The sequence below is a fragment of the Microcaecilia unicolor genome, chromosome 6, assembly GCF_901765095.1.
Source record: "Microcaecilia unicolor chromosome 6, aMicUni1.1, whole genome shotgun sequence".
NCBI lineage: Eukaryota > Metazoa > Chordata > Amphibia > Gymnophiona > Siphonopidae > Microcaecilia > Microcaecilia unicolor.
Window position 1 is genome coordinate 237,858,450 of NC_044036.1, and position 72,089 is coordinate 237,930,538.

Sequence of the window (72,089 nt, forward strand, 5' to 3'; positions counted from 1 at the left end):
CCCAACCGTCTCTGCCACCCATTCAAGGCTAAGCTCCTGAGGATCCCTTCCTTCTGAACAGGATTCCTTTATGTTTATCCCACGCATGTTTGAATTCCGTTACCGTTTTCATCTTCACCACCTCCTGTGGGAAGGCATTCCAGCCTAGACTTGGTGAGAGAAGGACGTGTGCTTGGAGGCTCGGTCTCTAGAGAGCAGGAAGGGTGCTGGGCTGGCTCCTTCCCCAGGTGGGCAGAGAGGCCCGGGGAAGAGTTTCCCAGGAAAGGCCCAGGACATTGGGCCTCTGGGCCCTATGGACCAGAAGGCCCGGAAGGGTTGTGTGCAGCCTAGTCCAGCCTCGGGGAGCAGAGAAAGGAGCCCTGTGGACCGCAGGGCTCAGCGTCTCCGAGATGAAGAGGTAACAGGTACCCCCTCCATGACCCAGCGGTTTCCGGAAAGGGAGCCTGAAGAACATGGAGGGGGGAGGTGGATAGGGAGGGCCTCAGGCCTCCAGACGGTGGAAGGAGAGGAGCCGATGGCGGTACACCAGGAGCTTCAGCCGGGTCCGGGCTTACAGGACTATGATAGTGATTGGTCAGAGGAGGAGGCGGAAGACAGGGAGGATGGTGTACGGTCGGTGAGTGAAGGACCGGGGCACCTGGCTGAAGAAGTGGTACAAAGGGTGCGAATGATTAAAGCCCTGGAGAAAGACATAGAGGAGCAGGGGAAACGACTGAAGATGGCAACAGCCATGACTAGGCTGGCCCCGGGAGATAATCGGGACATTTACAAGAAAGAGGAGGCTCGTTTGTTAAAGCAGCTTCAACACAAAGAAAAGACTTTGGTTTCATTAAAGAAGAATACTGATAATCCCTTAAGGGAAATATATATAAACCAGATGGCACAAGGCACAGCAACATCTCAGAGTCAGGTTTCCCCAGTATGTACAGCAGAACTCTTTCAACAACAACAGTGTGTGAGTGAGGACTTTTCAGCTACAAACACTGGACATACACTGCAATTTATGAAGGGCTTGGCAAGTCAAACAGATTCTGATGCACTTACTGTGATGGCTGCTTCTGATAATGAGAGGGGAGGAGGCAGCTGGGAGTCCGTAGTATCTCTAGAGCCTACAAGGACAGAGAAAGAGCTTCAAAAGGTTCCTAAACATTTGCAGACTATGGAAACCAGAGATAGAGACTTTTTCATACAAGAGCTCCAGACAAGTGTTCCTAGTCTTGCAGAGAGAAGGTTTTCTGAAGAAGGCAGGACAGGAGAAGGTAAAAAGGACAGTTTTACTCCAGTTGAAGGTGCATTCGTGGAAGAAAAGTTGCCATCAGAAGGGCTCTCCTGGCACACACAGGTGCACTCTGCAGGCTCCCTGAGTGCAGGAACTGTTGCTAAGTTACAAGCAGTAGTTGCAGCTGGGCAAGCAGGTTCTGGGGAATCCCACCTTCGAGAGCTGGAAAGACAGGAGGTTTCTGCCAATCAGGAGGAAGCAAGGGGAAGTTCCTCTCTTAACACAGTGACTGGTCTCGCGCGGGACAGTGGCATAGCCAAGGGTGGGCTGGGGTGGGCCCAGGCCCACCCACTTTAGGTTCAGGCCCACCAAGTAGCAGCACACCTATAATGTGGCTGGCAGGGGCCCCAAGCCCCACCAGCCAAAAACTCCCAACAACTGTTTGCTGCCGATGAAAATCTGCTATTTAAAAGGTATACGGGGGAGAGGGGATGTTTGAAAGAGCATATGGCATGCAGGCGAGAGAGGGAGAAACCAAATCACTTGTAGGACAAGGTGGAGTTCTGCCCACCCACCTTGGGTCCAGGCCCACCCAAACTTGGGTGTCTGACTACGCCCCTGGCGCGGGACCCTCCTGAGCAGGATGTAACAGAAAGCCAGCTGAGAGCAGAGGAGTCTGAGCAGCAGGATATTCAGAGGGAGCAGCAGTGCAAGGTTTCTTCTGAACAGATAAGCGGGGATCTCCCCTGTGGACAAAATCTGGAGAACAGTGACAGTCTATAAAAGATTAGGAACTAAACACCTGTTTGCAGCTGGATTATTATATTCCTATAATTAATTGATTGTACGTGCCTGTTGTCAATCACTGATTTGACTTGTATCATGGCAAATAAACTCCTCATCCCAAATGATGTTCTGTGGACTTCACTTAATGATCAAAGGCTGTAAGTATAGATGCTTCTGCCCTATCAGGCTCTCTCTTGCTGCATTGTATAACCTGTAGCCTAAATCCAGTTTGTCATAAGGCTGGTATCTTTTCCTTGCCAGTGCGTGTCCCTTAGACCTGATGTCTCTCTCAGTGGCAATTCCTTTTAGAACTTCACAACTTCTTGATTACCTCAGTACTAGTGCTATTTAGAGATGGAGTCAGATGTGAGGTCTCTGAACCCCTATATTAAAACACTAGTAAATGGTTTCAGTTTGGACTTGGGGGAGAAGGCTGCTTTGGATGGGGTGGATGGGCAGGGTGGGGGATTGGTAAGAGAAGAGGGACAGAATGGGTGTACTTTTGAAGCTATGGAGGTGGCGGTCTGTGATCAGAGGAGGGGGGAGGAAGGGAGGGGGGTGGTGCCAGGGCAGGCTGTGGAAGGTAGGGGGGTGGGGGGGTGGGGACAGCTCAGAAGGGGCAGTTGGAGAAGAGGATGGGTTTGGATGGTCAGGACGGTTCCAGGTCAGGGAAGAGCGGGGGTGGGGAGGGGAAGAGGTCGGTATCTTGCGGCTGTGGCGAGGGGGGAAGGAGAGCAGGGGAGGGGGAGGTTAGTTTTTGTGGGTGGGGGAGACGGGTTTGGGGGAGGAGGGAGGGGGCAGGGGCAGATCCCCAAATGGCCGGAATGTCGTTCAGCTCAAATGGGTGGGGGAGGGGGCTATGCCATCCCGGGATAAGGTTTTGCAGTTGGTACTAGGGCTAGGGTTTATTCCAGAAGATTTGTATGCTTGTATCCACCCGGCTAACATCCCGGAATATGATCTCAGGTTTTTGACTCAAAGGGGATGGAGGTGTTTTGGGAAAAGTACGAAGAAGTTCAAGGGAGGGAGGAATGGAGAAATTTTAGGGTGATTCCGATAAGCAGACCCGATCCGGTGCAGGTGACACTTTTAATCCGGAATGAATCCATCTCAGGGGCGGACCTGGCCTTCTGGGTTCAGCGGCATGCTGAGTTGAGAACTCCACTAACTAAGCTCCCGGATCCAAGTAGAGTATGGGCAGGGGGGTGGGGGGCTTTAGTTAGGCTTAAATAGGTGGGTCAGGTGGTCCAGCATATTCCCTCGGCAGCTTTTATCGGGAGAGATAGGATCCTGTGTTTCTATAAAGGACAGCCAAGACAATGTTTTAGGTGTGGGTCTTTCCGCCACTTTAGCATGTCCTGCCCAGTACAGCAGTGTGCAAAGTGTGGGTCTAAGGATCATCTTTCGGAAGAATGTTCCTCTATTCGGTGCAATCTTTGTGGGGATCTGGGGCATGCCTTTCGGGATTGCCCGAGGGCTTTTCATAATGAGGGGGAAGAGGGTGAGGGACAGGGGAGCTTGGTTCAGGAGAGGGTGTGGGGGGAGGGCGGCTTCAGGATCAGGGCCCGGAGGTACAGGGAGTAGGAAAGATGCAGAAGGGGAGGAGGGAGGAAGAGGTTTCATGGGTACGGGGGGAGGAACAGGTGAGGGAACGGGGGGAGGGAGAAGGGGGTTGGGTTCAAGTTCGTAAGAAACAAAGGGGGGGCTGAGGGGAATGGTAGGGAGGAGATGGGTGGCTCGGGATTTGGATCACAGGGGTGTAGGGTGGAGAACTGTTTTCAGATTCTGGAAGAGGAAGGTAGGGAGGGGGAGATTGAGGAAGGTGGGGGAGGGGAGGGCGGGGGAGTCCTGGGGGGAATGAAGGGAAGAGGAAATTAGAGGTGGAACAGGGGGATGGTGTTAGGTGTAAGAAGAGGGGGGGAAGGTCCGGATGGTAGGGGTTGGGAATGAAGGAGGAGGGGGGGTTGGAAGTAGAGGGAGTGGAGAAGAGGGGGCAGGAGAGGGAGAAGGGATTAAGAGGCAGTCTGATAGGATCAGATCTAGACAGGAACAGGGTAAAAGGCGTAATGGGAATGAGGTAAGGGGGTGGGGGGCAGGGGAGCAGCTCAGAGATAGGGAGCAAGTATGGGAGGGGGGTGGGGGCCTTCTTTTGTGAGAGGGGAGATGGTGGTCTGGATGACTCTAAGAAGAAGAAGGGGAGGAAGAAAGGAGGGGGGGAAGGGGAAGATAAGGGCTTTAAACTTGGTGTTCGGGATTGGGCGGAGGAAGGAAGGGATTCTGCAGAAGGGGTTCAGGGTGTTGGTAGTGGGTTGCTGCAGAGGGCAGATATGCAGGAAGGAGGTGAGCAGAGTATACCTTCTACTCAATGATGGTAATGGCAGGAATTGTATTTTTGTTTGCCACGTTGAATGTGGCGAGTGTGGCTTCCCAGAGGGCGCAATGTTTGGCCTTTGATGGCCTCTCTAAGATACAGGCAGACTGTATTCTGCTTCAGGAAACACGGCTACAAACGCTAGAAGCGATTATGCGGGCACAACGGGCCTGGAGATGGGGTCCTTCGGTTTAGGGTTTGGCAGGAGAAAGGTATGGGGGGTAGGGATCGTATTTAAAACACATAATGTAGGCGGTTGGGCTATGGAGGAGTAAGGAGGGGAAGTGTCACTGCTCTGGAGCACCCGAGAAACCAGCAAAATTTTCGGCACCTAAACCCAGCCTAATAGCCCAACGCATAGAGTAAACGATCCTGTATTCGAAAGGAAGTGGTGAGGAAACTGAGCGAGGGTGGATGGCAACGAAATCAGCACGAAAGGAGAATCGCGAAAAAGGGCGGGTTGTGGAACCCAAGATGGCGGAGAAAAATTCGCCGCCGTCCCCCACACCAAGTTCGCTGTGGACCGCGGAAATAATCACAGAAGTGAAAGCGGTTGTGGAACATGCTATGGACACCAAGCTGCAAAAAATCATCGATAAATTAGATGGCATGGAGGAGAGGCACGTGTCCATGATGGTGGATATACAAGTGGTGCAGCAGCGGCTCGGGATGGTGGAGGATGAGCTGCAGAAAATATCTACAGAGCACCCAAAGGTTGTCTCGACGGGTGCAGGAACTAGAAGAAAAAATCGACGACCTGGAGAACCGATCGAGGCGAAACAATCTGCGCCTGGTCGGTCTCCCAGAGGCCTTGCCTGACAAAGATCTGCAGAATTTCTTGGAAACTTGGATCCCGCAAGCAGCAGCGCTCCCGGATATGGCTGGCGAATTCAAAGTGGATCGAGCACATCGGCTGGGACAGCGGCCGGCAGGAGGAGATCGCCCCAGAACAGTTATCTTCAAAGTGCTTAACTATGCCCATAAAATGAAGATTTTACAAGCGCTGCAAGGCGGAAAACACTTTCAGTACCAGAACCAAAAAATCCTATGTTTCCAGGACTATTCAGCAAAGGTATCGACTGCAAGAAAGGCTTTTGTACCACTCTGCTCAAAATTGTTTGAAATGAACTGTCGTTTTAGCCTCCTGTACCCGGCACGACTGAGAATCCAAGATGGAGGCAAGGTGGTCTTTTTTGATCGCGTGGAAGAAGCGAAGGCCTATATGAATAAATTGCAGGGTGACAGACAGCAATCCACATAAGCAGCACTATAAGGAAAGGCAGGTACAATAAGTGGAGACTGATGCGATTTAACTTTAAAGTGGGTGAAAAATCTTCTGTTTGGCAGCAGCAAGCCCTTAAGATATAAGATGAGATGGGCTGCGTGCCCTGCAGATGGACTGGAAGTTGCAGGGCATAGCAACATGGGCCCCGTCCACAGAAAGCAGTTGTAGCAAAGGACATATCTGACAGAAGACACCAATAAACTGAAAAGAACCAGACGAGTGGATATTGTCTGGTTGGGACAGTACAGTCTACTAAATACAGTGCTTAAAAAACACGTATTCAATACTGAACCTAGTAGGTTAACTGTATATTGGTTATTAGCATGTTGGGCAAGATAATGAATGGAGGGATGGTTGTTTGAATGTCTGAACGATTGGATGAATGAAGAGATGAGTGAAGCGAGGGGGGTAATGTGATAAGTTTAAGATTATCTGAAATGTAATCCCGCTCTACCCTGCAATGGTCTGTGTAATAGAGAGTCTGGACGAAGACCATTGCTCCATCCTACACACGTGGAGGAAGCATGGTCATATGCGGATCAATGCAGGACATCAATATGAGACAGTTTTTACAAGGTAATGAATGACTGAATGCTATTGGGGAGACTGTTCAGGCTAACCTAAGATAGAGAGCGAATTTCCTATTTTCGACTGATCGACTGCTCAGTCAGAAGCGATAACGGACTGGAGCTGAGCGGATATTGCCCATAGTTTCACTATTATGGAGATAGAAGACAGCCTAGGACATTATACTTATACGGGGCGGAGTGGCACTGGCTTACCCCACAGAGAGTAGCAGAAACTACTAAAGGATGCCATCTCCTACAGCTATGAGCGGTCAAGGATGGTCTGGTTGAGAAGCCAAGGACTGAAAGCGAAACTGGAATGGGGAGATTTGAGTGAATATCTATTATAGTTACTATTCTTTAGGTCAATATACTAGGTCATGCAGTGGAAGAGGAAAACCTGAGGAGTGGCTGATAGGATGCATGATTGAAAGATATCTGAGGGACAATGTTTATGTTTAAAGGAGTGGAGGACAGAGATGGATCCGAATAGAGGAGGAGGAATTGGGTGATCTGTATAATAGAAGGGTGGGTAGCTCCAAGTCCAGAATGGAATGGATTCGGGGAACCGAATGGGAGGACTGGGGGAAGAAGGGAAAGGGGGGGAGGCGGGAGTTTGGAGAGTCGGGAGGGTCTTAGAGGGGGAGGGCATTGCTCAAAGTATGTAGAGATACTGGACTGGGGGAAAGTAGGGAATGGAGAACATGTAAGTCTGGTGGGGGGGGGGGGGTGGAGGCTGGGACACTCTCTCACAAATCAGTCTCAGAGATGGAAGACACTTGGGGGTATTGCCTACAAGGAGAGATTAGGGGTAGGATAACATGCCTAACCTAACATTTACCACTTGGAATGTTGGAGGGATCCAATCCCCAATTAAGAGGCATAAAATTTTGAAAGTACTTAGAGATAGGGGGACCTCCATTGCCTTTCTGCAGGAAACACACTTTTCTGCGACAGAGAATGCCAAACTGAAAAGATGGTGGGTGGGCGACCTTGTAGAAGCCCCGGCAGTGGGAAGGAGGGGAGGTGTGGTAACCTTATTCAGGAAGGGTTTGCATTTAGAGATTAAGAAAGTCTTTGCGGATCCAGAGGGCAGATATGTTCTGGCCTCGAAAATCCTTGAGTGTCAACCTATACTATTGTGCAACCTCTATGCCCCAAATACCTTTGATCGAGCATTTTATACAAAGGTGATCAGACAGATACTGGAGCTGGGTGATATCCCTATAATATTAGGAGGAGATCTTAACGATGTGGCAGACCCTCAGATAGATAGATCTCAACCTACAGATAGAGAACTAGCAAGGACAGTGAGAGGGGTAAACCTCTTAGGGTCAGCATTGGGACTGGTGGATGTGTGGCGAACTCTTAATCCTTTGGAGAAGGACTTTACGCATGTGTCAAGGGCTCACTCCACACTATCCAGAATAGATTATCTGCTAATATCCAGAGAACTTTTTACACAGGTTGAAAGCACAAAGATAGGGCCTATCATGATATCTGACCATGCGTGGGTAGAGTTAAGCCTCCAAGGAGGGCACTTTAGGCAACCTGAGAGCGGTTGGAGATTCCCCTCTCACCTATATAGAGATAATAAATTCCCTCCATTTTTACTCTCCAAGTGGCAACAATATAAAATTGACAATGAACAACATAGATCAGATGTAGCATTGTTTTGGGAGGCAGCAAAAGTGGTTCTCCGGGGAGAAATTATTTCTTACGTGAGTCATCAAAGAAAGGTGAGGAAACGAGAGCTTTTGCGCCTAGAAAAACAAGTGACCGTCTTAAGACAGCAGTATGGAGCGAGTCACTCATTGCGAATTAAGAAGCAATATTGGAAACCCAACAAACTTTAAATGAGCTAATACATACAGAGGCAAAGAAATCATGGGCTTATTATAAATTTCAGCTCTATAAGTTCGCAAACAAGGGTAGCGCTCTTCTGGCTAGATTAGCAAAGGGTAGTACGGGTCAGAGTAAGATAACCACATTGGTGGATTCTTGAGGGAAACGAGTGAATGACGACAAGGCAATCAATAAAGTGCTTCGGGACCTTTCTACTAAACTATATGAGTCCCAGCAATCTCGGTAGATAGTGATATTTATTTGAATAGCATAGAGCTTCCACGGGTATCGCGTGAAGAGTTATCCCAGTTGAGTGCACCAATAGACACGGAGGAAGTGGCATGGGTAATCAAGCAAAGTGCTCTTGGTAAAGCGCCTGGTCCCGACGGACTCCGCAATGAGTTTTATAAACTATTACAGGACGATATTAGTCCGGTTTTGACAGAAGTCTTTCAGAAATCTGTCCAACAAGGAACGCTTCCAGTACATTTGAATACGGCAAAGATCATAGTATTATGAAAACCTGGTAAACCTGAGTACTATTACTACTACTACTTAACATTTCTAAAGCGCTACTAGGGTTACGCAGCGCTGTACAATTTAACATAAAAGGACAGGCCCTGCTCAAAGAGCTTACAATCTAAAGGACAATTTGCATCTGTATCCAAATTTGTGTGCACAACTCAAAGCGCCATATATAGAATTCAGGGGTTAGCACTGAATTATGTGTGCCAAGTTTATAGACTTAGGGAGTTTATGAGCATAAGTGAAAATCTTTTAGACACCGATACATACAAGAGACACATAAATACAGGCACCTAGATTATAGAATTGTCCTTTACATGCAAAAATTAATACGAGGTAAGTTCAAAGCCTGTGTGCTCACTGTTAGAACCATTTCCTGTATGATCCTATACAGATAACACACTGAAAAGTTCTTTATCATGCATTAAATACATGGACTTTTAGCACAGATGCATTCACTGTTTCTTACTTGGGAAGTGGTAAGTGCAGCAAAACAAGTTGTATAAGTGATAACATGCAGTATAGTAAAGTACCATATGCTAACTGGAACGAGCAGTCCATAACATTGTATGCAGTTAGCATGTAAATTAACTGTATGGTAACATGTATTGTGCTCACCCACTAGTGATGAGGGGCAATTCTATAGTTGGCTGTCTCCATTTAGGCACCCAGAGGAAATATGGAGAAAAATTCCAGATACTAGCATAACCCTGTAAGCCTTACATTTATATGAATGCAGTTACAGCAGCCATAGACCTGGCATGATCGTGGACACCTACATTTTTTATGTTATGCAAGTAACGTCCCATCTCCCTGCTTAACACTGAGGTTAAGCTTTTGGCCAAGATATTGGCAAACAGACTGGCGAGAGTCTTACCATCCTTAGTAGGTGAGCCCCAAGTAGGGTTCACATGGGGAAGGGTAATAGCCAAAAACATAAGATGGATCCTAGCGGCTTTGGAGACAATCAGATTGGAAGGGCATCCAGCTCTACTTATCAGTTTTGACGCGGAAAAGGCGTTTGATAGAGTAGACTGGGGCTTCTTGTTTGGTATATTAAAGGCTTATGGGATAGAAGGCTGGTTTAATGAGGCTGTGCAGACGCTGTATGAGGACCCCGAGGCGTGTGTGTATGCAAATGGTATTACCGCAGATAGATTTAAGATCAGAAGAGGGACTAGGCAGGGATGCCCGCTCTCCCCATTATTGTTTGTTTTAACTTTAGACCCGCTGTTGCGGGAGTTGCAGCTTAATTCCGATGTGAAAGGGGTACATATAGGGGATTTTCTCTTTAAAACAGCTGCTTTTGCAGATGACTTATTGGTATTAATATAACTGAGCCTAGAAACTCCCTGCATTACCTGATGGAGAACCTGGAGGAGTACGGGGATTTCTCTGGTTTCCGATTGAATCTTTCAAAATCGGAGGAGTTGGCTAGTTCAGACGATCTGCGGAGATTGTGGGGAGTGGGGTTCCCATTACAGTGGGCAAACGGATCATTTAAATATCTGGGGATACAATTGGCAATGAATCCGACAAAGATATATGAAATCAATGTTCCAAGGTTCCTCCGGGAGACAAAGGAGCAGCTGATGAATTGGGCTAACTTGCCATTAACTTTATTGGGACGATTACATCTGTTTAGAATGATGGTATTCCCTAGATGGCTCTACCTTCTACAGACCCTTCCTCTGTGGTTGTTCAAAAAAGACTTAGAAGCCCTTAGGAAATTAGTGATGAAATTCTGTTGGGGGGGGGGGGGTGGAAAATCTAAAGTGAGGTGGAAATATTTATTAGGTCCCCAAAAGATGGGTGGTTTAGGGCTCCTGGACATTCGGAAATATAATCAGGCATGCCTGTTAAGGCATTTGAGAGACTGGTTGATGGATTCAGATGTTTACACACATGTGGAACTTGAACAAGACCACTTTAGGCCTTGGCATCTGGTTTCCCTGTTACATTCTCCAAGGAGAGATTTGCCAGAAAGAGTAAGAGGAAGCGTATTGTTAAAGTCTATGTGGCATGTGTGGAAGACAGTGCTCACATGTTGGGGGCAGGTTAGCAGAGGAAGCGTATGGTTACCTTTGAGGGGGAATGTATCATTTAGGCCCGGAGATGAAAATAGCATTTTCCGACTATTAGAGAATAAGGGAATCCATTTGTTGGAAAAGCTGGTAATGGAAGATGGATCTCTGCTCTCGTATACTGACTTTTTGGAGAAATGTGGGCAGGGGACGGCGGCCTGGTTGGCGTACAGGCAGTTATTTTATTATTATTTATTTATTGCATTTGTATCCCACATTTTCCCACCTATTTGCGGGCTCAGTGTGGCTTACAATACATTGTAAATGATGGAAATATGATTTGTTACAACTCAGTTATGGATTACATTGTGAGAAGTTATGCGAAGACAAGGTCAAAGTATCGTTAGGAAATAGGACAAATGAAAAGAACAATGGAACAGTGGAAAGAGACAACGGGAAACTGATAGGGTAATAGAACATTATGTGAGTACCCTCCCACCTGATAGTCTGCGCCCACAGTTCGGGAGACAATTAAGAGAATTATTAGAAGGAGATGCAGCGGGGCAAATTTCAGTGTCCTGGTTTAATGGCAAATTGGGTAGGCTCTCAATAGAGCGGGATTTAACAGAGGTAGCAAATAGTTGGAGCATAGAGTCGGGCAAAAACATTTCTACACAATTGATATCATCAGCTCTTCAGAGTGGGGTGGCCATGGTATACAGTGCAGAACTACAGGAGTGTCACTTTCGCACTATTCATTGAGCATATTTCTCTCAGAGACAAGCTTTTAGGGCAGGAGTATCGACTATACAGCATTGCAGGAAGTGCCACAGGTTGGAGGCAAACTTCTTTCATAGGATCTGGCAATGTAGGTCAATATCACTATTCTGGTCGGCGATTGGCAAATACTTGACCAAAGTGCTGGGGCGCACAATAACTTTAACCTTTGAAAGAGCTGTATTTAGCGTGCCTAGACTCTGGATGGGAACCACAAAGGGGGAGAAATTGTTCCTTGGAAAGGCCTGCATATTGGGAAAAAAATGCATCCTCCTTTACTGGACTAGTGATTGCCCACCCTCCTTTTGGCACTGGAGGAATCGACTCCATGAATTGTTGACATGGGAATCTAGAGGGGCGGGTCTGTCACTGGGAAGGCAGCGGAGGTTCCTAGCAATATGGGGGGCATACATAAACACTATCTCGCCAAAGGCGAGAAGTCATATCTTGAATAGACTTCCTTGGAACCAGTGAAGGGAATTTGAATTTGAGCAATGCTTGGGGAGGGGAGGGGGGAGGTTCTGGGAGATAGGGAAGAAGAGTTTTGGGTTAGAGAGTTTAAGGACAAGTTCTGGTTCTGTTAATAAGGATTTCATATTGTCTATATTATCCATGTTTCAATATGTTCCATGGTGGTACCTTCTGATACAAGGAAGTTTCTGGATGATGTATGCTAATATCATTATGTATCTATAGAAGCATAACAACTTGAGAAGGGGGGGATGGTGGGTAAAGGGGGTCGGGAAAAAAAGTTGTTAAACCACAAATTTGATGGCTGATTTGCATTCTCTTTTTTTTTTAATTCTTTTTTTTAAATTTTATTTATCATTTTACTTAATTACATTCACATTTATCACATAAATGTAAGGAAATACAGAAATTAATATAAAAAGGAAAACATTTTCTCTCAACAATATATATTTACATAATTGTCCACAATTGGAAGATCCAAGATCAGGAAAACAATCTTAAAGAAAATAAGAAAAACTCAAAAAGGTTAATCTTACACTTCACATTTTCTGAGGGAGGAAGGTTAATCGGTTATTGCAGCCAGTACAGTGGTAACTGAAGGAAGTTGCTGCAGAGGATTCTTCATCTGTTTCCACAAACTCTTGTAATTTCTTAGGTTCAAACAAATAAGTAACAAGGGAATCGCGCTAGGAAGGTCCCACCTAGGGTAATAATTCCTGGCTTAAAAGCCAAGACCTCACACCTCCCAGTCTGCGATTCCCTTGATGTGTCAGGAAATATATGCATCTTTGAACCCAAAAAACTATCAACCATGTATCGGAAATTCAATTTCAAAACATTGTTCCTGTCTAAATCAAAGACGAAAGTCACTAATAATAACTCTATCTATAACTTCTGAATTTTCCAAAATGTCAGTTAAACTTACATCTCTTTTCTCTGATAAAGAAGATTTTAAAGGAAATATAATTTTAGTCACCAAAAGGTGGCTATCAGAAGGTATTAGCAAAGTATCAGAGAAATATTTCTTCAAGAATTCAGTAGCTGATATATAGGATATTATAGGTCAATTTATCATTCTCAAGTTATTTTCCCTTAATTGGTTGTCCAGAAATTCCAATTTTTACAAGAAAGATAACTATTCTTCATTACCAAATTATCTGATTTTCATAGAGAAGCCATTTCCGTAATCAAAGTCTCTATTTTTATATCTTGGACTTCCACTTTGTTAGATAAGTATTAATATAAATTCTTTAACTCACATAGTGAAAAATTTTAAACATCTGAAGAAGAGAGTTATTCACATTCTGCTGCAGTTCCTATAGTACGTCCATTATGACATTATTGGCTTCACCAAGTCCAATTTCTCCACAGAAACCGCTCCAGATATCTTCGGGGGGAAGAGCTCACTCTCCAATCCCCCAGTTGGTTTATTATCCGAGTCGATGCTGCGCCAGGACCTCCTCGGGTCACATGAAAATCCTAACCCACTTCGGGCGTTTCCATTATTGACCTCCATAGCGAAGCATTATTATTTCTGGGTCTTAGAGGGGTCGTGCCAACAGGGGGACTCAAAGTCACTCCCTCCACTGAGATTCGGCAATAAAGCCTTGCTGTTCCCCGAAGCAAGTACCGATATCCCCGACGTTATGACCCCGAATCTCTCCAAAATAGACTGAGAAGTGGTGGGAACCCCACCCATGTTCGAGGAGGACAGCACCACGGCTTTGCCTTTTCTCTTCCCCATTCTCTAGGGAGCGCGCCCTCTTCTTCAGGCATTCTGGTGTAAAACGGGAACTCAACTAGCATACATCCTCCCTCAATGCCATCTTGGATCCTCCAGGTTGGGACACTCTTTGTCTGGTTTCTCCTCAGAGGCCTGTCTGATATGGGTAACCCTACAGCATAGCCCTCTGAGTCATTGAAACACGGAAGCCCCTCCACCACTTACAAGGTGGTGTCCCTTCGGAGGGGGATTTGCATTCTCTTTAACCCTGATACACGAGAGGTTACTACCGCGTTGTTTAAATTTATAATTATATGGTTTATTGCCTTTGTATTATGTCATCAATAAAAATATTGAAACATAAAACACATAATGTAGATATTCAAAAAGTGTTAGAGTTAGGTATAGGGAGGTGTTTGGTGGTAGATGTGTTGTGGCACGGGGTGGCGTTGCGGATTATTAATATCTACGGACCTCAAAGTAAGAAGGAACGTTCCTCGTTGTTTGGGAAAGTTAAACCTTATCTCTATACAGCATGTCAGGTGGTTTGGGGGGGGGGGGGGATTTTAATACTATTTTAAGGAGGCAGGATAGTGGGGGGAGGACAGCGCAGGTGAGGTATGATGGGGTACGTTTGGCCGGGATAATGAAAGGGGCAGGGCTGGTTGATGTGCACATAGAACATTCCCCTGAGGTAGAGGGTTTCACTTTTTCACGGGTTCAGTGTAAGAGTAGGATAGATAGATTTTTGGTTCGGGAAGGGGCATGAGGGCGGGGCCCCAGATTAGTGGACGTAGACTTCTCGGACCATAAGCTGGTATTAATTGAGGTAGGGGGTTGGGCGGGGCATAGGCCGGGAAGGGGTTTATGGCGGCTCAACCTTAAATGGGTAACGGATATGAGAATGCAGGAGGAGTATCGGCCCTTCTTGGAGGATCAGCTCTCCATCCAGGGTATTTTTCCCTCTATTGGAGAATGGTGGGAGGTAGTCAAAAAGCGCACGAGGAGGTTTTTTACCCAACAAGCAAGAAGGGAAGGACGGGAAAGGATGAGGTTAGGAACGGCACTTAAGAAACGCAGGGATTATTTACTCTCCACAGGAGGTAGGCAGGAGGATATCCTGGAACTGCAAGCGCAGTTAGAGAAGGTCCAATACGATAGATATGCCTCCTTGCTTTATGAACGTGATTTCGGGAAATTGATTAGTCCTGATCCGTTTGTCTGCTGTAAGGAGCGTAGGGTAGTGGGAGGGTTAAGGGACACAAGTGGGGTAGCTCAGGTTTCGAAGGAGGGGATTTTGAAGGTAGTAGGAGAACATTTTGCACGTTTTTTTTCAGGAGGACACTTGGATAAGGAGGTGATGGGACACTATATTGACGGGACACCAGGGGTGGGAAAGGGAGGGCCCCATCTCCAGGCCCTGTCACGTCTTTGGACACTGGGGGAAGTGGAGGAGGCCATCGGGGCCTTACGGAAAAGAACGGCTCCAGGGCCCGATGGCCTCACGGCTGAATATTACCAAACTTTTAAGGTCCATCTGGCTCCGATTCTGTTGCAGGTCTGGGAAGCCGCGCGACAGCAGGGGATTCTGCCCCAATCTCTGACAGAGGCAGCATTAGTTTTGCTTAGTAAAGGGAAAGATCCTGGGTCCCTGTTGAACTGGCGTCCTATCGCCTTGTTGAATGGGGACAGGAAATTTTGCACACATGCTCTTAAAAAGGATGAAGTCAGTGTTACAGGAAGTGGTGGCAGTTTAATAGCAGTGTGGGGTTAAGGGGAGGGGGGTTTTGGAGGCAGCTGCATGGGTTAGGGAGGGTCTAGAGCACAGCCGGGGGGAGGGGAACGGGAGGTTGGTGGTAGCTTTAGACCAAGATAAAGCTTTTGATAGGGTACAGTGGTTTTTTCTGTGGAGGTTGTTAGAGCATTATGGATTTCCAAGGGATTGGGTGGCACAGTTACGGTTACTTTACACCGGGGCCAGTTGTTTTCCTCTGGTAAATGGTTGGAAAGGGAAGAGTTTTGGGGTCACAGCAGGGATTCGGCAAGGGTGTCCCCTAAGTCCTCTGTTATACACCTTCGCAATAGATCCCTTTGTTAGGCGTTTAGAGCAGGGAGGGAGGGAGGGATTTCGGGGGGTGGAGGTGAGTACAGGGTGTCATTTGAGGGTGGTAGCCTACGCAGATGACATCATAGTGTGGGTGGCGGATCCAAGGGAGGGGGAGAAGTTGCAGGAGTTGATTTCCAGTTACTCACGGGCCTCGGGGTCACTGATTAATTTCCAGAAAAGTCAGAGTTTATGGGTGGGTCCACCAGGGCTGGCATTTGCTTTGGGAGGGGGGTTTCCGTCCGCAATTGCCAGAATGAGAGTGTTAGGGGTTTATTTTGATCAAGGAGATTATGCATCTTTTAAGTGGCATCGGTGCATCCAGGCAGCTAAAGTCAAGGTGGACAGATGGAAAGGCTGGAGGATGACGATGGCTGACCGGGTTCAGCTGATTAAGAGACACCTGGTGCCCATGTTCCTGTTTCTAAGTTATATTTGTTTGGTGCCAGCACACTGTTATACTTCCCTGTATAGTGTGTTTTTCCAACTACTGTGGGGAAATCGACTGAACCCGGTTAAACGGAACATTACATACTTATCCCGGAAGGATGGCGGGGTGGGAATGGTGAACCCAGTGTTATTTTTCAGTTCCCTGTTCCTCCAGTTTAATTTGGGACGGGCGGTGGGTAGGGACCCGCCAGGGTGGGCACAAAGTGTCTTGTTATGGTGGGAGAGATTTTGGATTCCATGGCGGATGGGGGGAAGGGTGGCGGCTTTAAAGAACGGGGCACTCATGCAGGTAGGGTACTATTGGATGTTGGTTCGGTTGGTAAGAGTCTGGGGGATCATGGTGGAGGAAATTAAGGCAGGGAGCAGGGAGGTGTGGGTGGAAAGGGTGCGGGCCCAGGCCTTTTCAGCACCCCTGACACTCCAAGATGCACCTGGTTCGGTGCTGCAGCAGGGCTTGCTATTGGTTACATCGAGGCGGATTCCGCCTAAGTACAGGGACATTGCTTGGCTGTCCTTTCGTGGGAAATTGTATGTGAGAGGAAATCTCAACTATAGGACTATGCAGGATCGGGATGACCAAGGGGGGAATGTGTGGGTAAGGAAGAAACAATGGACCATTTTTTGCGGGATTGTCCCTTTTCAAGGACTGTGGGGGATAGAGTGGCATCGCTCTTGCACATTTCTAGCTTCTGGTCGTACTCATATGCTGATTGGGTCTATGAGCAGCAGCAGCGAAGTGGGGTTTTGGATCCGGTGACGGAGTTTATCATTTCGGTAATACTCAGGTTTTACCTTTGAATGGCTCGGTGTGAGGTGTCCCTGCACCAGGACTACAGGGCGGCTGAACAGGTTAGTTGGGACATAATTAGGGGAGTTCAGGAGGTGGCTAAATGGGAACGGGTGACAGAAGGGTTACAGAAGGTAAATGTGTTGTGGAAACATGTTCGTTTGAAACCTCCATAGGGGAGGTTTGGTATAGGGTGGGGGTTTTTAAGGGGGGGGTTTAGTTGGCTTTGTGTAGGTGTATAGGGTCTAGGAGATATGTGGTTTCTTTATTGCTTGTACATACTTATGTTGAAATATTGTTTTGCGTTTCTTTTAATAAAAGAGTTCTCCAAGTATCTACCACTCTCTCCGTAAAAAAATACTTCCTGACATTTTTCTTGAGTCTGCCCCCCTTCAATCTCATTTCATGTCCTCTCGTTCTACCGCCTTCCCATCTCTGGAAAAGGTTCATTTGCGGATTTATACCTTTCAAATATTTGAACGTCTGTATCATATCACCCCTGTTTCTCCTTTCCTCCAGGGTATACATGTTCAGGTCAGCAAGTCTCTCCTCATACGTCTTGTAACGCAAATCCCATACCATTCTTGTAGCTTTTCTTTGCACCGCTTCTATTCTTTTAACATCCTTAGCAAGATACGGCCTCCAAAACTGAACACAATACTCCAGGTGGGGCTTCACCAACGACTTATACAGGGGCATTAAAACTTCTTTTCTTCTGCTGGTCACACCTCTCTCAGTACAGCCTAGCAACCTTCTAGCTATGGCCACCGCCTTGTCATACTGTTTTGTCACCTTCAGATCCTCAGATACTATCACCCCAAGATCCCTCTCCCCGTCCATACATATCAAACTCTCACTGCCTAACACATATGTCTCCCGTGGATTTCTACTCCCTAAGTGCATCACTTTGCATTTCTTCGCATTGAATTTTAATTGCCAAACCTTAGACCATTCTAGCTTCCGCAGATCCTTTTTCATGTTTTCCACTTCCTCCCGGATGTTGTGATAAGTAAGAGGGTGTCCTATACGGTGTAGGCCACTAGAGGGCGCTAGTAGCAGAAGAAGTGGAGGGTGCTAGGACCGGGGAGAGCCCTGGGATGTCCACAGGTGTAGGAGGTTGTGGGCTGGGTCCTGTGTAGCTAATTAACCACTTTATACCCCACCTGAGAGGTGAAAGGAAGAGAAGTGAGCTGGCAGCAGAAGAAGAGAGATCCCCTGGAAGGGACTGGCTAGCCATATGGACTTGTGGTGGACTGTGTGTCCAAAGGAGATCAGCAGGCTGAAAATCCTGGGGTAAGAAGTCCCTAAAGCATTAGTGTTTGACTGTGTGTCCTCAGAACTTATAGGAACTGTGTGTTCAAAGAAGGAAGGACTGTGTGTCCAGAACTGTGTGTTCAAAGAGGGGACTGTGTGTCCAAAGTACTGAGAGAAGCAGGCTGCAAAGCCTGGGGTTGGGAGTCCCCAAAGTATTGAAGCTGGTACTGAGCCCATGTATCTGTGTGGGGAGGCTCAGTGTGAAGACCTATGGAAGTATAAAGTATTAAGCTAGAAGAAGTGTGCCCAGGTGCTGGAATAAAGAGTGGCCTGAGAAATATGCAGTTGGTGAGACCTGTTTAATTTGCTGAGTGGGAACCAGGTCACCCTGAGCGAGAAGGGGTTGCACACTAATTTGCATATAATCTGCATATTGAGAACCAGGTCACCCTGAGTGAGAAGGGGGATATCACAATGTCTACTCTGTTACAAATTTTAGTATCATCTGCAAAAAGGCAAACGTTACCTTCTAACCCTTCGGCAATGTCACTCACAAATATATTGAACAGAATCAGCCCCAGCACCGATCCCTGAGGTACTCCACTACTCACCTTTCCCTCATCCGAGCGAATTCCATTAACCACAACCCTCTGGCGTCTGTCCATCAACCAGTTCCTAATCTAGTTCACCACTTTGGGTCCTACCTTCAGCCCGTCTAGTTTATTCAAGAGCCTCCTGTGGGGAACCGTGACAAAAGCTTTGCTGAAATCTAAGTAGATTTTGTCCATAGCATGTCCTTGATTCAATTGTTCGGTCACCCAGTCAAAGAATTCAATGAGATTTGTTTGGCACGATTTCCCTTTGGCAAAACCATGTTGTCTCAGATCTTGCAACTTATTGGTTTCCAGGAAATTCACTATCCTTTCCTTCAGCATCGCTTCCATTACTTTTCCAATAACCGAAGTGAGGCTTACCGGCCTGTAGTTTCCAGCTTCTTCCCTATCACCACTTTTGTGAAGAGGGACCACATCCGCCGTTCCCCAATCCCTCGGAACCTCTCCTGTCTCCAAGGATTTATTAAAGAAATCTTTAAGAGGACCCGCCAGAACCTCTCTGAGCTCCTTCAATATCCTGGAGTGGATTCTGTCCGGTCCCACAGCTTTGTCCACCTTTAGATTTTGAAGTTGTTCATACACACTCTCTTCTGTGAACGGTGCTATATCCACTCCATTTTCATATGTACTTTTGCCAGTCAATTGCGGTCCTTCTCCAGGATTTTCTTCTGTGAAAACAGAACAAAAGTATCTGTTTAGCAAATTTGCTATTCAATCTTTCACTTTCCACTGCAATTGTTCCTGATGCTTTCAAACATGCCGTAGTCTAGTCACACCACTCCTTAAAAAAACCTTCATTGGACCCTACCTGTCCTTCCAACTATCACTCCATCTCCCTCCTCTCTTTCCTATCCAAGATACTTGAACATGCTGTTCACTGCCGTTGCCTTGACTTTCTTTCACCTCAAGCTATTCTTGATCCATTTCAATCTGGCTTTTGCCCTCTTCATTCTTGCTAAAGTCTCCAATGACCTGTTCCTGGCTAGATCCAAAGGTCTCTATTCTATCCTCATCCTTCTCGATCTATCTGCTGCTTTTCTCACTGTTGATCACCACCTACTTCTTGATACGCTGTCCTCACTTGGATTACAGGACTCTGTTCTTTCATGGTTTTGTTCTTGTCTCTCCCATCATACTTTTATTGTATACTCTATTGGATACTCCTTCACTTCTATCCCACTGTCAATTTGGTGTACCTCAGCGCTCTGTCCTAGGACCTCTTCTTTTCTCCATCTATACTTCTTCCCTTGGTACTCTGATCTCATCCCATGGTTTTCAATATCACCGTTACGCTGATGACTCCCAGATCTACCTCTCCACACCAGAAATTTCAGCAGAAATCCAGGCCAAAGTATCAGCCTGCCTGTTTGACATTACTGCCTGGCTGGCTCACCGCCATCTGAAACTAAATATGACCAAGACTGAGCTTCTTCCTCCATTCTCTATCTCTGTGGATAACACTCTCATCCTCCCTGTCTTATCAGCTCGTAACCTTGGGGTCAGCTTAGACTCCTCTCGCATTCTCTGCACGTATTCAACTGTCTGCCGTTTCTTTCTCTATAATATCAGTAAAATTCATCCTTCTCTTTCTAAGCACACTACCAGAACCCTTATCCACACTCTTATCACCTTAGACTATTGCAACTTGATTTTCACAAGTCTCCCACCAAGCCATCTCTCTCCCCTTCAATCTGTTCAAAAATCTTTTGCATGACTTATATTCCACCAGTGTTGCTATGCTCATATTTGCCCTCTACTCAAGTCATTTCATTGGCTCCCTATCCATTTCAGCATACAGTTCAAACTCCTCTTATTGACTTACAAGTGCATTCACTCTGCATCTTCTTAGTACCTCTCCAGTCTTATCCCTCCCCACACTCCTCTCTGGGAACTCCGTTCACTGGGTAAATCTCTTATCTGCACTCTTCTCCTCCACTGCTAACTCCAGACTCAGTTCCTTTTATCTTGCTGCACCATATGCCTGGAATAGACTTCCTGAGCCGGTACGTCAAGCTCCATCTCTGGCTGTTTTCAAATCTAGTCTAAAAGCCTAACTTTTTGATGCTGCTTTTAACTTCTAACCGTTACTCACTTGTTCAGTACCTGTGTTTTATCATTCTCATCTTAGTAATTCCCTTTCCATTATTTGTCCTGTGTTCTAATTAGATTGTAAGCTCTGTCGGGCAGGGACTGTCTCTTCATGTCCAGTGTACAGCACTGCGTACATCTAGTACCAGTATAGAAATGATAAGTGGTAGTAGTAGCAGTAGTGGTAGTAGTACATTTAGAGGGGCATAATCGAATGCGAACGCCCATCTTCACGGGTGTCTATCTCCGAGAACGGGTACGTGAAGGGGTGGAACAAACCGTATTTTCGAAAAAAAATGGGTGTCCATCTTTTTTCCGATAATACGGTTTTTGCTAGCCAAATGCATCGGATTTGTGCGGATTTGAGCTTGGCGGTATTGTTTTTCAGCGATAATGGAAACCGAAGTCGCCCAGCTCAAAAACAAACAAATCCAAGGCATTGGGTCATGGGAGGGGCCAGGATTCGTAGTGCACTGGTCCCCCTCACATGCACCCTAGGGGGCACTTGTAACAATTAAAAAAAAAAGTTAACTACCTCTGAAGTCCATAGCTCCCTTCCCTTGGGTGCTGAGCCCCCCAAATCCCCCCCAAAACCCACTCCCCACAACTCTACACCATTACCATAGAACCTATGGCTGAAGGGGGGCACCTAGATGTGGGTACAGTGGGTTTTGGGGGCGGTTTGGAGGGCTCCCATTTACCACCACAAGTGTAACAGGTGGGGGGGATGGGCCTGGGTCCACCTGCCTGAAGTCCACTGCACCCACTAACAACTGCTCCAGGGACCTGCATACTGCTGGGATGGAGCTGGGTATGACATTTGAGGCTGGCATACAGGCTGGGGAAAAAAAGTTTTTAAAGTTCTTTTTTTTTGGTGGGAGGGGGTTAGTGACCACTGGGGGAGTCAGCGGTGGTCATCTCCGATTCCCTCCGGTGGTCATCTGGTCATTTAGGGCACTTTTTTGGGACTTGTTCGTGAGAATAAAAGTGACCCAAATTCGCACTAAAAACGCCTTTCTTTTTTCGATTATCGGCCGAGGACGCCCATCTCTCGGCCGATAAACACGCCCCAGTCCCGCCTTCACCACGCCTCCGACACCCCCCCCCCCCCGTCAACTTGGCCGTTTCCGCGACAGATTGCAGTTGAAGACGCCCAAAATCGGCTTTCGATTATACTGATTTGGGCGCCCATGGGAGAAAGACGCCCATCTCCCGATTTGGGTCGAAATATGGGCGTGTTTCTCTTTCGAAAATAAGGCGGTTAGTGAGCCTTTTATAAAATACTCTGCAAATTGTGACCATCCAGAGCTGGGTGTTCCTTGTTCTATCTAGACAAACAATGCAAAAGTGGGCTTACAAGGAAGTAGTAATACTTATGTAAAGTGGTGTGGTAGCCGTGTTAGTCCATTTGTAAAGGTAAAAAATAGAAATAAATCAAAACATAGAAAAGAAAATAAGATGATACCTTTTTAATTGGACTAGCTTAGTACATCTTTTGATTAGCTTTCCAAAGTAACCCTTCTTCAGATCGTAAATAAGCAAATTCTGACAAATATTAGAATATATAAGTGAAGCAAAAAAGCATTCCAATGACAGTCTCACAGGAAGAGGGAGGGGTAGGTTAGTTGAGGCACAGGGAGAGCTGTGTGGATGAGAATCAAGGAGAGATAGATGGTTGATAAGAGGGTGACAAAGCATTAGAATTTTATGTTTATAATGGGCTAGGGAACCCAGATCTTTGTTGAGCCCTGTCTGGTGGGTGTCAAAATATTTCATCATTTGACTTCAAAGGTCTTACGTTACTTGATTGTCTTAAATTTTCCTTTTAGTATTCTTACCATAAGATCATAAGTACATAAGCACCACCATACTGGGAAAACACCAAGGGTCCATCAAGCCCAGCATCCTGTCTCCGACAGTGGCCAATCCAGGCTTCAAGAACCCGGCAACCCCCCCCCCCCCCCCAATTTATTTTTTAATAATGTTCAATGGACTTTTCCCTCAGGAATCTGTCCAAACCACCTTTAAATTCCGTAAGGCCAGCTGCTGTCACTACATTCTCCGGCAACAAGTTCCAGAGTCTTAACTACACGCTGAGTAAAGAAAAACTTTCTCTTATTTGTTTTAAATCTACCATATTCTAGCTTCATCTTGTGTCCCCTGGTTTTGTTGTTGTTTGAAAGTGTAAACAAACGCTTCACATCTGTCCGCTCTAATCCGCTCATTATCTTGTAGACTTCTATCATATCACCCCTCAGCCGCCTTTTCTCCAAGCTGAAGAGCCCTAACCTTCTCAGCCTTTCCTCATAGGGAAGTCGTTCCATTCCCTTTATCATTTTCGTCGCCCTTCTCTGCATCTTCTCTAATTCTTTTATATCTTTTTTGAGATGCGGCAACCAGAATTGGACACAATACTCGAGGTGCGGTCACACCATGGAGTGATACAACGGCATTATTTATTTATTTGTAACATTCGTATCCCACATTTTCCCCACATATTAGCAGGCTCAATGTGGCTTACAAAATACCATCATGGTGGATGTCAAGTATGGCAGGATTAAACAAATACAAAAATTTAAATGGTCAGGTAGATAGAGGTAAATGAATACAATAAGGACGTGGAGTTTAAATTCCAAAATTAACATCCTCGCGTTTGTTTTCCATCCATTTCCTAATAATACTCAACATTCTGTGCGCTTTCTTAGCCGCCGCAGCGCACTGAGCAGAAGTTTTTAACATCTTATCCACGATGACTCCCAGATCCCTTTCTAGGTCTGTGATCCTAACGCGGAACTTTGCATGACATAGCTGTAATTCGGGTTCCTCTTACCCACATGCATCACTTTGCACTTGTCGACATTGAACTTCATCTGCCACTTGGACGCCCAATCCCCCAGTTTCACGAGGTCCTCCTGTAATCTTTCACAGTCCTCCTGCGACTTGACGACCCTGATGCAGTGTTCTAGTTTTGTGAAATGGTGTCCCACAGAGGTGGCATTCTGGTTGGCATTGGAATGTTTATTATTGTGTCTATGTAAATTGAGCCTCATCTTTAGCATCTGGGTTGTTTTTCCACTATAGCACACTTCTTCACACTTTTTTGCATGAAATGATATATACCACATTTGAGGATGAGCATGTAAAGGATTCCATTATGCTGAATGTTTTTCCCATGTGAGTGATTGTAGGATCCTGTGAGATATGTTGGCACAGTTTGCAGCTAGCATATTGCAGGGTCACATGCCATTCTCTTCTTTTTGAGCTTGTATTGGGAGTTTGCTTTTCACTAATTTCTGTTCAGTTAGGTAGGTGGCAGTCAGAAGGCCAGCACTGGTGGAGCTGGGAATATCTCTTTCAGTAATTCATCCTCCCACTCACATGGAAAAAATATTAAGCATAAAGGGATCTTAATTTTCCTTAGGTGATTTTTCTTAAAGAGGTGATTTTTCCAGTTGAATTGGTGACCATGAGATTACCTTAAAAGACATATGGACAGTAGCATCACATACAGAGTCACTACTGAAAAAATATAGTGCCTCAGTTACATATGTTTACTTCATACTCTATTTCCAATTTTAAGGAATTCAATACTAAAATAGATAAAGTATCCTCTCAAATGAATTTTGCTGAAAGTAGGGTTTCCTCTATACAGAATGCTAGTGTAACTGTGATTAAAGATAGTCTCTTTTTGCACCGAGACTTTGGAGAATTTGTCTAGAAATAGAAACCTTTGGTTTCTTAATTTTCCTATTACTCATTTTCTTTACACAGAAATACTAGTAAGGAAAAATTTTAAGGAAGTGCTTGGTCTACCTAATTCTGAACAAATTATTTTGGTGAAATGTTATTACATATCTAAAAAGAAGATTTCCGAAGGTGCCCAGGTTGCAGAATTGGCAGTTGGGTCCCTCAAAGAGTGCAAATCTGATAGCCTTTCTGGAGGACTCAACTGATACATCTCTGCCAGAGCTACACTTCTGGTCACCTTTTTGAATGAAGGAGACAAATCAGCTGTCTTAAGAACAAGACCATGTTACTTTTTGGAAAAACTATTAAAAAATTTTCCTAATGTATCACGAAATATATAAGTGTAAAGGAAGGACACTTTCCAGCTTATTTTCAAAGGAGATTGCCGGCCATCTTCTGACACAAATCGGGAGATGGCCAGCCATCTCCTTAAGCCAGCCAAATCGGTATAATTGAAAGCCGATTTTGTCCGGCTCCAACTGCTTTCCGTCACAGAGCCGGCCAAAGTTAAAGGGGGTATTTCGGAAGGGTATGGGAGGCGGGACGGGGGCGTTGTAAGACATGGCCGGCTTCAGCTGATAATGGAAAAAAGAAGGCCGGCTCTGAGGAGCATTTTGCCGGCTTCACTTGGTCCATTTTTTTCTCAAAAAAGTGCCCCAATTGACCAGATGACCACCGGAGGGAATCGGGGATCACCTCCCCTTACTCCCCCAGTGGTCACCAACCCCCTCCCACCCAAAAAAAAAACCTTTTTTGCCAGCCTGTATGCCAGCCTGAAATGTCATACCCAGGTCCCTAGAGCAGTTTTTAGTGGGTGCAGTGCACTTCAGGCAGGTGGACCCAGGCCCATCCCCCCCTACCTGTTACACTTGTGGTGGTAAATTGGAGCCCTCCAACCCCCCACCCAAAACTCACTGTACTCACATGTAGGTGCCCCCCTTCACCCATAAGGGCTATGGTAATGGTGTAGAGTTGTGGGGAGTGGGTTTTGGGGGGATTTGGGGGCCTCAGCACCCAAGGTAAGGGAGTTATGCACCTGGGAGCTATTTTAATTTTTTTTTTTTTAAGAAGTGCCCCCTAGGGTGCCCGGTTGGTGTCCTGGCATGTCAGGGGGGACCAGTGCACTACAAATGCTGGCTCCTCCCAAGACGAAATTGGCCAGGTTTGAGATGGCCGGCCTTGGTTTCCATTATCGGCGAAAACCGATGCCGGCCATCTCAAACCCGGCCATCTCTGAGATTTGGCCGGCCCCAACCGTATTATCGAAATGAAAGATGGCCGGCCATCTTTTTCGATAATACAGTTCAGGACCGCCTTTTGCGGAGCCATCCATCTAGATGGCCGGCGCCATTTGATTATGCCCCTCTTTGGCTCTTAGATACTGAGTGGTGGCCATGGGAAGTACATTTTTATTTTGCTTCCCTTGTAAGTGCTTTGTCATTTACTAGGGGACATTGTATAATTTTTATGATTTTTCATGTCTGGAGACATTTCTACAAGAACATGGTATTTGATTTTTTGGCTAGGTTCCTAGTATGAGATATATAGAAAATGTTCAAGCCTTTTTGTATAGATTTTTGCCTATGTATACTAAGGTGCACTATAGGCACATTAGCATTTTTAACGCACATTAAATGCTAACACGCCGATAGATATGTATAGGCGCGTTAGCGTTTAACATGCCTTAAATTTAAAGGTGCGTTAGAAATGCTACAAAGACCAGGGGACAGTCAATGAAATTACATGGAAATACATAGAAGGAAATATTTTTTCACTCAAAGAGTAATTAAGCTCTGGAACTTGTTGCCAGAGGATATAATAACAGCAGTTAGTGTATCTGGGTTTAAAAAAGCTTTGGACAAGTTCCTGGAGGAAAAGTCCATAGTCGGTTATTGAGATGGACATGGGGGAAGCCATTGCTTGCCCTGGAATTGATAGCATAGAATGTTGCTACTATTTGGGTTTCTGCCAAGTACTTGTGACCTGGATTGGCTACTGTTGGAAGCAGAATATTGGGCTAGATGGACCAATGGTCTGACCCAGTATGACTATTCTTATGTTCTTATGTGGGCTGAATTTAGTTTATTTTACTTTTGAATTAATACTATATTACCTGATGTAATAATGTTTTTTCTGGAATTTTCTTTATGCATATATTTGGGAAATTTTCATAAAAGCTAATTAAAAACGAATTTCAATTGGAGGGACTCCTTCAACAGTAAAAAATTCTATTATGGTATTGCTTAAATCACACAGAGATTGTAATGCCAATGAGGGAAAAGTCTCAACTGCTATGGCTGTTTTTTACACATGAATGTTCATTGCACGTTCATTGTGTAGCCCATAGAAAAAGTCATCACCGACTTAAAAACCCTCAATTATTAAGCTTTTTGTGCTTTATTTAATACTATATCAAAAATATAACAAAACAAAATCACTTATCTTGCCCAAAATTGTGAAGCGTTTTTTTTCTTTTTTTCTTTTATAATGCTGTGTTATGCCAAAGTTGTCTTAAAAGAGGCGCTGGATCCAAAAATGTGAATGAATGCACTGGTTCCTACGGTCCCGTTTCGAATATCTTCATCAGGGAACCTGCTAATTTATGGAACACTGCGCCATGGTCACTATCAATAAATCAGAACAAGAAAAGTCCAAATAAATGTTAGAAAATATTTAAAATAAATGTTCGAAAGTATTTAAAATTTGCATGATTATCATCTCAAACTGTTGTACATTTAAATTGTAATGATCCCTCAAGAGCACATCATGTCGTATTACCTACATTCGCAATAGTCTTCAGACGAAGATCGTATCTTCTGGAAAAAATTTTTGGCGTCCTCACCTGACTTCGATAACAAGTTAAAGAAAACTTTACCCTAAAGGTCCAGGGGGTGTCCAGGAGGATTTGATCTGTATTTTTGAATCCTCAAAATGTTTCTCCGAGTTACCAAAATGGATTCTCAATTGTAATTGTCGGAGAAACCTTTCTAAATCTATCCTGAACTGAAATAAATCAAATTTTCTCATAGGTACGAACGATAATCCTTTTTGTAGTAAACTGAGCTCTGCACTGGATAATGTTCGTTTGGATAAATTAGTTACCACTGTGGAGCTTGGTGAAATTGTCTCTGTGATCTGGTGTATGGGCGGGACGTTTCGCTTCCACCCCTTCTTCTTCGGGCGCTTCTCCCTCTTCCTCTGTATTGGCGTCCGCCTAAAAAATCACCGTATTCATTTCCTGAAGAAGAACTGTCACTTAAAATATTGTCTACAGATTCAGCTTGTAACTCATCCCTTCTATTGGTTACTTGAGCATCCCTACGCATCCATATATATACATTATTGTTAGAATAATCCTTCACGTCCCTTTCAAATTTCTTTATTTTCACGGCTCTGATGTTCTCCCTGAATAATCTCAAATTTTCTTTCAATTTCTCATGCTGAAAGTCGAAATCTGCTGTCTGACTGTTTTCTTTAAGTTTTTTTAATTCCGCATCCAAGGCAGTCTTTTCTGCTTCTAAAACTTCCTTGCTTTTTTCAATAATCAGTACCATCAAATCCAGAGAGCATTTGTTTAGAATCATATTCCATTTGTTCACAAAATTGCTATCTGACTTAAAAGCTTGTGGCGCTTTTTGTACCCTTAAGCCTCTGGGAATGCGTTCATTTTTACAATACTCAATTAATGCTGTGCTGTTCAATTCTAATTTAATCGCTGTCTTAAATTTGGTGAGTAGGGAATCCCAGTCACCAACACCTACTCCTAAAGATGAGGACCCAAAAAACGTGTTATCCCCTAACAAGGAAGTAACTGACTCTGACGAAAAACTAAAGCCAGTTTTCCATGAATTAGACATGATAACAATCTGGATCCCCTTCAATCTCATTTCATGTCCTCTCGTTTTGCAACATAATGATTGAGGGCGACAGTTTCCGCAATCCATCAGACAACAAAACATACAAATTTAGACATCTCACCACATGTAAGACCGACCACGTGATATATTTTCTTAAATGTCCATGTGATAAACTATACATCGGCAAGACCGATAGAAGTTTAAAAACGAGATTGAGTGAACACAAGTCCTGCATTAATTTATTAAAATTCGGGGCTCCGTTAGTTTCTCACTGTAAAGAATTTAAGCACAATTTTGAACATTTTCAATGTTCAGTGATAGACCATGTGGTGGAACATATCAGAGGCGGAGACCGCAGCAAACGGTTATTGCAGGCAGAACAAAGATGGATCCACAGATTACAAACTTTGGAACCTCGGGGTTTGAACTCAATTATACAATGGGGAGCATTTTTATAAACCCATTAAATTTATATTTTGAATATATTTTTCAATATATGTCTACATTAGTTTTACAGGTCAGTGCATGGCCCTTTAAATGATTCAGCCTTAGCTATTGCTACAAGCCATCAGTAAAGTAGATGACGTATCAGTTGGTGATTGGATTAAACCATTAGCATGCTACATGACGCTCTATTCAGTGATAGGGTAAAGTTTTCTTTAACTTGTTATCGAAGTCAGGTGAGGACGCCAAAATTTTTTTCCAGAAGATACGATCTTCGTCTGAAGACTATTGCGAATGTAGGTAATACGACATGATGTGCTCTTGAGGGATCATTACAATTTAAATGTACAACAGTTTGAGATGATAATCATGCAAATTTTAAATACTTTTGAACATTTATTTTAAATATTTTCTAACATTTATTTGGACTTTTCTTGTTCTGATTTATTGATAGTGACCATGGCGCAGTGTTCCATAAATTAGCAGGTTCCCTGATGAAGATATTCGAAACGGGACCGTAGGAACCAGTGCATTCATTCACATTTTTGGATCCAGCGCCTCTTTTAAGACAACTTTGGCATAACACAGCATTATAAAAGAAAAAAAGAAAAAAAACGCTTCACAATTTTGGGCAAGATAAGTGATTTTGTTTTGTTATATTTTTGATATAGTATTAAATAAAGCACAAAAAGCTTAATAATTGAGGGTTTTTAAGTCGGTGATGACTTTTTCTATGGGCTACACAATGAACGTGCAATGAACATTCATGTGTAAAAAACAGCCATAGCAGTTGAGACTTTTCCCTCATTGGCATTACAATCTCTGCTTGATATATATTCAGATTATCTAGCGCAACAGCGGAGTATCTGTTTTGATAGATTGCTTAAATCACACCACCGAGTGCTCACTGCACGCTTCCATTTCACAAGCAATAGCAAAACCGCCTCTTCACACAGACAGTTCTTGCCAACTAAGGTGAAAGAAGAGATTTCAAACAAGTGAACATTTAGCACATCAGTGCTACCAAATGAATTATATATTTTTGGTTAGAAGACACAGGAATGTAAAATAAATTAATAAATAGCATCTGCACTGCTAGCTATATGAGGTGAGATTTAGGATGAAAAGTTGTATGTTCTGGTCGGAGAAGAGGGGAAGTATGATTGGAAATATTCATTAAACATTTACCATTCTGCAGATAGCACTAAGATCTGCAAGAGAGTGGACACATCTGAGGAGGTAGAGTTTGAGTGCCAAAAAGTATAGTCATGTATCTGAGGTGCAGATGTCCAAGGGTGTAATGCATAATGGTGGGGTGGATACTGATGTCCCTCAAACAGGGTGGTCTTACCTTTTTTTTTGGGGGGGGGGGGGACTGTGGCAAGCATTTATTAAAAACTTCAGTCATGGCATTTTACATAACTACGTAAGTATTGCCATACTGGGACAGGCCAAAGGGCCATCAAGCCCAGCATCCTGTTTCCAACAATGGCCAATCCAGGTCACAAGTACCTGGCAAGATCCCAAAACAGTACAATACATTTTATGCTGCTTATCCTAGAAATAAGCAATGGATTTTCCCCAAGTCCATTTTATTAATGGCTTATGAACTTTTCTTTTAGGAAGCTAGCCAAACCTTTTCTTAAACCCCGCTAAGCTAACTGCTTTTACTACATTCTCTGGCAATGAATTCCAGAGTTTAATTATACATTGAGTGAAGAAATATTTTCTCTGCTTCATTTTTAATTTACTACTTTTTAGCTTCATTGAGTGCCCCCTAGTCCTAGTATTTTTGGAAAGAGTAAACAAGCGATTCACGTCTACCTGTTCCATTCCACTCATTATTTTATAGACCTCTATTATATCTCCCCTCAGCCGTCTCTTCTCCAAGCTGAAGAGCCCTAGCCATTTTAGTCTTTCCTCAAAGGGAAGTCATCCCATCTCCTTTATCATTTTTGCCACCCTTCTCTGTACCTTTTCTAATTCCACCATTATCTTTTTTGAGATGCAGTGACCAGAACATCCACATATCTATATTAATAAATCCCACCTTGAACGTTCTGAAGCTCACTCCAAGGCATAGAAGCACAAAAATCCTGTAGTCTTCATAGGCTAGGACCAGTCACCCTCACTCATAGACCCGCCCTCAGCCATGCCCCATCTGTACATAAAACGCTACCTCAACATTCTGAAGACAACCTGCTGAAGCCATCTGCAAAATCCCTAAACAGTTCGTAAGTTCATGGTGGTGAAGCCATCCAACTCACCATGTCTCTCTGCCCCACCCTCGAGGGCGGAACACAGAGAGTAAAGGGATCCATAAAGGCACCCCTACCAACTGGCAACCCCCTCCAACAAACAACGACCCAGGCAGGGGGAGTGTTTCCGTTCTCCTCCCCCTGCCTAGGAATCGCTACAGACTGCTGGCAAACTCCACGACCACAAAAGCCACCCGCAACCCCCCCCCCCCCCCACACACATACACAAACGCAAACACACACACACTCAAACACACACACAAACAGAAACACAAACACACATACACACACACAAACGCAAACACACACGCAAACACACACACACACACATAAACACACACACACATAAACACACACATAAACACAAACACACATAAACACACACACATAAACACACACACACATAAACACAAACACACACACACACACACACACACATAAACACAAACACACACAAACACACACACAAACACACACACACACATAAACACAAACACACAACACACACAAACACACACACACATAAACACAAACACACACACAAACACACACACACACACACATAAACACAAACACACACATAAACAAACACAAACACACACATAAACACACACACAAACACACACACACACAAACACACACATAAACACACACACACACACACAAACACACACATAAACCACACACACAAACACGCAAACACACACACATAAACACACACACGCACACATAAACACACACGCAAACACACACACAAATGCACACACACACAAACACACACACACACAAACACACACAAACAACCACACAAACGCACACACACAGAAACACACACACACACAAACACACAAACAACCACACAAACACAAACGCACACACACAGAAACACACACACACACAAACACACAAACAAACACACACACACAAACACATACACAAACACATACACAAACAAACACACACACACATACAACACACACACACACAAACAGCCTCGACGGTGCACCTCTAAGTGCCCCCCCCCGCCGCATCGCCACAACAACCCGTGCAATGGGGCATCAGAAAGCCCCTACCCCCCTTCCCTCCTCGCCGCATCACCCAACCCCTCCCCCGCCGCTTCACCAAGCCCCTCCCCCCCACATTGACTGCCTCGCCACCTGCGACTGCTAATACAAACTCTGTCCGGCGGCTGCTGCTGCTGCTTCTATTCAGCAGCAGCAGCCCGTACATAAAGAAAACAAACAAACAAAAAAACAACCTCCTAAAACGCACCTCCGTGGAGAACCATCTCACATTGGCTGACGTCTCTGCAGCCGCTCCTCCTCTCCCCTCAATGTCAGTGCCCCTGCCGGAAGACCCCGGAGAAACGCCGAGACGAGAGGAGGAGCGCATGCTGAGACTTCAGCCAATGTGAGATGCTTCTCAATGGAGGTGCGTTTTAGGAGGATTTTCTTTTTTGGTTTTCTTTATGTACGGGATGCTGCTGCTGAATAGCAGAAGCAGCAGCCGCCGGACACAGTTTGTATTAGCGGTTGCGGGTGGCGAGGGGGTTGATGAGGGGGGAGGGGCTTGGTGATGTGCCACGGTGGGGGGAGTCGGGTGATACGCGAAAGGGGGGGACAAGGGGCTTTCTTTGGGTGCTGCGCCGGCTGGGGGGGGAAGGGGGGGTCTCGCTGGACATGGGTGGCTGGAAGGAAGCAAGCAGGGGGAGGGGAGGGTCGCTGCACATGGGTGGCTGCAGGGGGGGCAGGGAACAGGGCGATAGGGATGGGGCTCCACACACCACATGGGTGCCTGCAAGGGGGACAGGGGATACAGGACGGACACTGCAGGGCAGGCAGGGGGACAGAAGGGTTGGTGGTCATCAGGGGGGACAGGTGGGTCGATGGACATGGCTGGCCACAGGGGAGGAACAGGGAAAAAGGAGAGGAGTGTCCTCAGACATGGGTGGCTGCACAGGAGAGGAGGGTCGCTGGACAAGGGTAGCTGCAGGGGGGGCAGGGGGACAGAAGGGTCGCTGGACATGGCTGGCTGCAGGGGGGACAGGGGAGAGAGGAGGGACGCTGCACATGCTTGCCTGCAGGGGGACAGGAGGGATGCTGAGGGGGGGGCCTGAGACCACATGGGTGGCTGCAGTTGGAGCAGGGGAGACAGGAAGGACGCAGCAGGGGGAGAGGAGGGTTGATGGGCATGGGTGGCTGCAGGGGGATGCTGGACATGGGTGGCTGCAGGGGGAACACGGGGAGAGGAGGGTCGCTGCACATGCCTGGCTGCAAGGGGGCAGGGGAGAGGGAGGGGGTGAGGGGGTTCCTCACACCACACACGCAGTCACTCATTCTCTGTCTGCCACATACACTCTCACTCACACACTCACTGTCTTTGTCCCTCTCTTTCACACAGTGTCACACAGAAACACAAACACTGTCTCTCACACACTCTCTCTCTCGCACAAACACATACACTCTGTCTCTCTCTCTCTCTCTGTCTCTCACATTCTCTCTCTGACACACACGCTCTATCTTTCACACACGCTCTTTCTGAAACATACACTCCAAGGAAAACCTTGCTAGCGCCCGTTTCATTTCTAACAGAAACGGGCCTTTTTTACTAGTATTCAGTAACGCTATCTAACTAGACAGCTGCACTAAATATACAGGAATAGTTTGACCAGCGCTGCTATTCAGATAGCAGTGATATTCAGTTCCTAGCCATATAACAGCTATTTAAGTTAGGGCATCTGAGCAGATTGTTAAATGTTTCATTGTGTGCTGTATTGTTTATATTACATGGTAAAACTTTCAATAAAGAAACTTAGACTAAAAAAATAGTTTCATTACGCTGACATAGAGAGCATCATACTTCTGTTATATGAATATCTTACTGTGCTGTTTTAAAGTGCACAGTACTAATACTGTATAATATAGCTATTACTGTGATTTAATTTGCCTATTTCCAAGTTTACATCACTGTTTTAATTTGTATTACGCTGACATTTGCTCATTTTACTGTTGTTATGTTACTATAATCTAAGTTGTACATGTCATTCTACATCTGTTGTATATCAATTTGAGTGAATCTCTTCATAAAGATGGTTAATAAATAATAGATAAGTTATTAAAATGCACCAGAGAAGAACATATTTTTAGTGGAAGTAGCTGACTAAAGAATAAGGAAATGTTTCCTGGGTAGTGGAGGCAAAGATGCCTGGGATGCACACAGAAAACCCTTTGGAGTGAGAAAACCAAGGTAAAGTGCAGATTATGCATGATTTGTGAGAACTATGGTTAGACTAGATGAGCCTCACAGTCATTATTTATTATCCTATTCTGTTTCTACAATCCACTGTACTGCAGTAGTGCTTTATCCTCATCTGAGACAATGACCTAAGAGCATGTTTAACTCTGCTCTCACTGGTTCTGGATAATGAAATCAGCTCAGCTAAGGGGGGGGTGTGTGAGAGAGAAATACAGCTACAAGCAGCCCCCTTCTGCCCTAAAGCACCAAATGAGTTGTTTCCTTTTGAATCTCTAAATCTCTTTGTAGCACCCCCACAGTTCAAACTCAGTGGTTAGGAGTTAACAGTGCTCACTTACCCCCAGTGAGAAATTCCCAGCCTCAACCACTCCTCTTTGCTGTCACTCTCACCCTGTCTCCCGCCCCACCTTGCTCACTTTGGTTGTTTGTTTCTCACTGCCTTTCACTGTGTGACCTGCCCATCCTCCCACTTTCCCACACTGCTTAGCAGTCAGAGTTCTCACACTCAGCTCCCATGGGGCTGCTTCCACTTACAGCCAGACTGGTCTTCCCCAGGTCTGGGAATGGGGCCTCTCTCTCTCCCAGCTTAAGAACCTGACACTTTTATTTTTCTGTGTGTCTTCCAATGAAAAAGCAAACGTGAAGGTAGAAACAGTCAGTCAAAGCTGCTCAATGCCACAGTCCTTATGCAATTACTACAGACCAAAACTGATATGAAAGCGGCTCTTTTATTTTTTCCTTTTTTCCAATATAGCACATTTCTTTTGGAGGGTGAGAGGAGGGGAGCAGAAGATACAGATAAGAGAAAGCTATAGAATAGCTGGCTCTCTAGCCTGGTGAATGAGAAAATTTGGAGGGTGATTGATGGTGCAAGTAGTAATTCCGGGAGCCAATAATCAGATTTATAAAGGGATTATAAAAGCATATGGAGCATAGATCAAACAGAAGCTGGGAAACTCAAGATGTTATGTCAGGTTCGGGACTTCCCAGCAACCTGGGAGAGCTGAACCACTGTCACAGTGACATAGCCCGTTTTTACATTTACTTCCTCTAAGCTTCAACTTGTGACAGTTCGCTGGGCTACTTTGTCTGGTATGGTACATCTTAGATTTAGAGTGAATTTTCAAAGGCATACTGCAGAAACAGGCACTGAGTACATGGACTGGCTGAAACTGCATAAGTGGGATTTTAGCAACCTAAAAATAGCCAAGCAGATTTCCACTGTACATTCACAAAGAGATGTTGCAAACCACACCCATAAGTTTCTGTTTAAAAAAATATGCATGTGTAGCTAACAGATGCACTTAATATTCTCATTTGGAACATAGTAACATAGTAGATGACGGCAGAAAAAGACCTGCATGGTCCATCCAGTCTGCCCAAGACAAACTCATATGTGTATACCTTACCTTGAATTTGTACCTGTGCTTTTCAGGGCACAGACCATATAAGTCTGCCCAGCAGTATTTCCCGCCTCCCAACCACCAGTCCCGCCTCCCATCACCGGCTCTGGTACAGACCGTATAAGTCTGCCCTCCCCTATCCTCGCCTCCCAACCACCACCCCCTCTTCCCCCCAACTGCTCCGCCACCCAATTTCAGCTAAGCTTCTGAGGATCCATTCCTTCTGCACAGGATTCCTCTATGCATATCCCACGCATGTTTGAACTCCGTTACCGTTTTCATCTCCACCACCTCCCGCGGGAGGGCATTCCAAGCGTCTACCGCCCTCTCCGTGAAAAAATACTTCCTGACATCTTTCCTGAGTCTGCCCCCCTTCAATCTCATTTCATGTCCTCTCGTTCTACCGCCTTCCCATCTCCGGAAAAGATTCGTTTGCGGATTAATACCTTTCAAATATTTGAACGTCTGTATCATATCACCCCTGTTCCTCCTTTCCTCCAGGGTGTACATGTTCAGGTCAGCAAGCCTCTCTTCATACGTCTTGGAACGTAAATCCCATACCATCCTCGTAGCTTTTCTTTGCACCGCTTCCATTTTTTTAACATCCTTCGCAAGATACGGCCTCCAAAACTGAACACAATACTCCAGGTGGGGCCTCACCAACGTCTTATACAGGGGCATTAAAACCTCCTTTCTTCTGCTGGTCACTCCTCTCTCTATACAGCCTAGCAATCTTCTAGCTACTGCCACCGCCTTGTCGCACTGTTTCGTCGCCTTCAGGTCCTCAGATACTATCACCCCAAGATCCCTCTCCCCGTCCGTGCCTATCAGACTCTCCCCGCCTAACACATACGTCTCCCTTGGATTTCTACTCCCTAAGTGCATCACTTTGCATTTCTTCGCATTGAATTTTAATTGCCAAACGTTAGACCATTCTTCTAGCTTCTTCAGATCTTTTTTCATGTTTTCCACACCCTCCAGGGTGTCCACTCTGTTAGTGCATACTTTATCCACATGAAAGTTTGGTAGTGTTAAGTCGTCTGCCCAAGGTCCACAGGGAGCAACAGTAAGAAACAAATGGGTCAATATTCAAAGCGATTTAACCTGCCAGAAATGGCTCCTGGATGATGAAATCACTTGTTTATGGCTAACTGGTCATTTTCAGTGGCGCTTAACTGGCTAGTTCCACTCAAAATGTCTGGTTAATGCCTAAAAACTGGCTATTTGGGGGGCGGAGTTAGTACTTGGTCAGTTAAGTGCCAATATGTAGCACTTAACTGGCCAAGGTGACTGCATAAATAGGACCACATAAAAGTTAGTTTTATCTTTATATGGTACCGCATACCTGGTTAAGTCATATCACATCACACTTAACTGGCTATGCTTTAGGCAGCTCCTCAAACCTGGAAATTAAAGCCTGGCATTGAATTTCTGGGCATAACGCCAGCAGCAGTCAGCAAAATGCTGAGCAAATCCAAATGAATATTGACCCTAGGTAATAGCTTTGTGATTTCACCACATTTCATTACCATGACCTAGGACCTGTACACCTACTGGTCTATGCCAAAAGCAGAAGATTTATATTAACAGAGGTCATGTGAAGTTGCCAGATCACTAGCAGGCTCATTTTCAAAAGAGATAGACGTCCAAAAAGTGACATAAGTCAGCATTTGGACATTTATCTCACAAAAACGTCCAAATCAGTATTATCAAAACCTCTTTTTGTACATCTTTCTCTGATGTCTGTCAGAAGGACGTCCAAATCTCAAGGGGGTGTGCCAGGAGTGTGTTTGGGGCGGAACTTGGGTGTTCCTAAAACATGGATGTCTTTCAGCAATAATGGAACAAAACAAAGATGTCCAAGACTAAAACTTGGATGTTTTGAGCTAGACCTGTTTTTGTAACGAATAGCTGCAGTGGGAATTGAACCCACTTCCTCAGGATCAAGGTCTGCTGCATTAGCCACTAGGCAACTCCTCACAAGAGGTGCCCCAAATGACCACTGGAGGGACTCTGGGATCACCTCCCCTTCCTCCCCCAAATCACAAATCATTTTTCCAAACAGCACTTTCAAAAGGAAAAGAGACTTTTTTTTCTAGAAAATTATCTTTCCTGTTCTGATTTTGGACATTTTATAAAAAAATGTCCAAATTCAGACTTAGATGTCATATCCAAAAATGCCCTTTGTGCAGTGGCGTAGCAGGGGCGGTGGGGGCGGTCCGCCCCGGGTGTCAACGGGTGGGGGAGTGCTCCGTCCACACCCCCCCCCCCCCGGCGCAGCGCCTCTCACTCCCCCCACAGTCCCCACCTGCCTACCAGCTGAGCTCCGGCCGGCACCTCCAATCTGCAGCGCTGCTGCTGACTTTAAATGAAGAAAACCATCTCGTCGTTGGCCCTTCACTACTGAGTCCCGCCCTCTGATATAACTTCCTATTTCCTCGAGGGTGGGACTCAGTGATTGAAGGGCCAACGACGAGACGGTTTTTTCATTTAAAATCAGCAGCAGCGCTGCAGATTGGAGGTGCCAGCCGGAGCTCAGCTGGTAGGCAGGTGGGGACTGTCGGGGGGAGTGAGAGGCGCTGCGCCGGGGGGGGGGGATAGGGTCCACACCAGGGGGGGTGCCGACGCCAGGGGGGTGCCATTCCACGCCGGAGGGGGGCACCGTGTTGCACTGCACCTGGGGGGGTGCGCGCAGCGGCGATTCGCCCCGGGTGTCAGCCAAGCACGGAACGCCACTGCCTTTGTGTATTTGACTTGGCCAAAGTCACAAGGAGCAGCAGGGGGAATTGAACCCATATTGCCAGGATCAAAGCCTGCTGCACTCCCCTGTTTTGGACATCTTGCATTTGGACATCTTTCAGGGGCATAATTGAAAGAGAAGGGCACCCATCTTTCGACACAAATCGGGAGATGGGCGTCCTTCTCTCAGGGTCGCCCAAACCGGCATAATTGAAAGCCAATTTTGGGCATCCTCAACTGCTTTCCATTGCGAGGACGACCAAAGTTCACGGGGGTGTGTTGGCAGTGTAGCGAAGGCGGGATGGGGACGTGGTTAAGAGATGGGCATCCTCAGTCGATAATGGAAAAAAGAAGGGCGTCTCTGACAAGCATTTGGCCGACTTTACTTGGTCCTTTTTTTTTCACGACCATGCCTCAAAAAGGTGCCCGAACTGACCAGATGACCACCAGAGGGAATTGAGGATGACCTCCCCTTACTCCCCCAGTGTTCACCAACCCCCTCCCACCCCAAAAAAATAAATTAAAATATATTTTTTGCCAGCCTCAAATGTCATACCCAGCTCCATCACAGCAGTATGCAGGTCCCTGGAGCAGTTTTTAGTGGGTGCAGTGCACTTCAGCACTTCAGGCAGGCGGACCCAGCCCCTACCTGTTACACTTGTGGTGGTAAATTTGAGCCCTCCAAAACCAACTGAAACCCACTGTACCCACATGTAGGTGCCCCTCTTCATCCCTAAGGGCTATGGTAGTGGTGTACAGTTGTGGGGAGTGAGGTTTGGGTGGGGTTTGGGGGGCTCAGCACCGAAGGTAAGGGCGCTATGCACCTGGGAGCAATTTGTGAAGTCCAATGCAGTGCCCCCTAGGGTGCCCGGTTGGTGTTCTGGCATATGAGGGGGACCAGTGCACTACGAATGCTGTCTCCTCCCACGACCAAATGCCTTGGATTTGGTTGTTTTTGAGATGGGCGTCCTCGGTTTCCATTATCGGCGAAAACCGAGGTCGACCATCTCAACTTTTAGGTCGACCATCTCTAAGGTCGACCTAAATGTTGAGATTTGGGCGTCCCTGACTGTATTATCGAAATGAAAGATGGTCACCCATCTTGTTTCAATAATACGGGATGTCCTGCCCATTCACGGGGATGTCCTCAGAGATAGGCGTCCTTAGAGATGGTCATCCCCATTCGATTATGCCCCTCCACGTGTTCGAAAATGGCTGAAAATCAAAGACGTCTAAATCCGAGGAGTGGCCTAGTGGTTAGAGCACCAGTCTTGACATCCAGAGGTGGCCAGTTCAAATCCCACTGCTGCTTTTCCGGAGATGGGAAGGCGGTAGAACGAGAGGGCATGAAATGAGATTGAAGGGGGGCAGACTTAAGAAAAATGTCAGGAAGTATTTTTTCACGGAGAGGGTGGTGGATGCTTGGAATGCCCTCCCGCGGGAGGTGGTGGAGAGGAAAACGGTAACGGAATTCAAACATGCGTGGGATAAACATAAAGGAATCCTGTTCAGAAGGAAGGGATCCTCAGGAGCTTAGCCTTGAATGGGTGGCAGAGACGGTTGGGAGGCGGGGCTAGTGCTGGGCAGACTTATACGGTCTGTGCCAGGGCTGGTGGTTGGGAGGCGGGGATAGTGCTGGGTAGACTTATATGGTCTGTGCCAGAGCCGGTGGTGGGAGGCGGGGATAGTACTGGGCGGACTTATATGGTCTGTGCCCTGAAAAAGACAGGTACAAATCAAGGTAAGGTATACACAAAAAAACTAGCACATATGAGTTTATCTTGTTGGGCAGACTGGATGGACCGTGCAGGTCTTTTTCTGCCGTCATCTACTATGTTACTATGTTTGTGATCTTGGGCAAATCACTTAACCCTCTATTGCCTTAGGTATAAAATTAGATTGTGAGCCCTCCAAGGACAGAGAAATACCCAGTATATCTGAATGTAACTCACCTTGAGCTACCATTGAAAAAAGGTGTGAGCAAAAATCTAAATAAATAAAGGACATCCATGGTATTTTTGAAAACAAAGATGGACATCCATCTTTTTTCGAAAATGACCTTTCCCCTCCCCCCCCCCTCCGAATTTGGACGTTTTATAAAGACGTACAAATTCCAACTTAGGTATTTCTTTCGAAAATGCCCCTCTTGGTGACTTAAAAAAGTCAAGTGAGCTGCCAGTTTCAGTTTGAGGGCAAACTTAAGTTATGATGTGGTTTCCTGTTTCTTCAAGGGCAGGACACGACTGAGGAAAGGCCTAAGGTAGCCTGCATCCATTGCCATTGTTTCCAGAGAGACTCAGGGCAAACAAATACAGGGCAAGTGAGAGAAGGGGGCAGGGGCTGAAACTAGTAGCTGAAAAGGGAGCAGGGGCTGATCCTGGAGGGGCAGGTGTAAGTAGGAGTCTTGTACTGGATTTGGGAGGTAGGTAAGAGAAGGAGGCTGGGACTGAAAAGAGGGGCAGATAGAAAAACAAGCTGGGGCTGAAAATGGGTGCCAGGTGGGAGGAAGAGGCTGGGACAGAAAAGGAGGGGGAGATCAGATGGGAGTAGGTGCTAGGGCTAAAACTGGGGGCTGAAAAATGGGAAGGTAAAGAAAGGGGGCAGGTGGGAGAAGGAGGCTGAGGCTAGACCGTGGGGGGTGCAGATAGGAGAAGGGGCTGGAACTGGGGGCTGAAAATGGAGGCAGGTGGAAGGAGGCTGGGGCTACAGCTGGGAACTGACAAGGGGGGCAGATAGGAGGAGGCTGAAGCTTGGAAATGGCCCTGATTTGTGGGCCAGAAAGTGCCTGGGGATAGCAAAAGGTGGCTGATGCTAGGGTCGGGGCAGAGAGAAGGGGGGCTTATAGCCAGTGGTGTGCTGGTAAATTTTTAATAACAGGCTCTCTCCATGGTCCACCTCGGTGCCCCCCCATCCACCTCTGCGCCCCCCCGTCCACCACTGCGCCCCCCCCCCCCCCAAAAAAAAAAATTGCAGAGCTGGCTATACCCCGGGGGGGGGGGGGGGGGCCAACACATTACTCTCTCCAGGAAAAAAAAATTAAATTATCCCAGGTTCCAACCTAATTCATGTTTAATATGGGATAAAATGCCATAAATAAGTAAATAAACATAAACTTTTAACGTTCAGCACCTGATTCTCAAAGTGGACATATTCCAAACACTATAATGAAAATAAAATTATTTTTTTTCTACCTTTGTTGTCTGGTGACTTTGTTTCTCTGATCATGCTGGTCCAGTATCTGATCCTGCTGCTCTCTATCTGTTCCCTTAACTCCGTTTCCAGGGCTTCCTTTCCATTTATTTCTTTTCTTTCCTCCTTTCTTCTTCATTTCTGGTCCTCTGCAGACTTGACTGTACAGTGGATCCAACTTCTGCCTATTTTCTCCATCCATGTGCAGTTTCTCTCCTCACTTCCTTTTCCCTCATCTAATCTCCTTCCTCTATCTTCCCTCCATGTCCAGTATTTCTTCTCTCTCCCTTCTCTCCCCTCCATCCATGTCCAGAATTTCTCTTGCTCTCCCCTCCATCCATGTCCTGAAACTCTCCTCTCTCCCCTGCCCCTCTCTATCCATCCATACCCAGCAATTCTCTTCTCTCCCCTGCCCCCCTCTACGCACCCATGCCCAGCAAGCCTCTCCCCTGCCCCCTTCTACCCACCCATGCCCAGCAGGTCTCTCCCCTGCCCCCCTCTACGCACCCATGCCCAGCAAGTCTCTCCCCTGCCCCCTCTACCTACCCATGCTCAGCAGGTCTCTCCCCTGCCCCCCTCTACGCACCCATGCCTAGCAAGTCTCTCCCCTGCCCCCCTCTACCCACCCATGCCGAGTAGGTCTCTCCCCTGCCCCCCTCTACCTATCCAGCGATTCTCCTCCCTCCCCTGCCGCTCCAAAGCATGTCCAAAGATGTCCTTCGCTCCCACCCTCCCCTCCCACTCCCCTCCGTCTTTTTTTAATTACCTCCGTCGAAGTGCGCGCCATTTAAAGCCCTGCTGCATGCTGGCCGTCTCCAGGCTTCCCCTGCTTGATTCGGATGATGTTCGTGCCTTAGTCCCGCCTTCGCGAAAAAAGGAAATGACATCAGAATGAAGGCGGGACTAAGGCACGAACATCATCCGAATCAAGCAGGGGAAGCCTGGAGACGGCCAGCACGCAGCAGGGCTTTAAATGGCGCGCGCTTCGACGGAGGTAATTAAAAAAAGACGGAGGGGAGGGTGGGAGCGAAGGACATCTTTGGACATGCTTCGGAGCGGTAGGGGAGGTAAGCATGGCCTGTGATGGCGCCCTCCTGCCATGTTTACCTCCCGCAATGGAGCCGGCTCACCCCCAACAACAACCGGCTCGCAAGAGCTGTCAAAATTTAACAAGCGGCTCTTGCGAGCCGGTGCGAGCCGGCTCCAGCACACCACTGCTTATAGCTTTCCAGTTGGGGATGGGAGTGGGAGAAGGGATTTAAGGGTTGAGGACTGATGCAGGGGCTGAGAGAAGGAAGAGGACAGATACTGTATGGGGCAGAGGGAGGGCATATGCAGGGGAAGAAGGAATAAAATCTAGCTTGTTGTATGTTAACAAAAAAGTAGGCGAGAGAAATGGAGAAAAACTGAGACAGAAGAATCAGCCAGACTTAGATATAAGGGAGGAAGGGGAAAAGACGGGCAGTGAACAGCAGAAAATGGAAATTAGATCCTGGAAAGGACTTAGGAGAAAATCAACAAGAGAATGTAGTAAAGAGACCGGGACCAACCCAAGTGAAAAAAACAAAATGGTCAGACAACAAAAGAATTGGATTTTTAATATTTAGTGATATGAGATGTCAGATTTGAAAATGTGGATGTCTTGTATTTTGTTTTGTACAGGAGGAAATGTATTTATTTACTGGGAGGCCATTTTACAGAGTGGTGGTAAGCCCATCGCAGGCTTACCGCTTGCTCTTCTGGGACTACCGCTGGACCAACGTGGTCACCGGCAGTAGTCCTGCCTCGAGCATGTGCCATTTCCGGGGGAAAAAGAAAACTCAGTGGTGGTAAGGGCTCCCCATCACATGGCCACAGGGTTTTTTTTTATCTGTTGTGGTAAAAAGGGCCCTAGCGCATGGAAAAATGGACCATGCCACTAGTGCAGGGCCCTTTTTCCCGCAGCTTTGTAAAAGGACCCCTCAGTTTTTTAGCCCATCCTCCCGACCACTCCCAAAACAGGTTACAGAATTACATTCATAATAATAAAGCATAACACAACACTTGACATAATAAAAACATTCAAACATTAATTTCAGCTGACAGAGAGCAATTCAATACAGCAATTCTTCAACATAAGTTCTAACAATCTTCCAAAACCAGATGATTTTTTTTTTTTTGCAGCCTTCTGAAAATCCAATAGGTCATCAATGTCTTTCTGTTTCTCTTTTTTCATTTTCCACTCTGCACAGTCTGGTTTCTTAGGTTTTCAATTTTTGTGTCTAGTTATTTGTTTCTGATCTGTAGTGTCTTCTTTTAAAACAAACTAGATGGCAGTCTGTGCTTTTTTTCTGTAACCACAGAGGAGGATTCTTTTAACTTTAAGATTCTCTTTTTACAGCTGGAGGTATACCAGTGTTGTAGCTATTTACAGTACTGATTTTTCATAGGTAGGGTTAGTACAGTTTGAGTGTCTATTTGCAAGATTTTGTGTTACTTCTCAGTTTCTGGTAGTGGAGGGAGTTTGTGTTCTTTCACTGATGTGACACCAGAGTTTGAACAGAATGCTCTGTACCTATTGGTGGGAATTTTATTGGTTGATTGGGGACTGTTCCATATGAATGGTTATACTCTATGGGGACAATTCTACAAATGGGTTCCACAATTTAGGCATGTCAGTGTTCCATGCCGAGTGCCAGTGTGTGCGCGAAGATGCCATTAGAAAATACTGGCCTAAATCCCATTTAGACATCCAAATGTAGGTGTGAACAGTTAACACCAGGTTTAGAGCAGGCTAGGGGGAAGAGGGGAGATGCTGGATGGGTAGGGGTCACCAGAAACCCTAGCAGCAGCCCTGGAGAGTCACCTCAATTTGACTTAAGCCAGATCTACCAAACCATTTTACCAAATGAAGTATTTTAACTTACAAGTACTGAAAGAATTACCGCTAAAAATATAAATGTCTTTTGGAAATACAGAGGGAAATTTTATAAAGGATTTTTCTCATGTACTCCTACTACTTGTCATTTCTATAGCGCTACTAGATGTACGCAGCGATGTACACTGGACATGGAAAGATACCTGACATCAAAATCCCTTTTGGGAAGTATGAACTCCCCCTCAAATCACAAGTAGAAACCTTGGAATACAGTTAAATTCAACACTTACTCTCATGGGCGTAGTTTGACTGTTTTATTTGGGGGGGGGCAAAGGATGGGGCGGAGTATATTAGCATATATATATATATATATATATATATATATATATATATATATATATATATATATATATATATGCAAATCAATATGCTAATATGGAGGAAGGAAGGAAGGAAGGAAGGGAAAAAGAGCTGGCATTTTTTGGGAATAACCAGAGCCGGTGGTGGGAGGCAGGGCTGGTGGTTGGGAGGCGGGGATAGTGCTGAGCAGACTTATACGGTCTGTGCCAGAGCCGGTGGTGGGAAGCGGGACTGGTGGTTTGGAGGCGGGGATAGTGCTGGGCAGACTTATACGGTCTGTGCCCTGAAGAGGACAGGTACAAATCAAGGTATACACAAAAAGTAGCATATATGAGTTTATCTTGTTGGGCAGAGTGGATGGACCGTGCAGGTCTTTTTCTGCTGTCATCTACTATGTATGAGATATCAAGCCAGTTCTTTCTCCCTTCATTCCTTCTTTCCTCCTTACCCAGCACTCCCTCTTCCTCTCCAGTAGTATCTCCCCACCCCCTTTCCCATACCATGCCAGCGTTGACCTTAGAAATGCATAGGCTCTATATGTAGATCCTTCAAGAGGTAGTGCGTCATGATTTAGGCTCTACACCCTTTCTGATGTTTTGGTGCCACCTCAGTAAGGCCAACACACAATCTTTCCACTGCAAAAAGCTATACACAAACTTGTGCAAAAACACAGTCATAACCTTACTAAACCATAACAGCACTAATTCCAAGCACAGGACGAGCTACAACCTTATGCGTGAAAAGGCAGAACTGTAATTACACCTGGCTGTAAAGCACCAATACACTACCTCGTGAAAAAAAAGCAAAACTAAAAGGGCTGCAATACTGGATATGGATGGATGGAGGAGAGGGCAGGGGAGAGAGAAGAATTGCTGAACTGTCCAATTTCCTCTGGAGTCTTTCATGAGATACTTTGTCAATGCCTTTTGAAAATCCAGATACATAATATCTACCGGCTCATCTTTATCCACAAGTTCGTTCACCCCTTCAAAGAAATGTAATAGATTGCTGAAGGAAGATTTTCCTTCACTAAATCAATGTTGGCTTTTGGCATCATGTCTAAAATTTGGCATAAAGCAGCACTTACTACTACTACTATTAAACATTTCTATAGCGCTACTAGACTTATGCAGCGCTGTACAAATTAACATGAGAAGACAGTCCCTGCTCAACAGAGCTTACAATCTAAATTGGACAGACGAACAGACAGCTAGGGGTGGGGAAATTGCAGTGGTAGGGGTGATAAGTGAGGGTGTTGAGTAAGAGAGTCATGGTTAGGAGTTGAAAGCAGTAGCAAAGAGGTGGGCTTTAAGCTTAGACTTGAAGACAGCCAGAGACTGAGCCTGACGTACTGGCTCAGGGTGTCTATTCCAGGCATAGGGAGCAGCGAGATAGAAGGAACGGAGCCGGGAGTTAGCAGTGGGGGAAAGGGGGGAAAAACGTCCAAATCAGTATTTTCGAAACCTATTTTTAGACGTTTTTCTTTGAAGTCCATCAGAAGTGTGTATTAATCTCAAGGGGGTGTATCAGGAGCATGTTCAGGGCAGGACTTGGGCGTTCCTGAGACTTTCAGCCATAATGGAAGAAAACAAAACCACCCAGGACTAAAACTAAGACGTTTTGAGCTATACCTGTTTTTATAATGAATAAGGCACAAAAAGGTGCCCTAAATAACCAGATGACCACTGGAGGGAATCAGGGATGACCTCCCCTTATTCCCCCAGTGGTTACTAACCTCCTCCCACCTCCCAAAAATGTGATGAAAAACATTACTTGCCAGCCTCAGAAGTTATACTCGGGCCCATTAGAACAGCATGCAGGTCCCTAGAGTAGTCTACTGGTGGGTGCAGTGCACTGCAGACAGGTGGACCCAGGGTTCTACCTCCCCCTATCTGCAGGGCCGTGCCAACACGGTAAGCGAGGTAAGCACGGCAGGAGGGCGCTGTCCTCTGGGGGGCGCCCCGCCGCACCATGCTTACCTCACCCTCCCGCTCCCATGTCCCAACTGCCCGCCCTCTTCTCCCCCCCAACAAGATCCCTTTTAAATTTACCTCCGTCTGGCAGCGAAGGCGCAGCGTCAGTGAAGGAGGTGGTGCTCCCGATGTCTCTACTAGTCTTCCCTTCGCTCAGTGTTCTGCCTTCTTCTGACGTCAAGGAAATGACGTCAGAAGAAGGCGGGACATTGAGCAAAGGGAAGACTAGTAGAGACGTCGGGAGCGCCGCCTCCTTCATTGACACTGCGCCTTCGCTGCCGGACGGAGATAAATTTAAAAGGGATCTTGGGGTGCAGTGGCGTACTAAGGGGGGGCAGTCCGCCCCGGGTGCACGCCGCTGGGGGGGGGGTGCCGCGCGCCTGTTGGCTCTTCGTTTTCATGCTCATGTTACTTCCTGTTCCGGGGCAGAGGGAGCATGAAAACGAAGAGCCGGTAGGCGCGCGGCACCCCCCCCAGCAGCGTGCACCCGGGGGGGGGGTTCTTTCGCCGGGGGATCGGGGGTTCTTTCGCTCAGGGGGGGGGCGGGGTGTATCGACGATCCGCCCCGGGTGTTAGCCCCCCTAGGAACGCCACTGTTGGGGGGGGAGAAGAGGGCGGGCAGTTGGGACATGGGAGCGGGAGGGCAGGGGAGAGAGGAGCGTGGATGGAAGGGCAGTGATCATTTTCACAGGGGGGAGGGGGCGTGCGCGCCAACTGTTCGTCTGCGGGGGGGCACCAACTGATCTTCTGCAGGGGGGTGCCACAGACCCTTGGCATGGCCCTGCCTATCTGTTACACTTGTGGAGGAAACTGTGAGCCCTCCAAAACTCAACAGAAACCCACAGTACCCACATATAGGTTTTCTTACAGGAGACTCTCTTTAAGAAGGATCATGAAAGGTTCCTGTCGCATCCCCAGTATCCTTACATTTTCTGTGCCTCTGCGGCTGATGCATCCAAAAATTGAGGGGTCGCTATTTTGCTTCATTCTTCACTGCAGATCCAGGTGCTTAACGTTAAGCGGGACCCAGAGGGTAGATTTTTGCTTTTGAATCTTTTATTGGATAATAAAGCTTTTATGCTAGCTTCTATTTATGCTCCAAACGATTCTCAGGAGGGGTTTTTTTGGCAGGCTTGGAAAGGTATTCTCCTTGCATCCCAATGGTAAGATAATAGTGGGGGGTGACTTTAATGCGACCTTTCATCCTACAGTAGATCGGACTAGTGTACCAACAGGATCTGACTTTGATTTCTAGAGCCCTGGTTAATTTGGCTCGGGACCTTGGTCTTTGTGACCTGTGGAGGATATATCACCCCTCTGCCCGCGATTACTCCTTTTATTCCCACTCCCATGAGACTTACTCTCGGATAGACTATATTTTGATAGATGTCTCATTGGTACACTTGGGGGGTGAGTCTGCTGTTGGAGCTATCACTGTTTCAGATCACGCTCCTTTGTGGGCATGTCTTCCTTCTCTAAGAGATGAAGACAAGGACAAAAGGTGGACATTGAATACTAGCTTATTACAGAATGAAGAGATCCTGTCAGGGTATAGGACCACTCTTCGGGAATACTTGGATAATAATTTGAATACGGACCCATCTATGGGAGTTGTCTGGGATGCACTTAAGGCAGTTACTTGGAGCTACTTCTTAAAAAAGGCTAGTACACAGGCTGATACTCGTCGGGCTGAGGTGGCTAAGTATCTATCCCAGTTGGCCCGACTGGAGGAGAATCATAAAGCTTCTCACTAAGTATCCGTCTTGGTGAGATCCAGGCTATGCACTTGCAGTTAGACAATATCTATACTGATCAACTCCAATTCTTTCGAGGTCAACAACAGCAGACTCAATATGTGTATAATAATAAATCAGGTTGTTCCCTGGCACTTAAATTACAGCACTAATGGGTGGACCGTACTATTCTTAAAGTGAGGGATGGTGAAGGTCACTCTTTAACTCAATCCTTATTAATTCGAAAACGTTGTAAACATTTTTACCAGTCTCTCTACACTTCTGATTCCTCCATTTGTCCGTAAGCCATTGAAGCCTATTTATCTGCTCACCCACTCCCAGCCCTGTCAGAGGAACAACACATTGTTTTGGAGAATCCAATATGTGTAGAGGAGGTTCATAAGGTTATTAAAGAGCTTCCGCTAGGGAAATCTCCGGGCCTTGATGGACTACCTAATGAATTCTACAAACCTTTCGCAGGGGAGTTGGCCCCTTTATTAGCTGCCCTTCCTAACGGGTGTGTCCTGGTGAGCATCTTCCTCCTTCAATGATGGAGGCATGGATTGCAGTTATCCCAAAACCAGGAAAGGATAAAACGGATTGTGCGTCGTACCGTCCTATTTCGGTACTGAATTTAGATGTCAAGATACTAGCTAAAATCCTAGCCGGTAGGTTGGCAGCAGTGCTTCCGGATTTGATTTACCCTGTTGAAGTAGGTTTTGTCTCTCATAGACAAGCTATGGACAATGTTCGCTGTATGGTTAATCTACTTCATGCGGCCCAGAGGGATGCTCTCCCAATTTGCCTTCTTGGACTAAATTCTGAGAAGGCATTCGACAGAGTTCACTGGCCATTTATGGATCAGGTATTGGATAGGTTTGGTCTTGGCTCTGGTTTTCGGAATTGGATTCAAGCTCTGTATGAGTCTCCCTGAGTGTGTGTTCGGGTCAATGGGGGTAATTCACCAATATTTCCTTTAACCAAGGGCACTAGACAAGGTTGTCCCCTGTCACCCATGTTATTTGCACTAGTTATGGAACCCCTGGCAGTTGCTGTGTGGTCCGACCCAAATATTTTGCGTATTCAGGTGGGTGACCATGAATATAAATTGGCACTGTTTGCTGATGATGTCCTTCTATCCTTGACTGAGCCGCTGATTTCCTTACACAACCTTGTTAAACTCTTGGCTGAGTACTCCTCAGTTTTCGGCTTTAGACTTAATATGAGTAAGTCTGAGGCTATGGCGGTTGGGATTCCCTCACAGGTTCTGAACTCGCTCCAACACTCCTTACCAACAAGGCCTGAGACTTGGTAAGGTCTGGAGGCTTAATTGGGAATAGAAAATACTTCGGGGTGATGCTAACTCCGCTGTTGTCAGATTTGTTTTCTACAAATTGTTCCCCTCTCTTACAGGAAATATATAAAGACTTGGAACGTTGGGGTACTTCTGAGCTATCTTGGTTTGGGAGAATTGCCACAACGAAAATGAACATTTTACCTCGCTTGATGTATCTTTTTCAAGTTCAAGTTCTCGTTTATCTCGAGAATTTCCTTCTGGTTTACAGAATAGATTGATTCGATTTATTTGGTACAATAAGCATCCTCATGTGCCCCGGTCCTTTCTCTATCGAGATCAAAGGAAGGGAGGCTTAGGAGTTCCCAATGTTTTTTGGTAGTATAAGGCTGCTGTTATTCCAGACGTGAGCCCTTGAGCCCAGGCCTAGTACAGGATTTTGGCCAAGGCCTAGGGTGGACCGAACAGGCCCTACACACCACCCCAGCTACCAAACCCCGCACACTCACAACAGCCAACAGGCACCACCAGAAAGTGGAAGATATAGCATTCAGGTGGGCCTCACAGCCGATCGGGAACCCACTCACGCAGAGACCAAGCAAGCAGACCTCACGGCCGACCGGGAACCGAGTCACACTCTGGGAAGGGAGAAAGAACAACAAGGGTTCTACACGGAACTGGGCCACAAGCAGCGCACACAGTGCATAGTAGAGTCAAAAAGGAAAGGGAGAGGGGCAGAAGCCTCTAAAGGTATACAAGGCTGTGCCACAGGTGAAGAAGAATACAGGAAGCCCCAGAAGGAAACACTCTAGGCTTTAACAACACAGCACTCAAGGAAAAAGGACACCAACTATAGGAATACACTCTAGGCTGAACCATTCAGCACACAAGAGAACTAGGCTGTACCTAAAGCATACAACAATACAGGGAAAGGGGAAGCCACTCATAGGAACACTCTAGGCTGTACCTTATAGCACTCAGGGAAAATGGGAAGGAAAACCACCTATAGGAATACTCTCTAGGCTGAACCATTCAGCACACAAGGGAACTAGGCTGTACCTACACTATACAACAATACAGGGAACACACTAGGCTGAATATACAGCATACAAAGGGAAAGGGAGAACTACCTAAGGAATATACAAAGCTGGCCCCACAACTCCCAAGGAAAAAAGGGAACTGCTAAAGGGGGAAAAAAACAGGGCAGAGCTACTCAGCAGACAAAGGTAAAGGGGGAGAGTAAGCAAACAGAGGAAGCTGCCTTGACACACACAAACCAGAAAAGGAACGCTGCTCCCCATACACAGGAGACAGCTTCAGCAAGCAAAGAGAACTCAAACAAACAAACGAGCAAAATACAAGGACAGGGGGAGGCAGAACCACAGGGAGCAGAGCAGATGCTCAGCACAACAAAGGGAACACCGAGGGAGAGAAAGTTAACTCAAGGCACAAGCTTACCCCAGTCAGCACTACGTTAGAGAAGGAGAAAGCAAACCAGGTGTGGGGAGTGAGGCAATCAGGCTCATGCTGGGAGTACCCAGCACACACACACACACACACACAGAATAAGCAAGCACGAGGAGAGAGGCTAAACTCCAACGTGAACACAAGCGACCAAGCGCAGACTGGCTTCAGCAAGCAATCAAAGCAATGATTGCAGGGGAAAGGCAGGCTTAAACGGATCAGGCTTCTGACATCTGCTGGCTCAGCCCCTGACAAGCCAATCAGGAGTGAGTCCCAAACATTCCCCTGCCGATCCAGCAGAATCATAACAGCTGCTCAAGCTCGTGCTGCTCTTGAATGGTTTCAGGCCAGCCTTCATAAGCTTTGGATCCATTTAGAGCAGGCTTCAGTTGGGTCTCAGCCTCTTCATCTTCTTATGTGGCTCCCCCGTAAATGCCTTAGATTGCAAGCAGAAACTTGCCCTCCAGTTCTTACCACATTTTACTATTGGGATGGTTTGTTCTCTAAGCCTGACCTGATTTTATCCAAATTGACTCCTATAGCAGTAAATCCTCTTTTTCCACCTGGTCTTGTTACAGGGCCGTTTGCCCTCTGGGTCACTATTGGTCTCACAACCTGGGGCCAGCTGTTTGATGATGATACTTTGATTTCCTTTGCTACCTTAGTTCAGGAATATTCAGTCCTCCCAAACAAAGTCTATGCCTATACTCAGTTGCGGCATTTTGTTTCTTCTGCTGCGATTCGGGCTCAGGTACTTCAGGAAGACTCTTTTCTGGAAGATTTTTGTGAGGACTCTAGGGGGACAAGAGGCCTCATCTCATGTTTGTATAAATACCAGTGCATGTATGTGCATTTGCCCTTGGTGCATGGTTCTCACTGGCACCGGGAGCTGGGGATTGCAATTGGGGATGATGACTGGAACCTTATCAAGAATAATGTATTGAAGGTGTGGATCTCTGTTCCCTTTAAGGAAAATGCTGTTAAGGTATTGTATAGGTGGTACCTTACTCCTGTACGATTACATCATATGTTCCCAACTGTTTCTTCTCTTTGTTGGAGGGGATGTGGGCAGAGAGGTACAATGGGGCATATCTGGTGGACTTGTGTGAAGGCCCGGGCGTACTGGAATACTATTCATTTTAAGGTTCAGAGATGGTTGGATAAGACTATTCCGTGGTCTCCTAAGTATTTTCTATTCCCAATGAAGCCTCCAGACCTCTCCAAGTCTCAGGCCTTGTTGGTAAGATATGCCATGTCAGCTGCCAGAGTGACCATGGCCACACAATAGAAGAGTCCTTCTGTCCCCTCAATTAAGTGGCTTAATAAATTATGGTATATTTGTGAAATGGAGAAACTTTGGGCAATACTTTGTCGAACTCAGGCTAAATGGGAAGCTAACTGGGAACCGTTCTTGCAGCACTGTTCTTGTTAGACGGGATGGGTTTTCTTTATCCTTAGAGACTCTATCCAGAACGTGGGAAGCTGTTTTCATTGAAGTAGGGTGGATGGGAGGGGGTCGGGTGGGATTTTTTTTTGAGGGAGGTTTTGGGTGTGGGTTTGAGAGGGGTGAAAAAGTGTTCAAGGGTTGGGGAGAAAATCACTTAAAAAGTTAGAAGTGTACGCTTTGGTGTGTTACAAAGTTTTTTTGAGAATACCTGCATTTTGTTACATGACCTACTACTCATTTATGTATTTGTATTACTTAGGATTGCTTTGACATACGCTTTCTTGGATGTATAGTCTTGATATGTTGTGTTTCTCAAAAACCATAATAAAGACTTCTAAAAATAAAAAAAAGATAGAAAACATAGGGTTAAATGGTCAGTATTCTCAGTGGAGAAGAGTTCATAGTGGGGTTACCCAGGGGACTGTGCTAGGACTGCTGCTTTTTAACATATTTATAAATGATCTAGAGATGGGAGTAACTAGTGATATAATTAAATTTGCTGACAACACAAAGTTATTCAAAGTTGTTAAATTGCAAGAGGATTGTGAAAAATTACAAGAGGGCCTTATGAGACTTGGAGACTGAGCATTTAAATGGCAGATGATGTTTAATGTGATCAAATGCAAAGTGATGCATGTGTGAAAAAGGAACCCGAATTATAGCTACGTAATGCAAGGTTCCACATTAGGAGTCACCGACCAGTGTGTGGCAGCGGCTAAGAAAGCAAATAGAATATTAGGTATTATTAGAAAAGGAATGGAAAACAAAAAATGAGGAACTTATAATGCCTTTGTATCACTCCTTGGTGCGACCGCACTTCGAATATTGTGTACAATTCTGGTCACTGCATCTCAAAAAAGGTATAGTGGAATTAGACTTCCCTATGAGGAAAGGCTGAAGTGGCTAGGGCTCTTCGGCTTGGAGAAAAAACAGCTGAGAGGAGATATGATAGAGGTTTATAAAATAATGAGTAGAGTGGAATGGGTAGACGTGGATCGCTTGCTTACTCTTTCCAAAAATACTAGGACTAGGGGGCATGCAATGAAACTACAAGGTAGTAAATTTAAAATGAATCTGAGAAAATATTTCTTCACTCAACATGTAATTATCTCTGGAATTTGTTGTCAGAGAATGTAGTAAAAGCAGTTAGCTTAGCGGGGTTGAAAAAAAGTTTGGATGGCTTTAGCGGGGTTGAAAAAAAGTTTTAAAAGTTTGGATGGCTTTCTAAAGGAAAAGTCCATAGACCGTTATTAAAATGGACTTGGGGAAAATCCACTGTTTATTTCTAGGATAAGCAGCACAAAATGTATTGTACTGTTTTGAGATCTTGCCGGGTACTTGTGACCTGGATTGGCCACTGTTGGAAACAGGATGCTGGGCTTGATGGACCTTCGGTCTGTCCCAGTAAGGCAATACTTATGTACTTATATACATTGGCGGAGGGTCTTCTGTATGCATAGGCGCCCCGTATAAGAGGCTTGGGGAGGCTAAGCCTCCGCAGCCAGCCCAATCGTCGACTTCCCTTGGCTGCTAGGTGGGGCGCAGGGAGAGCGGTCGCTCCCCCAAACAGATCTTAGTGACCAGTCTCTGCCTCCATCCTCCCACACGGGTCTTGCACCCAGGGCCAGCCCAACACGGTAAGCGAGGTAAGCATGGCAGGGGGCGCTGACCTCTGGAGGGCGCCGCCACGCCATGCTTACCTCGCCCTCCCATGTCCCAACTGCCCACCCTCTTCTCCCCCCCAAGATCCCTTTCCTTTTTTTTTCTTTTAAATTTACCTCTGAGTCTGGCAGCGCAGCGACAGCATCAGTGAAAGTGCTCCCAGTGAAAGCGCTCCCCTTCACTCAGTGTCCCACCTTCTTCTGACATCATGACGTCAGAAGAAGGCGGGACACTGAGCAAAGGGGAGCGCTTTCACTGACGCTGCACTGCCGGACTCGAAGGTAAATATAAAAGAAAAAAAAAGGAAAGGGATCTTGGGGGGGAGAAGAGGGTGGGCAGTTGGGGCAGGGGATAGAGGAGCATGGATGGACATGGATGGGATGGCAGGGCTCAGGGAGAGAGGGGAATTGCTGAATATGGATGAATGGAGGGGGGCAGGGGAGAGAGGAGCATGGATGGACATGGATGGGAGGACAGGGCTCAAGGAGAGAGGGGAATTGCTGGATATGGGTGAATGGAGGGGGGCAGGGGAGAGAGGAGCATGGATGGACATGGATGGGAGGGCAGGGCTCAGGGAGAGAGGGGAATTGCTGGATATGGGTGAATTGAGGGGGGCAGGGGAGAGAGGAGCATGGATGGACATGGATGGGAGGTCAGGGCTCAGGGAGAGAGGGGAATTGCTGGATATGGATGAATGGAGGGGGCAGGGGAGAGAGGAGCATGGATGGACATGGATGGGAGGACAGGGCCCAGGGAGAGAGGGGAATTGCTGGATATGAATGAATGGAGGGGGAAGGGGAGAGAGGAGCATGGATGGACATGGATGGGAGGGCTGGGCCCAGGGAGAGAGGAGAAATTGCTGGACATAGAGGGGAGGGGAGGGAAGAGAGCGGAAGGAGATGAGATGAGGGGAAAGGAAGAATGGAGAAAAACTGCACATGGATGGAGAAAATAGGCAGAAGCTGGATCCACTGGATAGTCAAGTCTGCGGAGGACCCAGCTTTTAGGATGTAGTACAAGAAATGAAGAAGAAAGGCGGAAAATAAAGAAATAAATGGAAAGGAAGCCCTGATGGAGTTAAGAGGACAGATAGCAGCAGAATCGGATACTGGGCCAGCATGATCAGAAAAACAAAGTCACCAGACAACAAAGGTAGAAAAGATCATTTTATTTTCATTATAGTGTTTGGAATTTGTCCACTTTGAGAATCAGGTGCTCAACATTAAAAGTTTATATTTATTTACTTATTTATGGCATTTTATCCCATATTAAACATGAATTAGGGTGTTTTGTGGCTCTACATGAGAATTGTGATATTATGATCCCTTGTTTCACATTGTTGACGGTCTGCATTTTCCGTATGGGTGGTATGTGTATTAGGTTCTGCCCAGTGTAATATTTATGGTACAGTAAGGTTCTGAGTTTGTTTTTGCACAAAGTTGTGCATAGTGTTTTGCAGTTGAGCGATTGTGGTTAGTATATGCTTTGAGCAACCACTTTATTCTTTGACATATGATACATATCTAATATCTAAATTTAATAAAAGGTATTGTGAGTTTTATTTTTATGTTTTTTTCTGTGTGTTAACCGACAATTATGGATTTAAGCTCCACCCCTGGCCCCACCCCTAACCCTGCCCCCTTTAGCCTCCCCAAACAGTTGGACCACCGACCGCCTATGTCTATATGTGTATCCTCCCATACCACTAATAGGGAAATCCTTGTGAAAACTCAAGCAGTACCGAGGAACCATGATCCTCATCACACCATACTGGCCAAGGCAGATATGGTTCCCTCTACTTCTGGAGTTAGCCTTCAGAGGCCCTTGAAGGCTGGAGTGTTTTCTAGCCCTTATCGTTTATTTTAAATTTGATATCCTGCTTTTTAGTAGGATTTTAGAGCGTCTTACAACAATAAGATTGTTAACAGAAAAACAAAAAACATTTGTAAAACAAAGCTTAGTAGTAGTAAAGCAGACTTCAGAGTTTTCTAGCCTGATCCCACCTGCTGAGTGATTAACAGGTGAATTTTCGAAAGAGAAGGACGCCCATCTTCTGACACAAATCGGGAAATGGGCGTCCTTCTCTCAGGGTCGCCCAAATCGGCATAATCAAGAGCCGATTTTGGGCGTCCGCAACTGCTTTCGGTCGCGGGGACAACCAAAATTCACGGGTCCGTGTCGACACAGTACCGAAGGCGGGACTGGGGCGTGATTTAGAGATGGGGGTCCTTGGCCGATAACGGAAAAAAGAAGGGCATCCCTGACGAGCATTTGGCCGACTTTACTTGGTCCATTTTTTTTCATGACCATGCCTCAAAAAGGTGCTCAAACTGATCAGATGACCACCGAAGGGAATCGGGGATGACCTCCCCTTACTACCCCAGTGGTCACCAACCCCCTCCCACCCCCCACCCCAAAAAATGTAAAAACATTTTTTGCCAGCCTCTATGCCAGCCTCAAATGTCATACCCAGCTCCATGACAGCAGTATGCAGGTCCCTGGAGCAGTTTTTAGTGGGTGCAGTGCACTTCAGGCAGGCGGACCCAGGCCCACCCCCTACCTGTTACAATTGTGGTGGTAAATGTTGAACCCTCCAACCCCCCCCCCCCCAAAAAAAAAAAAACCCACTGTATCCACATGTAGGTGCCCCTCTTCACCCCTTATGGCTATGGTAGTGGTGTGCAGTTGTGGGGAGTGGGTTTTGGGGGGGGGGGGGGGTTGGAGGGCCCAGCACCGAACGTAAGGGAGCTATGCACCTGGAAGGAATTTGTGAAATCCACTGCACCCCTTGGGTGCCCGGTTGGTGTCCTGGCATGTGAGGGGGACCAGTGCACTACGAATGCTCGCTCCTTCCACAACCAAAGGGCTTGGATTTGGTCGTTTTTGAGATGGGCATCCTCGGTTTCCATTATCGCCGAAAACCGGGGACGACCATCTCAAAAACACCCTAAAGATGACCATTTCTAAGGTCGACCTAAATTTTATGATTTGGGCGTCCCCGACCGTATTATCGAAACGAAAGATGGGCGCCCATCTTGTTTTGATAATACGGGTTGCCCCGCCCATTATGGGGCCGCCCTGCGAGGACGCCCTCATGACAACTTGGGCGTCTCGTTCGATTATGCCTCTCCACGAATCAGCGTGGGAGTGATTATGTCTGATAGGCATCTCTATAATGAAAGATATTCATATTTGTTTTAAATTTAGTAAATGAACTTTCTAGCGTAAAGTTGGGTAGAGCATTTCAGAGTTTTGTTTGTTAGCCTGCTTAATTTTCAAAATGTTTGATGGCTCTGCTCCAGAATATTATTTTAACTTGATTTTTTTTTCCTCTTGCACGCAGAGTTCTAAAAGTAAGGGATTCGTTCCATCTTTTACTGCCCTCTTGGTATTAGATGCAAACAGATTTTGGAGATGTCTTTCTGCTTTCAGGCACCACATTTCTGGTTTTCGCTTCCTATGGAACTGCACGGGTCTTCCAGTTGTTTCTCCTTTAGAAGGCAGTTAAAGATCTATCTGTTTAAACGGCTTATGTCATAATCATTTTCCTTTTTTGGTTATAATTTCTTTTTGTTAAACGTCTTTGAACCTCTGTTAAGAGGGGTTAGCAGTATACAAGAAATACATCACATCACAAAGAGTGGGACTGGTGACACTAAATATCCTTGCAAGTATGTAATCAAAGTGAATGGTTATAAAAGATATAACTACTAGGTTATTTGCTTGAAAGGATCTTAAATGTCTAGTTGGCAGGTATGGTATGAGTAGGCATGAAAGGTAAAGAGGTAGGCCTCAGTGATGTCTCTTATGTACTAGAGAGAGAATTTTAAAAGTGATTCTATGTGAGTGATTCAGTTCCAAAATGGCGGCCGCAATTTCTCGTGGCAGTCTCGGCAGTCATTTTGGAATTGGGAATGGCTTAAGGAACAAGTCACTGCTGCTCAGGCCAATCCCAATTCCAAAATGGTGGTCATGATGTCTCGCAAGCAGTCTCTGCCGCCAGTAGCGTACCAAGGATGGGGTGGTGGGTGCGGTCCTCCCCTGATACAGGCAGTAAGGGGTGCATTGAGCAGTCGTAGAGCCGCAGTTTACAGGTGCGTGACTGTCGGCTCTGCTGGTCCTCTGCCCCCTCTGATGTTAACTTCCTGTTCTGGGGCAGGGAACCAGCAGAGCCAACAGCTGTGCACCTTATGACCTTACGAGGAGGGAGGGTGGGGGTGGGTGACACACCTGAGGAAGAGGGTGCTCTGACCTGGGTGGCAACCAAACTAGATACACCATTGGTAGCCATCATTTTTTCAGCTTGGAGGAAGGTGGCAGGATCCTATCCTGTTCTGTTGTTCTATTTGCAGTGGCTGCCAAGACTTCCTGTGCCAGCTTTGCGAGACTGCCACTGGAGGTCCCGGCAACCATTTTGTGACTGGAACCAGCACAGACAGGATCCAGTCTCTAGCATGTGCCAAAACATGAACCCAAAACTGAAATTCAGTCGGCCTGTATTCCATATACTCACTGTGTAAGTTAAGCAGGTATTTGCAGAATAGCACATTATTATTATTACTAGTAAAAAAGGCCCGTTTCTGTCAGAAATGAAAGGGCACTAGCAAGGTTTCCCTTGGAGTGTATGTTTGAGAGAGAGAGTGTGTGTGAAAGATGGAGTGTGTGTGTCAGAGAGAGAATGAAAGAGAGAGACAGAGTGTGTGTGTGCTTGTGTGAGACTGTGTGTGACAGAGAGATAGAGTGTGTCAGAGAGAGTGGGGTACAAATGTAATAAATAATAATAATCCTATATAATAATTCTCACCTCCAACGTTCTAATCTTGCTGCCTGTGTCCGTGTCTCCTTCGGAGTTGCTGAGCTAGGCTTCGAAGTCAGGCTGATGTCACCGTTGCCATTATGCTGTGAACTTCAGAACCCGCGACAAAAAACCCCAAACATTCCATGCCTCACAGCTGATCTATGTCCAGAGACCCTCCTCTCTCCCCTGCCCCCCCTGCAGCTACCCATGTCCAGCGACCCTCCTCTCCCCCTGCTTCCCCCCCGCAGCCACCCATGTCCAGCGACCCTCCTCTCCCCCTGCCCCCCTGTAGCCACCCATGTCCAGCGACCCTCCTCTCCCCCTGCCACCCCTGCAGCCACCCATGTTCAGCGACCCTCCTGTCCCCCTGCAGCCACCCATGTCCAGTGACCCTCCTCTCTCCCCTGCCCCCCCTGCAGCCACCCATATCGAGCAACCCTCCTCTCCTGCCCCCCTGCAGCCACCCATGTCCAGCGCCCCTCCTCTCCCCCTGCCCCCCCTGCAGCCACCCATGTCCAACAACCCTGCTCTCTCACCTGCCTCCCCTCCAGCCACCCAGGTTGTGTAGCGAATTCTTTGGGGCAGGCAGGAAAGATCCCCGGTCCTGCCTGCCCGCTGCTGGTGCTGGCACTGACCCTCCCTCACTGCCGGATCGCTGTTCAAAATGGCCGCCGAGACTGCCAATGGTGGATGCGCGAGACTTCTGCTGTAGTCTTGGAGGCCGCCCTTGGAAGTCTCAGCGGCCATTTTGAACAGCGATCCGGCAGCGGGGGAGGGTCAGCACCAGCATAGGACCGGGGCTCTTTCCTGCCTGCCCCAAAGAATTCGCTACACAACCTGGGTGGCTGGAGGAGAGGCAGGTGAGAGAGCAGGGTCGTTGGACATGGGTGTCTGGAGGGGGGGCAGGGGGAGAGGAGGGGTACTGGACATGGTTGGCTGCAGGGGGGGCAGGGGAGAGGAGGGGCGCTGGACATGGGTGGCTGCAGGGGGGGCAGGGGGAGAGGAGGGGCGCTGGACATGGGTGGCTGCAGGGGAGGCAGGGGAGAGAGAAGGGTTGCTGAACATGGGTGGATGCAGGGGGGGCAGGGGGAGAGGAGGGTCGCTGGACATGGGTGGCTACAGGGGGGGCAGGGGGAGAGGAGGGTCGCTGGACATGGGTGGCTGCAGGGGGGGCAGGGGAGAGAGGAGGGTCTCTGGACATAGATCAGCTGTGAGGCATGGAATGTTTGGGGTTTTTTGTCGCGGGTTCTGAAGTTCACAGCATAATGGCAACGGTGACATCAGCCTGACTTCGAAGCCTAGCTCAGCAACTCCGAAGGAGCCACGGACACAGGCAGCAAGATTAGAACGTTGGAGGTGAGAATTATTATATAGGATTATTATTATTTATTACATTTGTACCCCACTCTCTCTGACACACTCTATCTCTCTGTCACACAGTCTCACACAAGCACACACACACTCTGTCTGTCTCTCTCTTTCATTCTCTCTCTGACACACACACTCCATATAGGATTATTATTATTTATTACATTTGTACCCCACGCTTTCCCACACATGGCAGGCTCAATGCGGCTTACATAGTAACAATATAAAGAATTACAAAGTCTTAAGAAGAATGTACAATTTGTAGTGAACTCGATATTAATGGGGTTAACGGATAAGTCAATTGAGTATGGGAGGAATTGGGTGTAGAAGGAAATGAGCGTAGGGAGGTAGGCATAGGAAGATGGTGGGAAATGTGGGATACAAATGCAATAAATAATAATAATAATGGGTAGCAATAAGGATAATGGGTAACATGGTCAGTGTATAGCAATCGTCAATGAATCATGTGAGCAGGCTTTGGTTAGGTTGAATCGTTAGGGTAAGGCTATCTTGAAGAGATGGGTCTTCAGTGCTTTTCTGAAGGGGAAGAGGCCGTTAATGGTACAGATGGGTCTTGGTAGAGCATTCCAAAGCTGGCTACCTGAAAAGGAAAGATTGGATGCATGGAAGGATTTGTACTTAATACCTTTGCAGTTGGGGAGGTGTAAATTAAGGTAAGTACGGGAAGACGTCAAACTATTCCTGGTTGGGAGGTCAGTAAGGTGATTCATGTAGGTGGGGTCTTCTCCGTGTAATATCTTGTAGATCATTGTGTGGACTTTAAAGTTAATTCTTACTCTGATGGGAAGCCAGTGAAGCTTCTCTCGAAGAGGTGTTGCACTATCGAATCTTGACTTGCCAAAAATAAGTCTGGCTGCTGTGTTTTGGGAAGTTTGGAGCTTTTTCAATCTTAGGGACTTACAATCTAAAAAAACACTGTTGCAGTAATCTGCATGTGTGAGTACAGTGGATTATACTAGGTTCCGGAAGGTGTCCAAGGGGAGATATGATTTCACTCGTTTCAAGATCCACATTATGTTAAACATCTTTTTGTTGATAACTTTAGCATGGTTTTCAAATGATAAATGACTATCGATCGTTACTCCAAGAATTTTCAAGTTGTCTGATAAGGGAAGTTTAACCTCTGGGGTGCTAAGAGTAGTTGGGAGGAGTGGAAAGTGTTGAGAAGATAGGACTAAACACTGTGTTTTCTCTTTGTTCAATTTCATCCTGAAAGCATCGGCCCAAGAGGTTAAAGTGGTCATACCTGTGTTAATTTTATCAGAGATTTCAGATAGGTCAGATTTAAAAGGGATAAATATGGTGACGTCAGCGTAAATGAAGGGATTGAGGCCATATTTGACTAGTGCTCTGGCTAGAGGAATCATCATTAGGTTAAAAAGTATTGGAGAAAGCGGAGATTTTATTTATTTATTTATTTATTGCACTTGTATCCCACATTTTCCCACCTATTTGCAGGCTCAATGTGGCTTACAGAGATCTGTTATGGCATCGCCGTAACAGAGAAGAAATACAATTGGTGTTACAAAGGGATAAAAGAAGATAAGAGGATCAGGTTATGCAGCTATACAGTGAGACATTCTGGATAAAGAAGTGTAAGGGGTTGTGTTCTAGTCATTATTGGTTCTCGTGGTAGGCTTTGTTAAAGAGAGAGGTTTTCAAAGCTTTGCGGAAGCTATTTAGCTCGTTGATCGTTTTCAAGTGAGTTGGTAATGCATTCCACATTTTCGTGCTCATGTAGGAGAAGCTGGACATATGTGTTAATTTGTTTTTGACCCCTTTACAGCTGGGGAAGTGTAGGTTAAGAAAGGTGCGAGAGTAGCATTTAGCATTTCTGGGTGGAAGGTCCAAGAGATCTAGCAAGTAGGTCAGGGCATCTCCATGAGTGATTTTATGAACAATTATGCATATCTTGAACGTGGTGCGTTCTTTCAGTGGGAGCCAGTATAGGTTCTTTCTTAGGGGTTTTGCATTTCATATTTTGTTTTTCCGAATATGAGTCTGGCTGCAGTATTCTGGGCTGTTTGGAGTTTCTTGATGATCTGTTCTTTACCGCCAGCGTAGAGTGAGTTGCAGTAGTCCAGGTGGCTTAGTACCAGGGATTGTATCAGGTTTCGAAAGATGGCCCTTGGGAAGAAAGGTTTTACTCTTTTGAGTTTCCACATGGAGTGGAACATCTTCTTCGTTGTATTCTTCACGTGGTTTTCAAGTGTGAGATTTCGGTCAATGGTGACTCCCAGGATTTTCAGATTGTTTGAGATGGGGAGGGAGAAGTTAGGGGTGGTTATGGTGGTGAATTTATTTGTATTGTGTTGTGATGTGATGTGGGTATAAGACATTGTGTTTTTCCTGCATTGAGTTTTAGCTGGAATGCATCCGCCCAGGAGTGCATGATTTGGAAGCTTTGGTTGATTTCGTTGGTAATTTCCTTTAGGTCTTGTTTGAATGGGATGTAGATCATGACATCATCTGCATATATGTATGGGTTAAGGTTTTGATTGTCTAATAGCTTGGCTAGTGGTATCATCATTAGGTTAAAGAGGGTAGGTGAGAGGGGGGATCCTTGGGGGACTCCGCATTCAGGTATCCATGGGTCTGATATCGTCATATTATTTGTTACTTGGTATGATCTTGTTGTCAGGAATCTTCTAAACCACTTAAAAACATTACCTCCAACTCCAAAGTATTCCAGGATATGTAGTATTATGTAGTATGTAGGAGATCCCTGTGGCACTCCGCATTCCGATAGCCATGGAGATGACATGTTTGTGGATCCTATGACTTGGTAGGATCATGTAGTGATGAAACTTTTTATCCAGTTAATGATGTTGCCACCTATCCCAAGTTTATCCAAAAGTTTAGGTAGGATGGTATGATCAACCTTGGCAAAGGCGCTGGATAAGTCGAATTGCAGAAGGAGGATATGGTTACCAATTACTGCTTCTTGTTTGAATTTGGATATTAAGGTAATAAGGACCGTTTCTGTGCTGTGGGCCGAACGGAAGCCCAATTGTGATTCATGCAGTATGGAAAACTTTTCAATATACTCATTGAGCTGCAAAGTCACTGTTTTCCATCAGTTTTGTAATTAGGGGAATGGAGGTAATTGGACGGTAGTTGGTAATATCATTTGCAGGTTTCTTGGAGTTCTTAGGTATTGGTGTTAGTAATATATTACCATGACTGGTGGGGAAGGAGCCTCGTTGGAAATTTAAGTGAGTGGTGAGATCAGCGATGAAACAATTTGGAGTGCTTTTCAGAAGGTAGTTGGGACAAGGGTCAAGTTGGCAATAAGACCTGGAAAGTTTGGAGATGGAGACTTCTTCATTTGTAAGAGGGGTGAAAGTGGTCCAATATCGGTCAGCTGGTACTTCAGTTGGGTCAGGGTCAAGTTCGTCAAGAAAGCTGTCTACAGTGGAAGTGACTTGGGAGATCGACTTGCAAAGATTAATGATTTTGTCGTTGAAATACTTAACTAATTGGTCAGTAGAGGGACGGTTTGAAGGTGATGAAGTTACTGGATCGGTATTTAGGAGAGTTTTTATAATTTGAAATTGGTTTTTTATATCAGCACCAAACACTGTAATTTTTTGTGTGTAGTAGTCTCTTTTGGCACGTTTGATGGCGTATTTGTAATTTGTTTGAGATTGCTTCCAAGCATTGAAGCTACAGTGATCTTTCGATTTACTCAATAAATCGTTGAACCACGGTGAAGGGTTCAGAGTACGTAATTTTTTGGGGCGTAATGATGCAATTTCATCTAAGATCATTTCGCATCTTTCATCCTAGATTGTAAGGAAGAGGTCAGAATTGGGTTGCGTTGACCAATTATTGGCATAGATGAGTTTCCAAAAAGTATCATTATCAATCCTTCCTCTGGTGAGAATCATTTTGGGGTCTTGTAATTTAGGTTGGTCCTTTTTACGCCATTGTAAGGCTAGGTATGCTTTGTAATGGTCGGACCAGGGTGTAGGAGACCAATCAATATCAGATATAATTAAGTTTTGATCAGCAGAGATTTTATACGAAATAACATCAAGCACTCGCTTGATGTTTTTTCGTATAAATTCCCTTGATGTGAGTGGGTTATGGAGGAGGTAGAATAAGGTCACACATGTCAAAAAGGTCTATACAATCTTGGGTATGTACTGACTTGGAGTCCTCCAAATGTAGATTTACGTCACCTAGTAATATTACATTAGGGTTATTAATGCACGAGTTGGATATGAAGTCCATGAAGGTGGTGTGGCTATGGGTCCAATAACAGGGGAGTCTGTAGAATAAGATACAGGTTATATGATCACAAAGTGTTGAGTTGTGGAGCTTTATTGAGGCAATTTCAAGTTGCGGAGAGAGGCTTTCTGAGATGGGTTCAAGAGTGAAGTTGGATCTGAAGATTACTGCTATTCCTCCTCCAGTTTTCTCCTTTCTAGGCCAGTGTAATATCTTGTAGTCAGGCGGGCAGAGGTCAAGTATGATGGGATCTTTAGAATCACGGATCCAAGTTTCAGTGATGAAAAGTAGGTCTAAATTGGCAGACTTAATTCAGTCAGTGATAATTTCAGCTTTATTTACTGTTGATCTGTCATTAATGTATCCTACTCGGGTCGGTAAGTAGGAATCATTTGTATAAGATGATGGCTGGATATTTATAGTAACATAGTAGATGACGGCAGAAAAAGACCTGCATGGTCCATCCAGTCTGCCCAACAAGATAAACTCATATGTGTATACCTTACCTTGATTTGTATCTGCCTTTTTCAGGGCACAGACCGTACAAGTCTGCCCAGCATTATTTCCCGCCTCCCAACCACCAGTTCCACCTCCCACCTCCGGCTCTGGCACAGACCGTATAAGTCTGCCCTCCACTATCCTCGCCTCCCAACTACCAACCTCTCTTCCCCAACCTGCTCCGCCACCCAATTTCGGCTAAGCTTCTGAGGATCCATTCCTACTGCACAGGATTCCTTTATGCACATCCCACGCATGTTTGAATTCCGTTACCGTTTTCATCTCCACCACCTCCCGCGGGAGGGCATTCCAAGCATCCACCACCCTCTCCGTGAAAAAATACTTCCTGACATCTTTTTTGAGTCTGCCCCCCTTCAATCTCATTTCATGTCCTCTCGTTCTACCGCCTTCCCATCTCCGGAAAAGATTTTTTTGCGGATTAATACCTTTCAAGTATTTGAACGTCTGTATCATATCACCCCTGTTCCTCCTTTCCTCCAGGGTATACATGTTCAGGTCAGCAAGTCTCTGCTCATACGTCTTGGAACGCAAATCCCATACCATTCTTGTAGCTTTTCTTTACACCGCTTCCATTTTTTTAACATCCTTCGCAAGATACGGCCTCCAAAACTGAACACAATACTCCAGGTGGGGCCTCACCAACGACTTGTACAGGGGCATCAACACTTCCTTTCTTCTGCTGATCACACCTCTCTCTATACAGCCTAACAACCTTCTCGCTTCGGCCACCGCCTTGTCACACTGTTTCGTCGCCTTCAGATCCTCGGATACTATCACCCCAAGATCCCTCTCCCCCTCAGTACCTATCAGACTCTCCCCGCCTAACACATAAGTCTCTCGTGGGTTTCTACTCCCTAAATGCATCACTTTGCATTTGTTCGCATTGAATTTTAATTGCCAAACCTTAGACCATTCTTCTAGCTTCCTCAGATCCCTTTTCATGCTTTCCACTCCCTCCCGGGTGTCCACTTTGTTGCAAATCTTAGTATCATCCGCAAATAGTCAAACTTTACCTTCTAACCCTTCGGCAATGTCACTCACAAATATATTGAACAGAATCGGCCCCAGCACCGATCCCTGAGGCATTCCACTACTCACCTTTCCCTCCTCCGAGCGAACTCCATTTACCACCACCCTCTCTCATCTGTCCGTCAACCAGTTCCTAATCCAGTTCACCACTTCGGGACCTATCTTCAGCCCATCTAGTTTATTTAAGAGCCAAAGTGTCAGCTAACTACTGTTGTTAAGGCAATTCTCCAGATGGGGACCAGAATTGGTACAGTCTAATCAAAGAATTTTCAATTGATTTAACTTTCAAAATTACCCTAGAATATAAAATTTTCCTTCTTGTGATATAAATCTAAATATTCCCAATAATTATAATAATAGCAATGTAAAATGCAACTTCAGAGCCTCAATTGAGTGCTATGCAGTTTAAAACAGCCTCTCCTCTCTATCAGAGCTTGGCAGGAAAAGAAAGAAAGAAAGAAAGAAAGAAAAAAGGTTACACAGGGCAAATTAATTAATTAAGCAATAAGCATTAAATTAAAGAGAATATCAGGTATCTCACCTATAGCCAGAAAGTTGAGAAGTTTGAAATTTAAACGTCAGAATTTACTTTACTGTGCAAGAGTTAGGTTCAGGGGTCCAGTACCTATAGCCAGAAAGTTGAGAAGTTTGGAATTTAAAGGTCAGAATTTACTTTACTGTGCAAGAGTTAGGTTCAGGGGTCCAGTACCTATAGCCAGAAAGTTGAGAAGTTTGGAATTTAAAGGTCAGAATTTACTTTACTGATTTATGATTTACTTTTATGATTTGTCTAGTATTTTGAATTGTAATTTTGGTTACATTATGCATTTTTGATGCTGTGGTGTGTGTAAGGTTGTCTTCTGCTTCGGATGAAACTGCAATTGTTTTTTGTGATGATTAGTTGGAATTTGAAGGGTTTTGCTGATTGTGGGCAATTCTTGAAGGAATAATTGGCTTGTTTGATCTTTATGGTAATGAAGAACTGGTATAATGTTCCGATGGTAGGGCTTTAGAGGTTGCATTAATAAGAACTAGAGAGTGAATAACTATGAGCAATTTTAGGAAAATCATTTTGATTGGTTAGTAAAGGTAGGATTATGTGGTTAACTGTAAAGGGCAACTAAAGAGTAGTAATATAATAGAGTGGAACAGCAGTTTACTGTAGCAGGAACAAATGTAAAGGAAGTTGAATATGAATGGTAGACAATAGATTTGAGTGATTTAAGTAAAAGAAGGGTCGGTAGGGAAATGGCTAAGGATTGTATGAAAAAAAAAAAGAGGGTGTCTGAGGTAGGGGAGGATAGATGTAAATTGGAGGATAAATCAATTGTCAGTAAAACAGGCAATTCAGTTATCTGCAGATCAGGCAAGGCAGTTATCAACAATACGAGGCAAAAACAGTTGCCAGCAGTGCAGGCAAAATAGTTGTCAGCAGTGCAGGCAAAAATAGTTATCAACAGTACAGGGTTGAATAGTTAAAGCAATGCAGGGCAGTTCAGTTATCAGTAGTGTAGGCAAAACAGTTATCAACAGTGCAGGGTAAAGCAGTTAAAGCAATGTAGGGCAATTCAATTATCAACAGTGTAGGCAAAACCAATATCAGTAGTGCAAGGCAAACAAATGACAGTAGTACAAGTAAAACAGTTAAAGGGATGCAGGGCAATTCAGTTATCAGTAGTGCAGGTGGTACAGGTAAAACTGTTGAAGTAATGCAGGGCAATTCAGTTATAAGTAGTGCAGGTAGTGCAGGGCAATTCCGTTGTCAGCAGTGCAGGACAAAGAGCAGGATAAATTAGTTGTCAGCAATGCAGGGTAGTGCAAAGTGATGCATGTGGGTAAGAGGAACCCGAATTATAGCTACGTCTTGCAAGGTTCCGCGTTAGGAGTTACGGATCAAGAAAGGGATCTGGGTGTCGTCGTCGATGATACGCTGAAACCTTCTGCTCAGTGTGCTGCTGCGACTAGGAAAGCGAATAGAATGTTGGGTGTTATTAAGAAGGGTATGGAGTCCAGGTGTGCGGATGTTATAATGCCGTTGTATCGCTCCATGGTGCGACCGCACCTGGAGTATTGTGTTCAGTACTGGTCTCCGTATCTCAAAAAAGATATAGTAGAATTGGAAAAGGTACAGCGAAGGGCGACGAAAATGATAGTGGGGATGGGACGACTTTCCTATGAAGAGAGGCTGAGAAGGCTAGGGCTTTTCAGCTTGGAGAAGAGACGGCTGAGGGGAGATATGATAGAAGTGTATAAAATAATGAGTGGAATGGATCGGGTGGATGTGAAGCGACTGTTCACGCTATCCAAAAATACTAGGACTAGAGGGCATGAGTTGAAGCTACAGTGTGGTAAATTTAAAACGAATCGGAGAAAATTTTTCTTCACCCAACGTGTAATTAGACTCTGGAATTCATTGCCGGAGAACGTGGTACGGGCGGTTAGCTTGACGGAGTTTAAAAAGGGGTTAGATAGATTCCTAAAGGACAAGTCCATAGACCGCTATTAAATGGACTTGGAAAAATTCCTCATTTTTAGGTATAACTTGTCTGGAATGTTTTTACGTTTGGGGAGCGTGCCAGGTGCCCTTGACCTGGATTGGCCACTGTCGGTGACAGGATGCTGGGCTAGATGGACCTTTGGTCTTTCCCAGTATGGCACTACTTATGTACTTATGTACTTATGTACTAGTTCAGTAGTTAGCAGTGCATGGCAGAACAGTTGAAAGCCGTGAGGGTGATTCAATTGACAGCAGTGTAGGGCAAAACAGTTGATAGCCGTGTAGGGCAGATCAGCTTCTTGTGGTTTATTCCATATTGGTAGCTGCAAACCTTGATAGACTAACTAATTCAACGGAAGAAGTTAAGTGGTATTGAGTAGATGAAATTGAAGGGCAAATTCGACCCCTAAGCAAGGGCTTGTGGTATCGGTGGATGGTCAAATAGTAACTTAGCTGGTTCAATAAAGCTGCCATAGGAGGTTAAATTCGAGTGTTAGTAATCCAGTTGTTAGGAAGCGTTAAGTTGTTGTTTAGATGCTCCTGTCAGGAAGTTATTGGGGAGCGTTATTTGCCTTACTAGTCCTCACGAACCTCGGTTTTAGTGGCTTTGTTTTCCTTTTTGGAGAAGATCACCACTCTTCTATAAGTCGAGCTTGTAATATAGCTGTTAACTTTTGCAACGGTTGAAGACAGGACAATTAGTTATTGAGACCGTGTCTGGTTCTACAAGGTACTATTATCACTAGCCGATCGATTAACAATTAGTGGATGGGAGTGAACAGCAAGTTTTGATGAGTCTATATGTTTAGGATGGAGGGTCAGGCCCTCGGAGGTTCCAAACTAAACATTTACACACACAAAGTGCACGTAAATGTGAGCGCCTAGGTTACTGAATTGCCCTTTATGCTGTTAAAAAATCTCACAAAAGGGGGAAATGAATCACATGCTCACATTCCTTATTGCGTGGTACAAATTTCAGATCTTTAACTTGCTCAGAATGGCCTCTGACCTCTCTAACCTCTTCCCAGGAATGAGGCAAAATCTTATTGCCCTGGATCCTTGTCTACTTAGAGAACAGTTTAACCTAACAAGATTAGACCTGAGGGGCTTTCAGCTTTCCACACTTTTCAAACTAACAAGTATGGGACTGGGGTCAATGGTGTGGAATAAATAAACTTTTGCTTGTTTTGAATGGGCTGAGCTCCCAGAAGCAGCTTTGTTAAAAAGTTTCTAGAGAAAAACTCAAGAATACTCTTCAGGTCACAAGCATATGTCAGTGAGTGTTAATCAGGAGAAACACCTTTTTTTTTTTTTTCTTGCTTTCTGCCATTCTGATGCCTGGACTTCTGGGAACCTGCTTAAAAGTGCCACAGCTTAGCAGAATTCTGCTTATGGAGCTCAGAGCCTTTTCTCCTTTAGTCGGTGCTTCCCAATTCCAGTCTTTGAGACCCTCAATCAGGTTCATTTTTTAGGATTGTACTTAAGACCAGGACTAATTTTCACATTTTGGTTAACCAGAAGACTACAACCTGTTGCAGGTCTTGAGGGCCTGATTTGGGAAGCGATGTTGTGACTTTCACTCTCTTGCCTGGCATCACAGTGGTCTTCTTGTTGGAGGTCCCAGACTGTGGCTTACTTTGGAACTGAGAACATGTGAGGTCATATGAGATTGCTGTAGAGTAGAGGTCCTCAAATCCAGTCCTTGAAGTCCACAACCCAGCTTGGTTTTTAAGATTTCCACAATGAATATGTATGAGATCTATTTGCATGCAATGGAAGCAGTGAATTCAATAGATCTCATACATATTCATTGTGGAAATCCTGAAAATTAGGCTGGGTTGTGGACCTTGAGGACTGAATTTGAGGATCCAAGCTGTAGAGCAAAGGCATAACTTCCTGGGGGTGGAGGCATACACAGCCAGCCCAAGCAACCAACATTTCTCAACATTGGTGTAATCAAACTGAACCTAGGAAAGAAATGTGTACAGATTTAGTTTCTTCCCTGATCATCAGTGTTGATTTTCAAGGTCATGAAAGTTTATAATGCCTGCTGCTTCATAATATGATAATAATCCAGCTGATATTCAGCTGGCAGCAGTCAGTGCTTTTATATCCACTGCCGGCTGTATTCCCGGATATTCAGTGCTGGGCTATATCTGGGCACGGGTACTGAATATTCGGTTTTAGGTTAGATGCTTAAGCATATGCGGTTAAGTGCAATATACAGCCCTTGACCGCATAAGCTGAACCACATAAAGATAGGACTGCTATTTATGCGGCCCAAGTTAAGCGGTTATCTTATGCGGTCAAGGGCTGAATATTGGCACTTAAGTGCATAAGTGCCAGTTTTGCCCCTGAAACTCCCACAAGTTAGCCAGCTTCAGTGCAGACATTTACTGCAAATATTCAATGGTGCTAACCAGTGAAGTGCTGCTGAATATTGGCAGTTAGCCACAGATAAGCAATTTAAGCAGGCAGGAGCCACTCCTGCCTGCTTTAATTGTTTTGAATATTGCCAGTAATAATAATCTGTATTTCCAAATTTAGTTTGCCTTCTTGTTAAGAAAAGAAATTACATGTTGACCTGTTTGTGGACACTTTTGACCACTATGAGAGGATCGTTATTGTTACCTCACCCATGGCAGAACTGTGAATTTGATTTTAATAAATATCTGATAGTGGCTGCAAGGGTATTTTCTTCATTGTCTCAGTGCAACAGGGGATCCCTACTCATCCCTTTACCCTCTTCAGCTGAAGTGGGGCAGGTCTCCCTATCTGTGCTGTCCTGGTAGGATACTGAAGACCAGTTTGGACTTGACAAGTTCCTGGAGGAAAAGTCCATAAACCATTATTAAAAAGGTAGACTTGGGAAAAGCTGGGGTTTATCCCTGAGAATAAGTAGCATGGAATCTATCTACACTTGGGGATCCTGCCAGGTACTTCTGACCTTGATTGTTTCAAACAGGGTACTGGGTTTCAGGAACCTTTGGACAGACCCAGTATGGCAATTCTTGTTTTTATATTTTGAAAAAGACGTTGAGGACCCAGCCAGC